Source organism: Mytilus californianus, unplaced genomic scaffold (genome assembly GCF_021869535.1).
Source record: "Mytilus californianus isolate M0D057914Y unplaced genomic scaffold, xbMytCali1.0.p SCAF_3, whole genome shotgun sequence".
NCBI classification, from domain to species: domain Eukaryota; kingdom Metazoa; phylum Mollusca; class Bivalvia; order Mytilida; family Mytilidae; genus Mytilus; species Mytilus californianus.
Window position 1 is genome coordinate 658,313 of NW_026262679.1, and position 72,089 is coordinate 730,401.

Genomic DNA, 72,089 nt, shown 5'->3' on the forward strand with positions numbered 1-72,089 from the left:
TCAATCACTGCCACCGGCTTTCAAAATTCGTTCCAAAATTTGGAACGAATATCTACGCAAATAAATTTTCTCAGAACCATTAGTTACCGGCTTGAAAAACGTCAATTTTATAATGTCTTTCTAAAATTTAAACAACTTTTCCTAGATATAAAAATTTAGTGTAGAGTAGTATGTGGATCGGAGCTGGAACTGCCGGGTAGTTTGCGTGTTACGGTGACTCATGTATACTTTCAAAGGGAATCCGTAACAATTTTTTACACTTATAGGTTCCATGCAGACTACATTTGCATTCTGATGAATCCCAGAGTTGCGTGATTTTTAAGATAACTCAAGTTTCTTTTCATGGATCCTTGTGAAATTTTACACCTTGTTTAAATACCATGAATTATGAGAGGATGTGCTGTGTGCTCCTGGGGAGGGAGGGAGGCAATTATTGTAGTGTCCTTATGCTTGTCCATGTGTCTGTCTATCACAAAATATTGACAATACAAAATATCCTGCTGTTTAACTAGGAATAGAATGAACCGTTCAGAATTTATCTCACTTTTATGAAGTTGTGCACATACATTTTTGATCAAATTAATTTTTAAGCCAAAATGGTAAAAAAATCATAAAAATTACCAGGCTTATAATTGTGTACGCCAGACACGCGTTTCGTCTTCAAAAGACTCATCAGTGACGCTCGTATCAGAAAAGTTAAAAGGCCAAAAAAAGTACGAAGTTTAAGAGCATTGAAGGCCAAAAATATTGAAAGGTTTTGCGAAATACAGCTATGGTAATCTGTTCCAAGGTAGTTGAAATCATCCCTTCGTAAATTTTACGGACGCCATCACGAGTTGGTTGACCGTTATGGAATAACCGTTTCACAGATGATATCGGATATGTTCCTTATGTCGTAACTACAATACCCTTCCCTTTTCACGAATGTGACTTACCGAATTAGACTATTTACCGGATTTGTAATAACATAAGCAACACGACGGGTGCCACATGTGGAGCAGGATCTGCTTACCCTTCCGGAGCACCTGAGATCACCCCCAGTTTTTGGTGGGGTTTGTGTTGCTTAGTCTTTAGTTTTCTATGTTGTGTCATCTGTACTATTATTTGTCTATTTGTCTTTTTATTTTTGGCCATGGCGTTGTCAGTTTGTTTTCGATCTATGAGTTTGACTGTCCCTCTGGTATCTTTCGTCCCTCTTTTAAGAACATCCTTGGTATTTCGAACAATTCAAAGTTTTATAACCATTTTATTTATAGATATGACAATTTCAATGATAATTCATGTCAACACAGATGTGCTGACTACAACTCGTAGTTTACTAACAGAAATGATGACTAAAACCCAGAGTTTACCAGGTTTATATAGGAGATGAATGTCAATGCAAAACACGATTTCCTCATAACGTCAGGAAGAGTAGAATCTCATAAGATTTCGAATTTAAGAGGTTACACTGAGAAACTTTATTTATTGACTATTAATAAAGGAAGATATTCAGTATCTACCCGGAAGAAATTAATTGATCTTTTATTCACATTGTAGAATTTATTATGATTATTTATAATATCTAACAGTGTACATGAAAAGCTGGTGTGATATGCACATACTAAACTAATTTCATAGAGCTCGAGAAACTATACTTGAGTATTTTGAATGTCTTGTTCAAGACATATTTCTGTTGGCGTTTCATATAACATTCTCCAAATTAGCCGCATTTTTTTTTTTTTTGCAATTGATTATTTCTGAGGAGTCTCTGGCTCTTCGTGTTAATGCACTTTTTGTAAATAATCAATCATAATTTTATGTCATACGGCTGTAATTTTAACTTAAATCAAATATTGATTCATCATGGTATATCTAGTGTAAAGTGCAATTGTATGGCGCTGTTAGCTTAGAAAATACCACAATAATAGTCGACTTAAGAGAACAGCCAATATAAAGTTTGACCAGACATTTCGACATTTTTTTTCATTTGTCTTCATATTAATGAAATATAGGGCAGATATAGCCGATCTGAATTCATGGATCCAAGGCAATATTGAATTAATTAGCCAATACACGTATAGTTGCATCACATGTAATTACTTTATAACAATATACTGTATTTACATTGGTTATTTAAGGTCCAGCTATTGAATTTTTTTTCTTGTAGAGTACGTTATTTCTTGAAGAAATTGTGGAAGTGGTGTTCATATATGAAACAACAATTCCTCAACCAAATAATTAAACAAAAAGAAAGTCGCAAGAGATGTTCAATTATATATAGGTGTCAATACCGTCTGCCGAGCTCTAAAACTATTCCAAACATCCATAAGGTATATATGAAATTACAATGATTTCTTTGTCATGGCGGATTTTACTTTCTGTACATGACTACAAATGAGAAGGACTCATACAACAATATAATAACATCACACCGTTAGCTGTTATCATCACACTGTTAGCTGTAACATCACACCGTTAGCTGTATCTTCACATTGTTAGCTGTAACATCACACCGTTAGCTGTATCATCACACCGTTAGCTGTATCATCACACCGTTTGCTGTATCATCACACCGATAGCTGTATCATCACACCGCTAGCTGTATCATCACACCGTTAGCTGTATTATCACACCGTTAGCTGTATCATCACATCGTTAGCTGTATCAACAAATCACAGCTTTTTGTTATGCAGTTTTAAAACTTTCACCCAGAATACATTAAATTCTTAAATTCTGCATTTGTGAAATACAAGGTTGTTGGCAATCATCTTCAACATGTATACAATGATTTATTATATTAAGATTTATTCAGTAATTGTAGAATGCAACATTTATCCAACGGTGTGGAGTTTACTCAAGCTTCTATAAGGAAGACAGTGCAGGTTAAGAAAAAAGACAGCGATAACGAAAAACGTCGAAACGACCAACAACAGCCAACAAAGCACTACACAGTAAAAAGACTGAGCAACATGAACCCAACAAAAAAGAATTGACCTTAGTTGCTCCGGAAGGTAAGTAGATCCTGCTTCATATGTTGCACTCGTCGTGTTGCTCAGGACAAGCAAAATACGACGATAATTCTTCTTTGGTGATGTTACAATCACAAAAAAATGGACGTGATTGTGGCTACGACAATTGGACAATTTCCTTGGTCATCTGTGACGCAGATTCAATAGAACGGTCAACCAAATCATGATGGCGTTCATCAAACTTTCGAAGAGATTACTTCAATTTTATCATTAAGGGCCTTTTGTTCAAAATCTATCCTGTTGGCAACAACACTCTATCATTAAAATTAGCATAGGAAACGCAAGCTTTGGAATATCGCATCAACTGAGAGATATATACTCAATAAGCAGGCGCAACCGGAATGTTGCTACATAGAAATGATAAAGTTGACCGTGTGTGGCTTTATCTATTAGGGCCCTTTAGGTCATTTTGCGCACCGGATTTTAAACCATCTATGCCTTATTTAAATTCATGTTTTTCGGGGTTTTTTTTAAGAAAGAATATTTTCAATCGACTAGTACCATGGTTGTTGCCACAAGAACCAATCTTATTGGAATTCAATTAAATCTGTAGCAAATACCATGGCATGTTAAATAAAGGATGCAACTATGAAAATTGAGAAAACATATAATTGCTGTCATCCAATCAAAATTAGAAAGTCGTTATGAAGTTTATTATCAATCAAAATGTTGAGACCAATATATTGTGACTTATAGTATTAACAATTATCATTGCCCTTATAACTACTAGCTGAATCCATTATGCACGATAACAACATCTAAAATCATCGCAATATTTTAAGCAGAATAACTTAAGCAGATAATGTGTATCAACAATTAAACCAGTATCTCATGCGACACCATTTTGTTAAATGATCTGAAAAATTGGTTTAATAATGGCTATGGTATTTGTTAAACAAAGGTCTTTTTTTACTTGAATTGCTACATCAAACGCAGTAATCCTTTCAATTATTATAGTATTACATGAACCAATAATATCAAGAAAAGATTTTATTATATCTTAGATGAATTGGAGAATAGGCGTTGAATATTCAACGGCAAAATAACATGTTTTTTTCAAGACGATCTATCGTGTTTCAAAATAGATATTGGTAAACCCTGTTTTACTAGATGGACAGGGTGGACAGGTTTTCAATGCTAGAGCACATGGTAACAATAGACATATCACCCTACACGGACACATCATTCTAACTCCGAGCCAACAAGTCAATAGACATATCACCCTAAACGGACACATCATTCTAACTCCGAGCCAACAAGTCAATAGACATATCACCCTACACGGACACATCATTCTAACTCCGAGCCAACAAGTCAATAGACATATCATCCTACACGGACACATCATTCTAACTCCGAGCCAACAAGTCAATAGACATATCACCCTACACGGACACATCATTCTAACTCCGAGCCAACAAGTCAATAGACATATCACCCTACACGGACACATCATTCTAACTCCGAGCCAACAAGTCAATAGACATATCACCCTACACGGACACATCATTCTAACTCCGAGCCAACAAGTCAATAGACATATCACCCTACACGGACACATCATTCTAACTCCGAGCCAACAAGTCAATAGACATATCACCCTACACGGACACATCATTCTAACTCCGAGCCAACAAGTCAATAGACATATCACCCTACACGGACACATCATTCTAACTCCGAGCCAACAAGTCAATGGACATATCACCCTACACGGACACATCATTCTAACTCCGAGCCAACAAGTCAATAGACATATCACCCTACACGGACACATCATTCTAACTCCGAGCCAACAAGTCAATAGACATATCACCCTACACGGACACATCATTCTAACTCCGAGCCAACAAGTCAATAGACATATCACCCTACACGGACCCATCATTCTAACTCCGAGCCAACAAGTCAATAGACATATCACCCTACACGGACCCATCATTCTAACTCCGAGCCAACAAGTCAATAGACATATCACCCTACACGGACCCATCATTCTAACTCCGAGCCAACAAGTCAATAGACATATCACCCTACACGGACACATCATTCTAACTCCGAGCCAACAAGTCAATAGACATATCACCCTACACGGACCCATCATTCTAACTCCGAGCCAACAAGTCAATGGACATATCACCCTACACGGACACATCATTCTAACTCCGAGCCAACAAGTCAATAGACATATCACCCTACACGGACACATCATTCTAACTCCGAGCCAACAAGTCAATAGACATATCACCCTACACGGACACATCATTCTAACTCCGAGCCAACAAGTCAATAGACATATCACCCTACACGGACACATCATTCTAACTCCGAGCCAACAAGTCAATAGACATATCACCCTACACGGACACATCATTCTAACTCCGAGCCAACAAGTCAATAGACATATCACCCTACACGGACACATCATTCTAACTCCGAGCCAACAAGTCAACAGACATATCACCCTACACGGACACATCATTCTAACTCCGAGCCAACAAGTCAATAGACATATCATCCTACACGGACACATCATTCTAACTCCGAGCCAACAAGTCAATAGATATATCACCCTTCACGGACACATCATTCTAACTCCGAGCCAACAAGTCAATAGACATATCACCCTACACGGACACATCATTCTAACTCCGAGCCAACAAGTCAATAGACATATCACCCTACACGGACACATCATTCTAACTCCAAGCCAACAAGTCAACAGACATATCACCCTACACGGACACATCATTCTAACTCCGAGCCAACAAGTCAATAGACATATCACCCTACACGGACACATTATTCTAACTCCAAGCCAACAAGTATTTTACCTTACTTCTACATGTAAATATCAAATGCCTGGTGGAAAAGCAGCAACATTTGTTTTTTTTTAAGTCTGACTTGACAAATCTGTTTATCAAATCCATAATATCCCACACTAAGGGCAAACACGCTTCCTCGAGACCATGTTAAATTCTAACTTATAAGTTATTTTTCCGCCAAAATAGAGCAAAACACTCCCATTTTGTTTTTGTTTCCTAGTCCTCTAAAACTATAAGAACCAAACAAGTATTATTAAGTTGTGAACATGTATGCAATTTTTACAAGTTTTCAATCATACGTATTTGTAGTTTTAAAAGTGTAAAATGCTATTATTTTCTGCCTTCGGGATTTGATAATATAACATTAATTATTTTGACATCTTTGGCTTATTTTATAGCCTAGAGCACCTAGGTGCTTTGAAAAGGCATTACTTTTAAATGAAATTTGCCTTAAAGTCTGGTAAGCTGGCAAATGGTATGAATATAATGTCTTAAACTGTGATGACTTGTCACCTTCAACCATCCAATGTAGACAAACTTCATCTGTTTTATATCTTTTGCAATACGTTTACTTTTATTAGGTCTTGTAGTAGACAAATATTGGATTAACTGTCATGCTTTTAAAGGGGCAATTAACTCTATGTTTTAGTAGTTTGAACTCTTAAGCATAACTCAAGAGTAGATATGGAATAGTGTGCCGAGATAGAAACATTAACCATTAACATAACCTCGCGAATATGCAAACTTGTATTTTGATTGGTAGAATTATGGTAGTGTTTCACATTTTTATGGTTTGTTGAAGTAGCTTAAGTTATATCATTAAATATTGGAAATTGTTTTAGAGAGAATAATGGACGCATGAAGCGTGGGGAAGAGACTTTAAAAAGGATCTCCAGGCCCGCCCGCTGTACCTGAGACATAGGGTGCTAAAGGTAAAATAACGTCTATTCAAAGTAGTAGTATTTCTAAAAATCATGCAAAATGGAAAAATAGTGGCATACTCATTATCACAGAATTAATTAAAAAGTGCTGAAATATAACAAAAAATATGTATTTATTTCATCATTCGATCATTAAACCCAATTATACGATTTAGTATAAAAAAATCCGCTCATAAAAAGCATTGATTTAAAGACTGCAAATAAGGCTGTACAGCGTATCAACGGAAAAAATAAATAAAGAATCCAGGCAAACAAAAAAATGAACAATATCGTACGTGCTTATAAAATAGGTAAAACCGAATTATATTTTTGAAAATCACAGTAAAAAGATTATTTCATTGTAAAATTGATGCCATATATACCAATGCATGCAGCTTGAAAGTACTATATATATATTAATATTGCTCATTACGGGACGTACCATTTTAGGTCAGATTGCCATTAGCAGAGAAAAATTTCCACTAGTGATAATCGACCATATATAATTCTGACTGAGGATGGAACGGGCTAACCCAATTAACTCCATTTAACGCATACGGTAACTGACAAGTGCGATTTGTAGAACGACAATACATTTTGAGGCTCATTTGATGCTAACAATAGCGAAATTTCAAACACACAAGCAATACAACCCAATTGCCTTTTCTTGTAAATCTTCATTTGTTTAATTACTTTATGTGATGATAATTGCCAATATTATTTGTAAAGAGTTCAAGGATTTTATGTCCTCAATGTTACCATATTTATTGCCATGTTTAATAATGAGATATTCTAAGATAAAGGTCTACAGAAATTATTAAAAATCAATTTTTTCTGCGGAGCACCGTCTTAAAAATTTAATTTGTCGAAACGTGGCATTTACCATATATTAAAATCGATAATGGATCGGTACATGTAGGTGTTAAAATCGAATAAAACCTATAGTTGCTTACACACCCATTTCATTTGGACTCTGATTGATAGTTGTTACATTGCCAATCGTATCACATCTCCTTATTTTATAATGACTTCAAAGTTAATTTTCAACACGCATGCTCCTGATAAGCGAACCTATTGTTATATATACCATAAGCATCTGATAGGTGTGTAACTCGTTAGAAAAGGAAATTGTACTATCGTGCACATTTTCATAACTTTATGTAACTGTTAGTGTATATAGACAATGATGGTTCCTGACACATTGTATATGCTAAGGAAAATAATAATAAAGAAAAAAGACAACATTCGTTTCATTTTGTGACATAACAACCTTTGCCAGAATTGTGCCAATTAACAAATAGATTTACAAGGAGCGATGTATCATTATGTTCAACCTGATTCTTAGACATGTAGAAGTTTAAATGTAGAGACGTCAAAAGTCGAAAAAAATAAACAGTTTTAGATCAATAATGGATCTAAGTGCTCGAAATAGGAAATAGACGGACCAATCTAGCAAGGACGGATAGGATGAGAATATTAACTTGAATAAGATAACCAACTACTAAGAATATTACCGTTCAAAGATTGAATAGAAATCCACGAGGTACAGAAGATTCATCAGAAAAAATCTTTGAAACCATTTGATAAGTCCTTTATGAGATGGAGTTGAAAAACTTCTATCTATGAGAAACCCCAAAATCAATACTTGAATCAAACGTTCACAGTCAATTATGTAATTTAAACGATTCTCTGAAATTTAGATTGAACTGCAGGCATTGGTTTAGGAGGAGTTACGATCACAAGTCCAAACGATCGAACGTACGAACGGAATAAAAAATCACTGTACATACCAATCACTATATAACTTCATTTAAAAGGTGCAAAATATATTTTTTTCCCCCAAAACTTTTGTAATTTTAGGCCAACGAGGAGAAAAGGGTGTAAAAGGAAATCTTTGTCAGTTAGGTTTTACCGGAAATTGAGGAGATATGGGTATGTATATATGCTTTTTCCTTCCTATTGATGTTATACCGTGTATACATCGATACTATCTTTGAATGTGTTGTATGACGTTTGCAAAACTGTTACTTTCGGTTTATGACGTTATATGGATTTTGCTGTGACGTTGAAAATTACGGACAATCGTTTTGACCAAAAAAAAGTAACGAGACAAACTCAAACTTGATGATATTGTATAATGTAAGTAATTTGAAATGAAATCATCCCTTGCGTAACCTACTAACATATATACAAATACAACTAAGTTAGGTAAATATATTTCTTACATTTATCAATGAAAGGTTAAGGTACAACAAATGGGTTACTTGAGGAATATCAAGAGTTATGTGATTTGTCTGTCCAATAATTGTTTCCATTTTTGGCTCATATGACAAATTGATCAATTACAATGTCCGTTATGATTAAGATCAATTGGTAAAAATTTACACCATGCAATATTTGAAAACTAGTTTAGATTGGGTTGTAACAATATAAATAAAGGAAAATGTGGGGTGCACGTCAATGAGACAACAACCCAACGACTAAAACAACCTAACGTTATCTACAGTTTTCAACAACAGACCGATGTCTTTATAATATGTAATCCCAAGACTTTATAAAACGGATAAAAATATATAATGATTTACGTCGGAATTCCTTTTATTTCGCAACGGAAGATAAAATGCCGAAAATGTGTTTTGTTTTTCATTGCGATACCTCAATTGTTGCTGGGTATTTATTGCCACAGTTTTGCAGAATAATGGCATTTATTTTATCATGGATATAGTTTTATGGTAATATCATCACTTATTTATGTTTCTATTATTTTACGCGACCAAAATACTTTGAGAACCATTGGAACAACCTCGATGGTCTCGTGGAAGAATGCTCGCCTTGAGTGCGAGAGTTCCTTGGTTCGATCCCCGGCCAAGTCAAACCAAAATTTAAAATTGGTATTTTCTTGATTAACAAATCAGAGCAAAGAGTGGCCATCTTGCAGTCAGATATTTTTTAAGGGAAAAGGTGACATACACATCTGTGAACTGTTACCTTGTGAACTATCACGTTAAAGGTGACATGTACATCTGTGAACTGCTACCTTGTGAACTATCACGTTAAAGGTGACATGTACATCTGTGAACTGTTACCTTGTGAACTATCACGTTAAAGGTGACATGTACATCTGTGAACTGCTACCTTGTGAACTATCACGTTAAAGGTGACATGTACATCTGTGAACTGCTACCTTGTGAACTATCACGTTAAAGGTGACATGTACATCTGTGAACTGCTACCTTGTGAACTATCACGTTAAAGGTGACATGTACATCTGTGAACTGTTACCTTGTGAACTATCACGTTAAAGGTGACATGTACATCTGTGAACTGTTATCTATGTACATCTTTGAACTGTTACCTTGTGAACTATCACGTTAAAGGTGACATGTACATCTGTGAACTGTTACCTTGTGAACTATCACGTTAAAGGTGACATGTACATCTGTGAACTGTTACCTTGTGAACTATCACGTTAAAGGTGACATTTACATCTGTGAACTGTTACCTTGTGAACTATCACGTTAAAGGTGACATGTGCATCTGTGAACTGTTACCTTGTGAACTATCACGTTAAAGGTGACATTTACATCTGTGAACTGTTACCTTGTGAACTATCACGTTAAAGGTGACATGTACATCTGTTGACTGCTACCTTGTGAACTATCACGTTAACGGTGACATGTACATCTGTTGACTGCTACCTTGTGAACTATCACGTAAAAAAACCGTGTTGGTCTATTACAAAGCTTGGCTCATATTCATACCACATTAACATCTCCTCGTCCTGAATATGCATTTATTTTGGCAACAGGTTTTCATCACCAGCAGTAAAACCATAGAAGAACTTTGATACGGTCTGTTTTTATTTAAACTTTTCTCGGACTCGGGACAATCGGGACCTTGACATATTGCATATATTAAACACTTACATATTTCTGTATATTTTTCAAAACTGTATGTTGTCCTTGGCTATTTAGTGTCGTGTTGATTTATATGTTCCTAAGGTTTTTAATTTTCCTTTAGAGTCATCTTTTGTCCTATAGCTATTCACGTATTCAATTGACAATTAGTTATACGTATATGTCAAAAGTTTTTGGGTTGAAGCGCTCCTGATGACGGTAAATCAAGAAAACGCTTTGGACGCACCAAATAATAAAGTTGTCTTCATTTTACGATTTACATTTGTACTTCGTATTTTATACTCAATCGATTATTTCAGAGTATTTCAGATATATATTCAAAATTCTCAGTCAGGTAGATTGGTATATTTGGAAATGAGAACGAAACATCAGTTTAATAGTGGCTAATACACAGTCATTTGGGTTTTTCAGTGTATGTCCAGGACAAAAAAGGAGCAATGAGCAATATTAAACAAGTAATGCCAGTAACGAAACCCCCCAGGTATGCCAACATCTTTATATACGTGCAAAAAAAAAAAACAACAACCGACTCCTCTGGCAAACAGACGTGCTGAAAAAGACAACAACAACCGACTCCTCTGACAAACAGACGTGCTAAAAAAGACAACAACAACCTACTCCTCTGGCAAACAGACGTGCTAAAAAAGACAACAACAACCGACTCCTCTGGCAAATAGACGTGCTAAAAAAGACAACAACAACCGACTCCTCTGGCAAACAGACGTGCAAAAAAAGACAACACCAACCGACTCCTCCGACAAACAGACGTGCTAAAAAGACAACAAAATCCGACTCCTCCGACAAACAGACGTGCTTAAAAAGACAAACAATGAACACACGGTACAATCATAAACTGTTGGGGTTTAACCAGTGGTTTAATTCGAGTGCCACTGGGGAACATTATGTAGACGAAACGCGCACCCGGCATACTAAATGAAAATAACACTTTATTAACTTTGAGTGTTCGAAACGCTTTTCTGGATTTACCTTCATCTGGAATCCGCAATCTTAAAAAATTAAAAGCCAAGGGTGCATAAGACCTAAACACATGAAGAGTTATATGACAAAAATTAAGCCAAATTTGTGTAAGTTAAACTTTGCCTGAGGAAGTTCGAACCTTCATTGTTTAATAATTTCATAATTGATAAATCATGAGTGTGATATTTATGACGAGTTTTTATGTGCGCACAAACCTACACTTTTATTGATCGCGACCACGTTATAAAAATTAAATACACAATTCAAAACCTACAAATTGAAGGTAGCACCAGAATCGATACCTTGAACAGTGAAATTATTTGGTTAGCAGGATAAAAATTTGCTCGTTACATCAGGAAGACAGCTAAAGTAGCCATAGCTTTTGATTTAATTCTGCCGCACAGGAAAAAGTATAATAGCTAAAATACCGAACTCCAAGGAAAATTCAAAACGGAAAGTCCTTTATCAAATGGCAAAATCAAAAGCTCAAACGCATCAAACGAATGGAAAACAACTGTCATATTCCGGACTTGGTTCAGGCATTTCGTTATGTAGAAAATGGTGGATTAAACCTGGTTTTATAGCTAGCTAAACCTCTCACTTGTATGACAGTCGCATAAAATTCCATTATATTAACAACAATGTGCGAGCAAAACAAACAGACATAATAGGTAAAATTGTCAAAAATTGGGGTACAGCAGTCAACATTGTATTATAATCTTAATCACTACAAAAACACATAACTATTTCAACAAAGAAAAACAAAATGGCATATAGACACTCTACAGACAAAGTAAAAATGAAAGACAAGATTACAAAAAATGACCATAGCACAATAACACAATGGTGGGATAACAAACCCCAAAGAACACTAATTACAGATTTTATGAAGTCTCTTCATAAATTTAATAGAAAATGATATAATTTGTTTGAAGCCAGTAAGCATTTAAAATCTTCAGAATATCAGTGAAAAAATACATTTAAATGAATTAGTAAGAAAATCACGCCTCGGTTGAGGGATGCAAGAATTATCATAGTTATATTCAAAAGTCATCCTTAACCAGCGACTTTCAGGATTTCAGAAATACTTTCAGAACATCTTCAGTAAGTTATGGCATTATGATCCTATTGATTGATTTCGTGATCCAAATCTTATCGAATCTAGACTAGCTTGACATGCACTTGGTTATATCTACCCAAAAAGGAAAGAAGGCGGAAGATACCAAATGGATTTTCAAACTAATACGTCGAAGACAAACTGACTACGCCATGGCAAAAAACAAACAAAAAGACGAAAAGACTAAAAATAGTCTACAAAAAGCAACACAGAAAACGAAAGACTGAGCAAAAACGAGCGCTGCCAAGCTATGAAATATTGATGTTGGGATTACATTTGTAAGCTGTGCTAGCAGTTCTCTAGCATTGTAAAATACTATGATGGAATCAACGGCATCAACTCCTGATAAGTTTTACATATAAGACTATGTGCTAGTTTCTTCCCCTATTTTGTTTTGATTGTAACAGCTGTGTTCTTCACCCATATGTTCTAGTTAAATTGCTGGTTGAATATACAAATGATATATTATTTTCAGAAATTAACTTCTTTTTTTATTTCCAAGAAAAGTATAATAAAAAGAAATAAATGAATTATGATATTTTTATTATGGTCCATCATAATTTACTACTTATTTATTACAGGAATCATTTCGTATATACTAATATATTATTGTATTCCGATAAAACATAATATGCCTGCATGTCTTTGTTTGAACATTTGCATTCAAGACTTGCATCTTGTGTTCGTAAGTATGACACTATTTGATTTAAACAATATAATGCACGAGAGAACAAACATGAATAGCATTAATATACTGCACGTTGACATAATATCAAATACAAACTCATCCAAACATAAAAATCCGATAAAGCATAGAAATAAATAAAAGTAAATGGTGATATCTTTGTCCTGGGAGTTAGCCTTTGTATATATATGATCCATCCGAAGGCTATAGTTTGCAAAGTGTCTAATAGTCGGACGCTGAGTTGGATCTCTATCCCAACCAGACACTATGAAACTCAGTAAAGTTTTGTTGACGGAGATATTTCTGGGTATTGCAGGTGTCAAACCTGATTCGCGAATCTGTTTTGCGGCTTCTGAAATATCCAAAGTTTGGAAAGGCTCCTGTTCAAAAATAACTTCAAATATTATCAATGAAAATGAATAAACATCTGCCATTTTTAGAAACTTCATGTTGACATACTCCTCACACAATACTTCTGGTGCAGAATAACGTGAATTCTGTTCAGAACGCATATACTTTTCCCCTGTTTCGTTCAAGATCTTTACGCCATGACTAAAGTCACTTAATTTCGCCACTAAAGAGGAACCCGGCGTATAGTGAAGGAGAACATTACGAGCCTCTAAACTACAGTGTGTCATGTCTTTTTTGTGGAGATATTCAAGTCCCGAAGCAACCTGTTGTATAAGTTTGACCTTTTCCCATTCAAGAAATTTTATATTTTCCTCAATATGAAGTGCTTCGTATAAATTTGTCTGCATAAATTCGGTGAGTATGCACAGATTTGGATGAACTATGGAAGCACCTAGATATTTTACAATATTGGAATGTTCTATGGCACTTGATAACAATATTTCATTTTGAAATTTTGTTGTTGTCCTTTCTGAAACTTTATGTACATCAATCATCTTTGTTACAACAATTGTGTCGTTCCATCGTGCGATATGCTTTTTACAAAACCCCTGCACACTTAATGTTCGAATCATTTCGATGTTTTCAAAATCAACTACTTTTCCAGTATACCCTTTCATGGTATAGCTTTCCTTCTTCGGTTGGGGTTTTGTCTTATCTTTTCGGTCATTCAGGGCCTTAGGCCTGGAGTTTTTAAACTGTACTTCTTCGTTGATTGCAGACGTATGTAATTTTAAACTATGATCCTGAGAATAAAAAATATATTTTTATTCAATTTCATAGTTAATAAAGGTAATGAACACATAAACTCGTTTTCCAAAATAACTATTACAATTACATTCCATTCTATTTATCTAATTAAAAAAAATGGTTTTGTGTCATTATGCAATTAATATATGTGTCCCTATGAAGCTGATATATTGTAATAGATAATTACATACAAGCCATGAAGGTCATTATTTTCTCTCTAAAATAAGATACATATATTCTATCATCTGTATTGTCTTTACTTTTTTCTGAAAAATTGTATTCACAAATGAACATATATCTTCTTATATCTATTTAAATTTTCTTCTCTAGATTAAGCAAATAAAATAAAACAAGCTAATTCATCGAAAGCATCGAAGTCCAAATGTAAAACTAAAGCTGCCCTCCTTGATCCAATAATTCTTTTAAAGAAAACCTTTAAAAATATTACAGTTCGGATATTAAGCTTTGGATTTTCAAATATTTTGGCCTTGTGCATCACTGAAGAAGCATTGATTGTCGAAATGCGCATCTGGTGCAGAACAAATGGAACCGTTAATGTTATTACAAACTTATACTTACGGGATGAGAAAATCGGATTTGTTTTCCATGATCATCACTTTTCCTCCTTGACTTTAAGTTTGAAGAGGAAGCATCATTATTAGTCGTGCTTCTCTTTTTCTTCTGCTCTGGTTTGGGTCTGTTTTTATCTGCCATATAGTTTGACGAACTTACTTGGTAAGACGTTGAAGGTTTCCGACTTTGAATATAATCATCATCTGTAAAATATGAATGAGGACTACTGCCAATTGTACTTTTATTAATAGTATTGTCCGCGTTCTCATCTTCAATATTGGACTGCAGATCAAAGTTTTCTATTCCCGTATGTATGAATCGCATTGTTTCCTGATACTCTGAACCTATGTTGGTTGTATTTTGAAATCCTGACGCTGATTCATGATGTTGTGACATCAATGTAGTTTCCGTCATTTGTCCAAGTAAGGCTTGATTTTCACACTGACCCTAAAAATATTTAAAACAGTTCTTACTTAATCTTTTTGGAAAAAAATCAACAACACAACTAAAATGCATTTTATTAGTTATTCTTATAAGAAATACTTTTGATATCAAATAATGACGACTTTTTCGGCATTTATCTCGAGTTTTTTTAAAAGTGTTTTATTCAATTATTATAAAATGACGATCTTGTTCTGTTTTTTCAAGGTCGGTTGTATTCCGCCATCTAGTCCATACATCATTTTCTGATTTCTATTTAGAATATGAAAATGAAAGAAATTATCAGAATAAAAAAATTAAATGACTTGCTATGATCTAACACCAGTGCAATCATTCAATAAACATTGTGAGAAAAAAAAATAAAAATAGTCCCGTAGGACGAAATGAAAACTTATTCATGTTTTAGAACATACATATATTGTATTATTGAAGTTTTAATAGCAAAGAAGAGATTTATGAAGATACCCCTTCTTATACATTTGTTAAGTCAATACAGCTAAACTTTCTCTTTAGTAACAATGTTACCTGTTCCACTTCCTTGACAATTGTTGTGTCGCAGGTCTCATCATTTGTTCTCCATTTAGTCCATATTGTGTCTGATTCCTATTTAAATATAAAATAATCAACACGTTAAAATATGTATGGGTGCACACACAAGTCTCCCAAACCCCATTTAAAAATGGAAAGTGGTTCTCATAACGTAGCCTTATCTGTCCAACAATACTAATAAAAAATAAATCATCTTTGAAATAATTATGTAGGTTATTTATCCAGTCATAGTGCAGTAAGCATTTAAATATCATGAAAAAATGCATCCCTTTTAACCCCAAAATGCAGTAAAATCCCTCATTTAATAATATGTTATGCATGGGTTCTCTTGGTCACTCCTAACCTATATGGTCTGAAATGAATATGTCCAATAATGACCTAAAAATATGTTTGTAATTACAATGTACTTTTTATACATTGTGACTTCGATGGAGAGTTGGCACTAATACCACATCTTATTTATATTTACACCGGTTTTGGTCTCTATAGTTCACAGATTCACCTTCCGGAATACTTTTTTTTCAAAATAAGTATGAAGAAGATACATATACTCACTCACATTAATTTCCTAAAGAAATTCCGACCTTCTTTGGAACCTCTAAAAGTACCCTTAAAACATCCTATGCACAAATAAAATCCTTTAAGCGTAACTAAATGTGTAAATCAAATTAATGCAAAACGTTTTAAAGGTATATTTGATTACTATATCAGTTTCTGAGACCTACCACAGCAACAATTATGAAGAAAATGAAGAAAAACAAAAAGAAATGAACAACAAAATAAATCTGCATACTCCATTCGGGATTGTCTAAATAAGTTCTAAATGGTGTCCCAAACTGTGTCATTGGATAATATGGCCATATCTCAATGTTCAAATGTTCAAATGTACAAAATATATCGTTTGACTGACTCTTTTAAAGTAAATTGATAATTCGAAGCCTTACTTCTGGTACATGTCAGACCATTGTAAACTTGCAACAAATCTCCGAGATGCATGTAGGTGGCAAGTTGCTCCGTGGCAAAATGTTAGCATATCCAAAATACCCTGATCTTTCAGTAGCAGTCCAAATTTCCCGCTCTTTAACCCGGTTGTCCCAACTTGCATAACTTAAGCACTCAATGGACTATATCCTATACATTTACCTAAATTTTGGGAGCAGCTTCACTTACTTTGTCGTCTTTCCACTGTAGCTCAAGTTATTAGGTAGATTACAATTTACCTGTTAATTCATCTATAAAAAATGACAAGAAAACTGATATGTACCTGTGGATTTGTATTCGTCATTGTCCGGGGTACAGTATTATTCTGATAACTATAAGGTCCTTGGTTAATTGGCATTACATTTGTTGTGTCCAAGTCCGTTGGATTCCGCCATCTTGTCCACATTTCATCTGTCGGTGCCTGTATCATAATATAAATGTTTGTAGCAACATACAACTAATTAATAGATTATTACATTTTGTATAATGTAAACACTTCCGGATGTTCATTCTTCATGTATGGGACCTGCAATATTAAAAAAAAATGGAATTTATCGAATATTGATTGGATAATAAATATTAAATTGTTGCTTGCTTTACGTTCGGTGAACTTATCGAATAGTAATGTTTTAACAAGAACATGTCTACAATCGCATTTGTTCAACCATTCCTGTTTTAAGAGTCATTGCATAAGTATTGTGGTCACCATGACGAACTGGATGACCGATACGATTTGTCAATGTCTTAACTCACTAGTGACATGTTTTCGCGATCCATGGTCTTAAATCTTTAGATACCAGTATAGTCGCCTTATCTGTAATTTGACGGATTGTGTCCCATTCCCGACTGTACATTTTGACTCAGTGCTGATTTTTTCAAAGTAAACCCTGTTCTATGTAGACTATTATTTACCTCTTAATTCAATTATAAACAACTGACAAAAACACTATAAATACCTGTAAATTTACATTCGTCGTTGTTCCGGACACAACATTCTCCTGATGACAAAAACTGTAAGGGCCTTGGTTATTTGGTATCTCATTTGTCGTGTCTAGATCCATTGGATTCCGCCATCCTGTCCATGTTTCATCTGCTGGTCTCTGTATCATAATATAAATGTTTGTAGCAACATAAAATTAAAAATACTATTAATACACTTTGTCGTAATTCAAAACATTTCTGTTTGTTCATTCGGCAAGTATGTGAAATGCAGCATAATGTCAGTGTTGTTATTATTTTTTTTTTAAAACATGCAAAAAGAATCAGAAAACAGAAGCAAGGTTGTGTATGAAGTAAGTCGATATATATTATAGTAGTCAATGCATTTATTTAAGTAATTCTAGGTGATCCTGAAACATAAAACTACTCGAAAATAGTTATGAGGTAAACGAATGATATCGAAACTACTATACATACGTTTTTCTTTCACCATCACGAATTGGTTGATAGATTGTCAGATTCTGACATTTTGACTGAGTAAGAATTCGTATGGCGGTTGATATTTGCATAGCAGGAGACGTTTTTACCCTGTCGACGCACCCGTTCTCGCTCCTATTAGGGTTTTTGTGATTCCTCAGTTTTTTACCTTGATTTGTATCTTCATTATGGCTTTAAGAAATCTGAACATCGGTAAACTGATGTTGCCTCTAATTTAGATGACCATTTATTTTTGTAATTTTAATCTTTGATTTGTCTTCCAGCTGATCCATTTTTTGTCTGATTTATTTGGAAGTTGCAAATATAATTAGTTATACCTTGGACATAATATGTTATTATAATAGTCCCAGGTTATACATTTGTTCTCATCGTAAATCTGTTTTTTTAAGTGTTAAGATGATTGACTCATATTTGAAAAAAAATGTGTCAATTTGACAGCAACCCAAAGACAAAAATAACAAAATGAAATGTATGTATAGTCTGCATAATAGACATGTGTTTATACAATATATGAATCTCAAGTTGAGCAAAGTGATCAATAAATGTGAATATTACTTAATTTAATACGCAAAACAACAAATAGTGAATATGGCTTTTGCTGCATGCTGAAGTTCTGGACTTGCAACAGGCACATACACATACGACGGGATTAAACTAGAGTTTTTACATGTCAATTCATCCCCTTAATACTTTTTTGATCAGCGGATTAACAAAATGTAAATAAAGATATAACAACTATATCATATGCAGTAATTCATTTGGGTGTCGTTACTTGATCTATTCTATGAAAGCTTTGAGTGGATTTGCATCCTAGGTATTTCTCAAAAAAAAGTTAACCGTATCTTTGGTTCTTGATTTATATTTAATGTTAGGACATGTTATATGTAGATGGCAAGCTATTTATATACACTGAGTAACACAAACACCACAAAAAACTGGGGTGATATAAGATGCTCCGGAAAGGTAAGCAGATCCTACTGAACTAGTGGCACCCGTCGTGTTACTCATTTTAAGTAAAACTCCGGTGATGTAAAAAAATCCAGGAAAACAGTAATTACAACAATATGAACACCTTCGTGGTCATCTGTGACACAGATATTCCATAGCGTAAAATCACAAAAATACTGAACTCCGAGAAAAATTCAAAAAGGAAAGTCCCCAATCAAATGGCAAAATCAAAAGTTCAAACACATCAAACGAATGGATAACAACTGTCATATTCCTGACTTGGTACAGACATTTTCTTATGGAGAAAATGGTGGATTGAACCTGGTTTTAAAGCTAGCTTAACCTCTCACTTGTATGACAGTCGCATCAAATTCCAAGATTCGTAAGATTTTCAGTGAAGTTAACATTCCAGAGAACGATTTATAAGTTAGTGAATAATTTTCCCATCCCGACAATTCTTTAGGGGTTCTGCTATAAATTTGTTTGATTGACAGGTATACCATTTTGCCTGATTGACGCCAACCTGTAAGTGTAGTTTCAGAAAAGTGTTGATAATAAAAGATAATTTTACGTTGTGACAAAGAAATGAAATTACAATAAAATAATAATTAACAACATCAAAAATTGTGAAGTAAATTCTTCCTTTATTAACAACTAGAAAAATATTGATTAATTGCTTGAATTGTTAATTGCGTATCGTCCGGTGACGAATATTTTAAGCATATCAGTTCACGGAGAAAGACCATGTTCATGTAAACTGAATGAAACGACAAAACACACAGTAGCATGTATCTATTCAGCACACGCGTGAAAAAAATACAAAAAAGGGCAGGAACTAATTTTTCCTTTAAAAAACCGGGCAGGGGTCGATAAGAATAGGAGAAAAAGGTTGGAGGAAAAACGTGGATCTGGTTTTCCTTAGATCAGATTTTTTAAAATAAAGCAACCTATTTTTCTGTACTTAAATTTAAGTATTTCTTCAAATATGAAAGGATATGATATATACAAATATTATTTGGGTATTTCTCTTCGTAGTTTCTCCTCCCCCTTCCAACTCAATGTTTTGTTAATATGTTGTATTTACATTTTGCTGTAATTTGTAGGAAAATTAGCAAATCATATTGCATTTTGTCTTATCATTTCATTTTTACTGGTCGTAGGGACGAAGCAAGACACACCTCTTCAAACAAAGTTTTTTACAAGACAGCAAGATCGAAGGAAAAGTACCATTCATATAACAATTATTCTGTAAATTCATTTATAAACAACTGACAAAAACAGTTACTTATATGTACCTGTGGATTTAGATTCGTCCTTATCCCGGGTACAGTATCATCCTGATAACTGTCAGGGCTTTTGTTATCTGTCGTATCTAGATCAGTTGAATTTCGCCATCTCGTCCACATTTCATCTTTTGGTCTCTTTATCATAATAAAAATGTTTGTATCAATATAAAATTAGACTACCAGGGAATGTTTAATGACCTAGATTACCCATTAGCGTCTCGCACGCTCGGTGATATACAATTGTATAAATTTATTATTACACGTTGCCATAATTCATATATTTATTTATATTTCCTACAGGTAGAAATACTCTTAAGTATCGTTGGCCTCAATTGGCTCACATTGAAATCGTCAATCTAAAGGGTAGAAATGACGAAACAAAAATCATAAACTTATCAAAATAAGACATTACAAACAGCATATTCATCTATACCCGAACCTCCTGTATTCAAAACACCTATCCATTATTTATACCTGACAAAACTGCTGGAATTCTGATGCAGACGTATTTATTTCACAAGCATGTTTTTGACGTTTCTTTCGTTCTTCTGCTTCATATTCAACTTTACTCTGCCACATAGTCCACTTCTCAATTTCCTCTTGCTGAAACAAAAAAATATATTTGGAAATAAACCCTGATTTTTGGCTGATAAAATATTATGTTATTTAATTTTCAAGGAGCAAACTCCAGATGAATTAAAGATAAGAATACCCGACAGTGCGAAACCCTCAAGGGTAGTCAAGGTCGTTAAACACCCCCTAGTAGATAAGAACAAGAGAAAAAAAAGTAGGGAGAGCAAACATGGTTCTGGTATACCTTGGATAAGATTTTTTAAGTATGTGCAAACTATTTTTCTGTATTTAAATTTTGGTATTTCTGGAAAATGAAAGGATTTGATATATACAAATACTATTCGATTATTTCTCTTTGTAATTTCCCCTCCCCTTCCTAAATCAATGGTTTGTTAATTTGTTGTGTTTACACTTTGCTTTAATTAAAATGCCTGTACCAAGTCAGGAATATGGCAGTTGTTTTTAACGTTTCGTTTATTAATAGCGTTTGATTTTGTCTGTTTTATGGACTTCCCCTTTTTGAATTTGCCTTAGAGTTCGGTATTTGTATTATTCTTTTTTGTAGGAAAATTGGCCATTCATATTACATTTTTCTTATTATTTCATTTCACTGCTCTTAGGAGGAGGAACTAGACACACCTCTTCCATCACAGCTTTTTACAAGACAGTAAGATCGAAGGAAATTACCATTCATATAACAATTATTCTGTAAATTCATTTATAAACAACTGACAAAAACAGTTATATATACATGTACCTGTGAATTTAGATTCGTCCTTATCCCGGGTCCAGTATAGTCTTGATAACTGTAAGGGCCTTTGTTATCTGTCGTATCTAGATCCGTTGAATTTCGCCATCTCGTCCACATTTCATCTTTTGGTCTCTGTATCATAATAAAAATAATTGTATCAACATAAAACTACACTACCACGGGATGTTTAATGACCTAGATTACCCATTAGGGTCTCGCACGCTCGGTGATATACAATTATATAAATTTATTATTACACGTTGCCATAAATCATATATCTATTTATATTTCCTACAGGTAGAAATACTCTTAATCGTTGGCCTCAATTAGCTCACATTGAAATCGCCAATCTAAATGGTAGAAATGACGAAACAAAAATCATTTACTTATCCAAATTAGACAATATAAACAGAAAACTCGTCTACCCAAACATCCAGTATTCAAAACACCTATCCATTAGTTTGTACCTGACAAAACTGCTGAAATTCAGATGCAGACGTATTCATTTCACAAGCATGTTTTTGAAGTTTCTTTCGTTCTTTTGCTTCATATTCAACTTTACTCTGCCACATAGTCCACTTCTCAATTTCCTCTTGCTGAAACAGAGAAAAGTATTTGGAAATAAACCCTGATTTTTGGCTGATAAAATATTATGTTATTAAATTTTAAAGGAGCAAACTACAAATGAATTAAAGAAACTTTGATTGAAAGCTCACAAACTCCATGTCCTTTATCATATGTTTAATATAATGATAAAGAAAAAACAAAACCTTTGTCATAAATACTAATAATGATCAGATTTTACCTGTAATTCCACGAGATTCAGAGAAAATTTCTTTTTTTTCCTATGTAAATCTTCATGCTTATTTTTTTGACATATATCTTCTTTTTCCTTTTCTATCTTCATTTTAAATTTTTTCCAGTTCTCTCTTTCTTCCAACTGTAAAAAAGAGAATGATAATGTAAAGTTACGTTTTAGTTTTCTAAAGTAAACATTTTTTTCATATGATATACGTGATTTTTGCTATTGAAATATTTTCAATCAATTTTATTATAGTCAATACACATTTCTGTGTGAATCTTCAGCAACAACACCAAAAAGTTGACACAGCTAAAGTTTTTTTTTATTATATTAAACACTTCTTGAGAATAATAAAAAAAAATGCAGAATGTGTCCATGGGACACAGATGATGCCCCCGCTTGCATATAACGTTTGGTTGAGGCAAACTAAAGTTAGAGAACGGAAACGAAACATTCAGCATTTTTTCCAATTAATAAAGAGGAATAAGTCAAGAATGGTTTAAGTGACGCAAACCAAATTCAAACTTGATCTGTTTTGTGGTAATAAGCATTGTCTATAAGGTTCAATTCGTATTTCTAAAAACCTTTATTGACAACCCTGAGGGTTATAAAGAGTTGATATTCATAGAGAGATCAATACTTGGATAACTTTTAACCGTTGGGTGCCTAAACAGATAAGCCTAAGTCGTTGCCGAAGGGAATATAATTCGCTTTCAGTTCCATTAGACGTTTAACAAAATACAACTACTTAGTATCCAATACAACAAATAAATGAATTCTTCAATGTGTATGCATATGGTCAACAAATTAAATTAATAAAAGCTTGCAGCAGATTATGCAGTCTGACGATCCTCGAACTTTTCCCGTTGGTCGATAATCGAGGGTCAAGAATTTAGAGATAAGAAAGCTAGTATAAAAAAAACAAACAAAATTATAAATGATAAAACGTCCCCTTACCATCAACCTTTTCCATAAAGATGAAATGTAGCCTCTAAATACGACACTTCTTGGGACTCATTGAAGATCATTGAAGCGAATTCGAATGATAGATTGATTGATCGGTGTTTGCTTTACACCACCTCAGCACAAAAAGAAGCGTAATTGAGAAATGAGGATTAGCACTAGGAATGGATAACAGTTGAAGCTTTACCTGTAACTGTTGAAGTTCTCTCATCAATATCGCATCAGTGAGATTCATAACTTGCCATTGTTGTTCATGTTTAGATGCAATTTTCTCTTCCTCCGCTGTTATCTTCAGTTTTGTCCATTTATTGTATTCATCAAACTAAAAACACGACAAAAAGTGTATTTCAAAGGATTATATGTTTTTGTGGGTTATCAAATCAAGGAAATTGTTCTCTTATCCTGCAAAAATAATGGATGTATCCTAAGGGGGCTAGGATGAAATTTGAAAAGAAGGCAGGACCGGACTTTTGAGTAAAAAAAAAGGCAACTTGGCAAAAAAAAAGGCAGGATGACAATTTATGTAAAAAAAGTCAGGATAAACTAATAAAAAAAAAGGCAGGACCGAATAGAGTGAAAAATAAAAAGGCAGGACAGACATTACAACTAAAAAAAATGCAGGACAAAATTTTTCATCCTACCCCCCCCCCCCCCCCCCCCCCCATAAAAATCAAATGGTAGCTCCCTAAACACTTGCTATTGTGAAAATAAGCATGATATCCTACGTTTCTTATTCCTTTGTTTAACTAATTACAAACAACTGCAAAATGTGCCTAGAATTTATAACTGGAACATAATGTATGATGAAAAAAAAATGAAAACAACACGTTATGCCTTCGAATATAGTACTGTACAAGTGTAATAACGAAAATTAATGGGATTTAGGTAAAATACAGAAAAAGATAATGATGCATATTCTTTCTTACCCATGATACATCATTTCGATCAGGAGTTTTCTGTGGTGAATTGAAAGGACTAGAAAATGATGATCCAATACCACTATCATAAGATGTGTTTTGACGAGGTGAACTGAAAGATGTGCCGCCGTCTGAACGTGATTTGTTTTGACGAGGTGAACTAAAAGTAGATGAGAAAGATGAACTAAAGCCGCTGTCACTGTCGCTTGATCTAAAACTGTTCAACAATCCAGATATCCTGGCAAACTGTGAAAGTTCCCGGTCCAGTCTTGTAGTAGAGTTATTAGTATATGTTCTCGGTGGAAGAAATACTCCTTCCCGTGACACTGGCATGCTACCTTTTAGTAACCCAGCTCTCCCGATTCTTCTGTTATATGCATTGTCAGCATAGTATCCAGGCATATTCTTTTATATCATTCGATCTACAATAGGATTAAAATATAATTTTAAATAAGAAATCTCATTGAAATATACTGTAGTTGGCCTTATGAACCACAATAAACAGTTTAAATTTCCTGGTCTTTACACGATAACTGTACTGTGTTCTTCGTCTTTAAGGTGAAGTGAAAAACATAGTAGTATCAAATGGGTGTAAACAGTCTGAGCACTCACTATTCTATTAGCATTATCCGCTGTCCAAAATTAAAATGTCAGATGAAACAAATTAATTTACATAAAAAATGAACGTTTACACAAGTAATCTTCATTTTAACTTAAAGACATATTGAAAGAATTTCTACAATTTTGTTTCATAAACAAAATAACCAACGCAAATACAAATATCATGTTTTAGAAAGTACCAATCATAAATCGTAAAAAAAACTCTGATGGAACAAAATAGAAACTGAAACTGATATCATCAAGATGCTGGGTTTTTTTAATAACTAAAAGTTTGATGGCTATGCTGACTGCATCTATCTCAATAAGCTTGAAAAAAAAGAACACCAAAGACAAAGTTTATACAAGTCTGCTTTATATAATTATGTGTAGAAATTAACAATTCAGAACTAAACTTTAACACAAAATAGATGATTGCAAAGTCGCTATTGTTAAATTTCCACTTCGTGTAGTAACGTTCCACAAACCGCCTGCATATGGAGTATATGCATGTCTTCTAATTTATACTATGTTTCAGGGCTTGTGTTTTCTTGAGGGTTGGTTATTTCTCAACAGGAAATTATTGCATTAAGGGTTCAAATGGTAAAGTTGAAGTCATTCATTCGAATGTTTTACGGACTATGTTATAAATATATGTGTTGCGAATGACCACCCAAGTGAAAACTAAAATGTCATTCTCTTTTCCTCGATTGTGACATTACAAAATGTGACTTACCAACGTATTGTTATTGCAAACTAAGAGTAACACGATAGGTATCATAAGGGAGGGTCTGGATGGGGTTTACAGAATAGAGAATAATGGGCATAAAGGGCAAAAAATATAAAGAATAGAGAAGAATAAGCCAACAAAATAAATGATAGAGAGTAATTGTCAAAGTTTATAAAGAATAGAGAAAAATGGCTTAAAATTAAAGAATACAGAAATGAAGAACACCCCCCCCCCCCACCATTCCCCCTCATGACCTTCAAGAGTGTAGCAGAAACCTTTCCTAATGACTTGAGTTCATCTCCGATTGTAGTGTGTTCGTGTAACTCAATCTTAGGTTTTCTGTGTAGTGTTTTGTTATAGTTGTTTGTCTTTTCGTCCTATTTCTTGTTGTCTATTTTATTTAGTATCTTCTCTATGTTTTTACACATTTCTAATTCTGCATCGAGCATCGAATAGTTACTACAAAAAAGTAAAATAACAAAAAAACCGAACCCCAAGGAAAATTCAAATCGGATAGTCCCTTATCAAATGGCCAAATTCAAAGTCTCAAACACATCAAACGAATGGAAAAAAACTGTCATATTCCTGACTTGGTACAGGCATTTCCTTATGTAGAAAATGGTGGATTAAACCTGGTTTTATAGCTAGCTAAACCTCTCATTTGTATGACAGTCGCATAAAATTCCATTATATTGACAACAATGTGTGAACGGGCGCATTACGTTTGCGCGCATTTGAGGATTAAATTTGTTTACGTTTGCACGCAGCTTTTGATTACCAAAAATTGACTCAGCAGTAAAGGTTAATAATTCACAAAGACAAATTAAAGAACACTATAACACGAATTAAGATGATACACAACGTCAGTACCTAGAATCTACACTTCAAGTCAATCGTGTATGATTTGTGAAGTTGATACGGAATATTTATCATAAAGGTCTTGGTATCTTTCGATGATTTTTTTTTTTAGAAAAAGGACGAGACGTTCTTTGACATAACCCTGGTTCATCAACTTACTGCTAAGACACTGGTGACATTTTATAAAGTCTGCATGGGTAGCAGCTGTAAGGTCTTGAATACCGAATGAGTTGAGAAATGTATATCCCATATGCAGGTGGAGTTCGTATATTGCTACTAAGGTGGGGAAATTGATAATTTCAAAGCTAAAATCGTCTCGTTTGTCATAGATTCTGGTACTGAGGTGACCGCTTATGTCAAATTCAAGGTATAAGTCTAAAAATGAGGCGGAGGAAGCCGTGTCTGTTGTTTCTTTAATTTCTAGTTCTGGAGGATATATTAATGGAACCCGATCAGAAAAGTTAGGATTGTTAATCGGAAGAACATCATCAATATATCTGAATATGAAATTAAATGATCTGGCTTCTTTGATCTTCTTGTTTTTTGACAAGTGTCTGAAGAAACTCCGACTTATATGAAAATAAGAAGAGGTCGACAAGGAGAGGCGCACAGTTCGTTCCCAGAGGAATGCCGACAATTTGTTGAAAAAGCCTACCTCCAAATTCAACAAATATATTGACAATGAGAAACTCCAGTATACTGATCACTTGTTCCTCTGTATAGCATGTTTTACCTTTTTGTTCACTATTAACAAAATATGCCGTATGGTATCTCGAAGTAATAAATGTATATTTAGTGTACGCTATCATTTTTATATTGAAAAGCATTGTGGATTATTTCTTTAAAACGTTTTTTCAATTTCACATGGGGAATGGTGGTATACAGGGTTGAAAATCCAAAAGTTTTGATAAAATTAATTTCAGAGAAAGATCGAGATTTAAAATTATCCAGAAGTTCTTTAGAGTTTTTTAGTGCTCTGTCGTCAACAATAAATTTAAAATCAAAGGTAGTAAATTTTAAGTACCAACATGGCATGAACGATTCGAAAATCTTGATCACAGAGCTTATGGTCTTCAAACTGTATAATAAATCCATTATTCTTTTTTAAATTTCATAAACCAAATGATTTACAAAAAACATCTTAATATAATTGTGACCAAAGATAATTCTTTATGAATTTGGTGCGTCCGAACCTGTATTCTGGTTTTAAGTTCAATAATAACGCTCAAATCCAAAAGATTAAAATCAATAAATGTATAAGTACAAGTTTAATGCGTGATGAGCTATATGGGACCTTTAAAGAATTGAAACAGAAATTACTAGTAAACTGTGGATAATGTTCTTTCAGAATTCAGGAAGCTTATTATCAGTTAGAAAATGTATATGCGATGTTCTGATATATGGCAATGTATACATCTTAAATCGGAGTCATCTAACATGTCTGGATGCCAGATGACTTACTTTTAAAAAGCCCGATTGTCATTCTCAGCATCATATGAACTATTTGAGTCAAATGGTCGAGATGAACAATTTTATAAATCCAGAAAGGGTGGCTCTGTTTTCAGAATATTCGATCGGATGTATTTTTGATTGTGTAGATACTTTATCAAAGAAATAATTTCCTTTTAAAACTGTAAGTGACTTTGTAACAATACTCCAATTTATAAGACGCGTCCGGGTCTGCATACTTAATTTAGCTATTGTTTATTTACAAACTGTTAGAATGAAATGTACCCATAATGCATTGTATTGTTATTAAATATGTAGTTCAACGTACTGTGTTTATATCACTCGAAGCCAAACTTGAAACATGGTGTCAGATGTACAGACGATACAATGAAAATTTTAGAAGAAATATAAAGATTCCGTCATTTGGAAACAGGGAAGTAACCAAGAAAGCAAAACACTATCCCTAAAACATAGAAATAAGCAACAAATCCAAGTCCCGCTCAAAACCACGTGCGTTTTCTGGGAACAATGGATAAGCTACGGGCACCCGATCAATTTAATGTTGAAGCTCGAAACCTCGCTGATGCGTGGAAAAGATGGAAAGAAGAAGTTGAACTTTACATCGATTTGACAATGGACTCAGAAGATGAGAAAGCTAAAGTAAAAATGTTTCTTTATCTGGTAGGCACCCAAGGGAGAGAAGTGTACGAAACATTGACATTTGAACGTCCACCGAATGAAAGAACATTTCTACAGGTTCTAGAAGCATTTGAGAACCACTGCAATCCCAAGAAAAATGAAACAGTTGAAAGATACATGTTCAATATGAGAAATCAACGTCAAGATGAAACATTCGACAAATACATCACAGAACTAAAACTGCTTGCATCCACATGTAATTATGGGGCACTGAATGACTCCCTGGTACGTGATCGTATTGTTTGCGGCATAAGCAACTCAAGTCTGAGGGAACGCTTACTACGCACGCTAGATCTTACACTTGATAAAACCATGCAATTGGGAAGAGCTGCTGAGCTTACTAAAGAAAGAATCAAAACTATAGAAAACCCTACAGCTGCCTCCAACACTGAAGTAAATGCTGTAAGACATAAGACAAAACCAAACACAAAATTCAAACAGAAACAAGGCACTTATGTCAAACATGAAAAGCAACAATACCGAAGTAATAGCAACTGCAAATATTGTGGAAAATGACATGAACATTGTAGATCCAGCTGTCCAGCGTATGGTCAAACTTGTCGTAAATGTGGCAAAACAAACCACTTTGAAGCAGTGTGCCAATCAGGCAAGATAACAAAAATAAGAAGACCACAGCAAGTTCGTACTCTGTCAGATAATTATGCGTCAGAAGATTACGACAGTGATGAATTTTTTGAAATCAAAGCAGTAACCCTTGTACCGATCAACACTGTAGATGGTAAAAATAGCCGTCATGTGTACGCAACAATGAACATTGTAAGTAACAAAATCATGCCAGTCAGATTTCAATTAGACAGTGGTGCAACATGTAACATTATAAATAGCAATGCACTGAAAGAATTAGGAATTAAAGAACTAAAGAAAACAAGCCAAGTCCTTAAAATGTACAATAACACTACAATAAAACCACTTGGTACTTGCCAGCTGAAACTAATCAATCCTAAGAATGATGCTAAATTCAAAGCTGAATTTATTGTTGTGAAAGATAAAACACTCACTCCATTACTTGGTAACAAAACAGTTCAAGCTATGAACTTAATGACAATACACTATGAAAACATTAAAAGTGTACAGCAAGGAGCACCAATGTCACCGGATTCATATAAGCCAATTGATAAAGCAAATATTCTGAAAGAATACGAAGATGTCTTTGAAGGTACAGGTTTACTTGAAGGAAAATATCATCTGGAGTTGAACGAAAATGCTCAACCAGTAGTACACCCACCAAGGAAGGTACCTGTTGCAATAAAGGACCAACTGCAAACTGAGCTAAACAGACTTTGTGATGTGAACATTATTACACAAGTCACTAAACCAACGCCATGGGTTTCAAGCTTAGTAACCGTGGTAAAGCCGAATAAGCTACGAGTTTGTATTGACCCTAAACACCTCAACCAACACATCAAACGAAGTCATTACCCACTACATACAATTGATGATCTGCTACCTGAGCTTTCGAATGCGAAAATTTTCAGTGTTGTTGATGCAAAGAATGGATTCTGGCACGTCCAGTTAGATGAAGAGTCATCATATCTGACTACATTTAATACACCATTTGGACGTTACCGTTGGTTAAGAATGCCTTTTGGTATTACCTCAGCGCCAGAAGAATATCAGCGCAGACAAGATCAGGCAGTAGAAGGTCTACCTGGAGTCCAAAGCATAATTGATGACATATTGATTTATGGTGAAGGGAAAACAGAAGAAGAAGCTATTAAAGACCATGACAGAAAATTCCGATTGCTAATGGAAAGATGCAGGGAAAGAAATCTTAAATTGAATAAAGACAAACTCAAATTGAAGATGAAAGAAGTAAAATTTATTGGTCACTTGATTACCAATAAAGGTCTGAAAATGGATCCAGAAAAAGTACGCGCAGTACTAGAAATGCCTAAGCCCACTGATGTTTCAGGAGTTCGGAGATTGGTAGGATTTGTAACATACTTGAGCAAATTTCTACCCAAGCTAAGCCATATTTGTGAACCACTCCGAAAATTGACACTTAAAGATTCAGAATTCTGCTGGTTAGATAATCATGACAAAGCTTTAAATGAGATAAAGACACTAGTAACCAGTGAACCTGTTCTGAAATACTATGATCCAAACATGGAGCTTACACTACAAAGCGATGCATCTGAAACAGGTCTTGGAGCAGCAATATTGCAGGAAAATCAACCGATAGCGTATGCTAGTCGTGCACTCACTGACACAGAGACTCGATATGCACAAATTGAGAAAGAACTTTTATCTGTAGTTTTTGGCCTACAAAAATTCCACCAATATACATATGGCAGAAATGTGTATGTAACATCAGATCACAAACCATTAGAGTCAATTTTGAAGAAGCCTCTACATTGTGCACCAAAGAGACTACAAAGAATGATGTTACAACTACAGAAATACAATATACAGCTAGTATACAAACCAGGAAAAGAGATGTATCTCGCAGATACACTAAGCAGGGCATATCTCAAGGATAAGCAAACCGAGTCAGGAAGTGAAGAAATAGAAGCAATAAACATGATAAAAGATCTTGCAATATCAGAAGAAAGGCTCAAAGAAATCCAACAACACACAGAAACTGACACACAACTACAAAAGCTCAAACACGTTATACAATCAGGATGGCCAGACATAAAATCTGATGTGTCACATGAGATAAATATATACTTCGACATCCGAGATGAACTCACTGTTCAAAATGGACTAATTTTCAAAGGTGAAAGAGTAATAATACCAAAGTCCTTAAGATCCGATATGATCCGCAGAATACACTCTTCTCACATTGGAGTTGAAGGATGCTTAAGAAGAGCGCGCGAAAGCCTCTACTGGCCAGGCTTGAATTCAGAAGTGAAAGATTTCATTTTAAGATGTGAAACATGCCGCACGTATGAACGGAAACAGAGGAAAGAACCATTAATTTCACATGAAGTCCCTTTAAGACCATGGGCAAAAGTCGGTATTGACTTAATGACATTTGAAACACGAAATTACCTGATAACTGTAGACTATAATCTCAAATTTCTGGGAGATCGACTACCTAGAAAACACTCTAGCAACAACAGTCATTCATAAATTACGAGCACAGTTTGCTAGATATGGCATACCCGACACTTGTTTTTCTGACAATGGACCTCAGTTTAACTGTGTTGAATTCAGGAATTTTGCCAAAGAATGGGATTTTAGTCATGAAACATCATCACCCTATTATCCACAAAGTAATGGGAAAGTAGAACATGCTGTCCAAACCGCCAAATCGTTAATGAGGAAAGGAAAACATGCACAATCAGATCCTTATTTAGCCATACTAGACTTTCGAAATACACCAACTCAAGGATTCGAAACTAGTCCCGCTCAACGACTGATGAACAGAAGAACAAAAACACTAATACCCACAAAAGAAAGTTTACTTAAACCGAAAATAGAAGGACAGAATGTACAAAAGGAAATTCAATACTCTAAAGAAAGACAAGCTCATTATTACAATCAAGGAGCAAAGGAACTATCATCTTTAAAAGAAGGAGACGTTGTGAGAGTGGAACCAGCAAACAAATATCAAAAGACATGGGAGAAAGGAACAGTTAATCAGAAAGTAAACGAACGATCATATGAAATCAACATTAAAGGAAAAACATTCAGAAGAAATAGGAGACAATTGCATAAAACGAGCGAAAACAACAAAACATGTGAAAAGGAACAATTCAATTCAGAATCAAATGAATTCGAGGACGATGAACAATTTGATCATGTGGAACAACAAGAGAATTGCAACAATAACACTATTCCGCAACAAAGTCCGCAACAAAACACATTGGACAATAACACAACTACAAGGACAAGATCAGGAAGACAAATCAAAAGACCATCAAAATTCAATGATTTTGTGAGTTAGTCGACAGAACAATTGTGTTTCCGTGGGGCACAATAATCCCCTGGTGTTCTCCTAATGGTTCCGTTGTAAATTTTACATAGTAGTAGTTGAGAACACACTGTGTGGTTGGGGCAGAATAATCCCCGTGTGTTTCTCTCAGAGAATCATTTAGATTCTGTCTAGTGCATAATTAGTTTAGTTTTATTAAATGCTATTTTTGAGTGTGTGCGCAATATTTACATGCACAGTATTACAAACTTTAGCCGAAACAGTATTAAAACTTTTGCAGACTTTAAAATATTGAACAGTAACTTTTCAGTATTAATTGATATTATCATTTACAATGTATGTTTTTTTATTATGCAAGTTATGCATTTTTAATTCACTAGTCAAAGTTCAGTATTTCTAGTCAAGTGAAAATTTGAAGTTCAATTTAATTTTTATTTAAAGAAGAAAGGATGTAACAATACTCCAATTTATAAGACGCGTCCGGGTCTGCATACTTAATTTAGCTATTGTTTATTTACAAACTGTTAGAATGGAATGTACCCATAATGCATTGTATTGTTATTAAATATGTAGTTCAACGTACTGTGTTTATATCACTCGAAGCCAAACTTGAAACAGACTTGACTCATGAAGTTGTGAAAAAGCTAATTAACACAGATAAATATGATAACATAAATGATAACATTCCAACAAATCTATGTTTTGAAATCCAAGTTTGAGCGCGTTCAAATACGATTTTTAAAAGGCAAAATAGTCAAAACGTAAAATTATGTTGAACCCCATTAACTGTAAATGTATAGTTAATGTATTGTAAATTGTAATGATTGATTTAGTCATTGATTGATTGTTGTCTGCTTAATATCCAGTGGATTAAGCGTCTTTAAGTCCTTGTTTATTCTCTCTTATTTTTCTTCTGGTTACATGGTCCATTAAAATAAGATGGCAGTAACAGAAATAGTGAACAATCGGATCACATAAGAAGGGCCTGATGGGTTATTTTCGTTCTTCGTGATCAGCGCATTTTCGCTATCGTGATCCGTTTTTTCTACAGATTTTTTTTTTTTTTTTATATTTTCATGATCCGTGATCATGGAAATTTATTTTCTGTGAATCGTGATTGACAAAAAAATCAACTCGTGAATCGTGATGAGACCCCCCCCCCCCCCCCCCCCCCCCATCAGGCCCCTCACATAAGTGAGACCTAATGAACAAATTGTTTGTGAACTAAATTTAAGACAAGGTCAATGAATTTAAAAAACCAATGTTGATGCAGAAATTTGGAATAGATCAATTTTTAAAAAAAAATTTGTTACAATGAATAAGATCAGTGTATACTAAATAAGTTCACGTGTGTATTTGGAACCTCTGACACTTCACAACACTTGTATTTACAATGAAATATACGAACAAACAATTCCTGTCACTTCTTGTTTACATCTATAAAAAAGGGAATAATCATGTTATCAAATGATACAATAAAATAAAGTATAAACACGTCAGGTAAAAAGCGTAATTTCTCGATTTAATATTTTCTAAATGTGAAAAAAATCAAATGTAAAACACTAAAAATGTCGTCCTTTAAAACAACGTATGTTAAATTACCTGCTAGCTCGATATCCATTACTTCCTTCGTTCTATTTATATAATGAAAATGGCATGTTTTGACGTCACTTTCTCATTTTCAGAAAATCATTTAAAGTCATAAATCCTTTGTAAATATGACTTTAAATTAATCTTTATCAGATTGCACTTCAAGCGAAAGTATCTAAAAGAATTATGTATTTACATGTATTATCAAACAATGTTATTATATATTGTTTGAATGTTGAAAACGGTTTCGTTTCATTTTCAAGTTAAATTTAAATGATGATTTTGGATTGATTTAAAAAATAAAGTTCAAAGTTTAATTATTTCATGTAATTCGATCAAGATTCTTTCTGGACTAGATCTCATTTAGTGAATAATAAAATTGAGAATGGAAATGGGGAATGTGTCAAAGAGACAACAACCCGACCATAGAGCAGACAACAGCCGAAGGCCACCAATGGGTCTCCAATGCAGCGAGAAACTCCCGCACCCGGAGGCGTCCTTCAGCTGGCCCCTAAACAAATATGTATACTAGTTCAGTGATAATGGACGTCATACTAAACTCCAAATAATACACAAGAAACTAAAATTAAAAATGATACAAGACTAACAAAGGCCAGAGGCTCCTGACTTGGGACAGGCGCAAAAATGCGGCGGGGTTAAACATGTTTTTTGAGATCTCAACCCTCCCCCTATACCTCTTGCCAATGTAGAAAAAACAAACGTACAACAGTACGCACAGTAAAACTCAGTTTAAGAGAAGTTCGAGTCCGATGTCAGAATAGGAAACAAAGGAAAATAAAGAAAATGACAATAATACATGAATAACAACAGACTACTAGCAGTTACTGACATGCCAGCTCCAGACCTCAATTAAACTGATTGAAAGATTATGTCTTCATCATATGAATATCAGGCACAATCCCTCCTGTTAGGGGTATAGTATTATACCATCATAAAATATATGAGAAGAACATAACCCGTGTCATGCCAACAACTAGTTTTAGAATAAATATGTTTAATTCCGATGCAAAGACCCTATAAGTGAATCAATATTAAAGCCAAAATATGCAATCTTTAATGACCTGACAACAGTATCGTAACTATATCCCTTCTTAATAATTAAGTCTGTTTAAAGGATTTGTTAGCTTTTGAGGTGAATACTAACATTTTTTAGCTTTGTAAAGAATATTACCATAAAAGATTGGATGTGAAATATCCGAACGTATAAGATATAGATATAGGAAGATGTGGTATGAGTGCCAATGAGACAACTCTCCATCCAAGTTACAATTTATAAAAGTAAACCATTATAGGTCAAGGTGCGGCCTTCAACACGGAGCATTGGCTCACACCGAACAGCAAGCTATAAAGGGCCCCAAAAAATTACTAGTGTAAAACCATTCAAACGGAAAAACCAACGGTCTAATCTATATAAAAACGAGAAACGAGAAACACGTATGAACTACATAAACAGACGACAACTACTGTAATCAGATTCCTGACTTAGGACAGGTGCAAACATTTGCAGCAGGATTAAACGTTTAAATGGTACCAAACCTTCTCCCTTTTCTGAAACAATAGTATAACATCACAACATAGAATAACACACTATAAAATATCAATTGGAAGGCTTAACTCAATCAAAAAACGTAAATTAACACACAATGAACGAATAAATTTGACCTGTGACACCTGAATGCAAATACACAGTTAATAAAAAATTACAAGGGATAAATAATTAAAGTCAAAAGTAAATAAACAGGTTTAAACAAAGTTAGAGTATGTTATCACTGTGAAATTTCAAACAATTTATAGAAAATCATCACTTTTGAAGAAACCTGCGTCATATTATACACAGGTAAATGAAAATAATTTTGTTGTTAAGTATACTTCTTCTTCTGTGTGTATAAAATCTTCCGTTTAGGAATACCAAGAAATTTCTTTAATATCAATAAAACTAATATAACACTTGGTACATATGGGGTGAATATCAACAATAAAAATATACAATTAGTGCTAGATAAAACTTCCTGTACAGGTCCAAGAATAGCATCTAAGGAAAAATGAAATAATTTTGATGTTCATAGTACGAAGAAGTGAAAATTTGTAGTAATTAAATACCAAATAATCAAAGCTGGTATATAGACAAGATCCATGTTAACATTAAATAACAAAAAAGCATTACAAATAGTATCAACAGGTCAAATTAAAAAGAAAGTACGATTTGAGAGTACTCGCAGTTACTGACAGCTAGTTCAAAGCCAAAACAATTAATAATAAAAAATCATGCATCAGAGACTAAAATCAACTAAAATACATCCCAGGGATTTAGTATTTTAACGTCATGAACAGTCAAAGAAGACATGACTTGTGCAATGCCAAAAATAAATGTATCGACAGGTAGTAGGATAGTTAGGAGTGACTTCTTTATAGATAAAATGTCTGCATGTTGAGTTATATTTACGAATGATGTCCTTATACCGATGATAAAATTTAGTAAATGTTTTGACTAGTTTATGATATCGAAAACCCTGGTGTAATAATTTTTCAGTAATACATAAATTTCTCTCGATAAAATCTAATACGTTGTTACATACACGAGCGAATCGTACAAGTTGAGATATATAAACACCATAAGATGGTGACAAGGGAACGTCACCATCTAAAAATGGATAATTAACGATAGGAAATGTAAAATCATCTCTTTTATCATATATTTTAGTATTAAACTTTCCATTAATGATATAGATATCAAGATCGAGGAAAGGACAGTGGTCATTGTTAGTATTAGCTTTATTTAAAGTAAGTTCAACAGGATACATTTCTTTAGTATACATACAACAAACTGACAATGCCAAGACAAAAAACTAAAAAAACAATCAAAAGACAAACAACAGTATACAAAACACAACATAGAAGACCAAAGACTGAGCAAACGAACCCCAACAAAAATCCGGGGTAATCTCATGTGTTAGAAAAATTGGCACTACATTTTATATTGGTAAAAATGAAATATTTGTATTTGTTTACTTTTAAATTTGCAATTTCACAGGACGGGAGAGGTCACATACCCTCTACGTCCACTTTGGTGATTCTGAAACAAGAAGTCTTATAGTCTTACTTTTGGAGTGTCAAGAACTCGTTGGAAGTACTTGATAAATTACATGCATATATTGGTGATTTTGAATCTGTTCAAAGTTTTGATTTTTCTACCCTATATACCACATTGCCTCACATTCTCATTAAGAAAAAAATTACACACCTAATTAAATGGGCATTTAAAAAGTCAGAATGTGAATATATATGTTCAAACTCTTTTAGGTCATTTTTTAGTAGCAATAAACAAAAAAACTATGTCAATTGGACATGCTTTGATACTATATATGCCCTTGAATTTTTACTAGATAACATTTTTGTTCGCTTTGGAGATTCCGTATATCGTCAGGTTATCGGAATTCCAATGGGGACTAACTGTGCACCACTTATTGCGGACCTTTTTTTATATTGCTATGAGTTACAATTTATGACAAAAATCAGCAAAGACCCATCGAAACAACATCTGATACACAAATTTAATAATACTTTTAGATATTTGGATGATATTTTAGCTCTCAATAATGACGACTTCAGTATGTATACTAAAGAAATTTATCCTGTTGAACTTACTTTAAATAAAGCTAATACTAACAATGACCACTGCCCTTTCCTCGATCTTGATATCTATATCATTAATGGAAAGTTTAATACTAAAATATATGATAAAAGAGATGATTTTACATTTCCTATCGTTAATTATCCATTTTTAGATGGTGACGTTCCCTTGTCACCATCTTACGGTGTTTATATATCTCAACGTGTACGGTTCGCTCGTGTATGTAACAATGTTTTAGATTTTAACGAGAGAAATTTATGTATTACTGAAAAATTATTACACCAGGGTTTTCGATATCACAAACTAGTCAAAACATTTACTAAATTTTATCATCGGTATAAGGACATCATTCGTAAATATAGCTCAACATGCAAACTTCTTATACGTTCAGGTATTTCACATCCAATTTTTTATGGAAATATTCTTTATAAAGCACAAAAATGTCAGTATTCACCTCTGAAGCTAACAAAACCTTTAAATAGACTTATTAAGAAGGGATATAGTTACGATACTGTTGTCAGGTCATTAAAGATTGCATATTTTGGCGTTAATATTGATTCACTTATAGGGTCTTTACATCGGCACTAAACACATTTATTTAAAAACCAGTTGTTGGCATGACACGGGTTATGTTCTTCTCATATATGTTATGATGGTATGATACTAAACCCCTAACGGGAAGGATTGTGCCTGATATTCATATGATGAAGACATAATCTTTCAATCAGTTTAATTGAAGTCTGGAGCTGGCATGTCAGTTAACTGCTAGTAGTCTGTTGTTATTTATGTATTATTGTCATTTTGTTTATTTTCTTTGGTTACATCTTCTGACATCAGACTCGGACTTCTCTTGAACTGAATTTTAAAGTGCGTATTGTTATGCGTTTACTTTTCTACATTGGCATAGGTATAGGGGGAGGGTTGAGATCTCATAAACATGTTTAACCCCGCCGCATTTTTGCGCCTGTCCCAAGTCAGGAGCCTCTAGCCTTTGTTAGTCTTGTATTATTTTTAATTTTAGTTTCTTGTGTACAATTTGGAGTTCAGTGTGGCGTTCATTATCACTGGGGTAGTATATATATTTGTTTAGGGGCCAGCTGAAGGACGCCTCCGGGTGCGGGAATTTCTCGCTGCGTTGAAGACCTGTTGGTGACCTTCTGCTGTTGTCTGTTTTATGGTCGGGTTGTTGTCTCTTTGACACATTCCCCATTTCCATTCTCAATTTTACTATAAACACCAAAAAATGATTAATTATATTTATCCATAAGTATCCAATAATTTCTCAACAATACATATAAGGATTTAATTTACCACTGGACTAAAGTAAAACATTATGGTTCAATACACGGGGTATTTAGTTTGGATATATAGAAGTTGGTTATTGTTTTCTATATAGAAGCTGGTCATTGTTCACTATATAGAAGCTGCTCATTGTTCACATAAAGAAGCTGGTCATTGTTCACTATATGAAAGCTGGTCATTATTCACATATAGATGTTGGTCATTGTTCACTATATAGAAGTTGATTATTGTTCACTATATAGAAGCTGGTCATTGTTCACTATATAGAATCTGGTCATTGTTCATTATATGAAAGCTGGTCATTGTTCACATATAGAAGTTGGTTATTGTTTTCTATATAGAAACTGGTTATTGTTCACTATATAGAAGTTGGTTATTGTTCACTATATAGAAGCTGGTCATTGTTCACTATATGAAAGCTGGTCATTGTTCACATATAGAAGTTGGTTATTGTTCACTATATAGAAGACGATCATTGTTCCCTATACAGAAGTTGGTTATTGTTCACTATATAGAAGATGATTATTGTTCCCTATACAGAAGTTGGTTATTGTTTTCTATATAGAAACTTGTTATTGTTCACTATATAGAAGATGATCATTGTTCCCTATACAGAAGTTGATTATTGTTCACTATATGGAAGATGATCATTGTTCCCTATACAGAAGTTGGTTATTGTTCACTATATAGAAGATGATCATTGTTCCCTATACAGAAGTTGGTTATTGTTTTCTATATAGAAACTGGTTATTGTTCACTATATATAAACTGGTTATTATTCACTATATAGAAGCTGGTCATTGTTCACTATATGAAAGCTGGTCATTGTTCACATATAGAAGTTGGTTATTGTTTTCTATATAGAAGCTGGTCCTTGTTCACTATATAAAAGTTGGTTATTGTTCACTATATAGAAGCTGGTCATTGTTCACTATATAGAAGCTGGTCGTTGTTCACTTTATAGAAGCTGGTCATCGTTCACTATATAGAAGTTGGATATTGTTTTCTATATGGAAACTTGCCTACTTGTTTACTATATATAAATATCTTTAATTTCCACTTTATTTGAACTTTTGTGGATAGTTGTCTCATTGGCAATCATCCCTCATCTCCTTATTTTTATATTGTTATTGTTTACTATATATAAGCTGGTCATTGTTCACATATATAAGTTGGCTATTGTTTTCTATATAGAAGCTGGTCATGATTGTTCACTATACATGAATATCTTTAAAATCATATTGAATGAATTCAGTGCCATTTTAAGATGAGGAGTCTTTTTTTTATATTTTGTGGACTAACCAAGGAGTATTCCTTATATGATTATACTTTGATAACCTAATAAGTCACGTGAGATCATCGAGATACGCAAAGTAATTATAAGTTTATTTTTTTTCGGTAGTAAGTCTGTCACTCTGCGGGTATTTTTTCAAAGCAAAATTGTGTTCACTAATATAATTTATTCTCATTCTAATTAAAATCGGACAATTCAATTTTGTAAAGCCACCACAGTTATTATAATATAATTCAACAGTTAAGAAGAAACAATACAGTCCAAATAACATGTTTTGTTATCAGAAACAAAATTTTGTTTTAACATTTTATCATTGGTGTTTGTGCCTTTTAAAAAAGTCGTGTGTATTCACAAAGTTTAACCTTTTACTTGTAGATTAAAACGAACGAGTATCGTGGATTCCAGTAAGGATGTCATGAGCAACACTATTTCGAAAAATATAATAAAAACGCTGTTGTGTATTTATAAAAAATAAGGAGATGAGGTATGGTATGATTGCCAATGAGACAACTATCCGCCGCCCAGAGTTCAAATGACGAAGACATAAGCAATTATTGGTCACCGTACAGCCTTCAACAATGAGAAAAACCCATACTGTATAGTCAGCTATATAAGGCTACGACATGAAAGATGGGAAACAACTCACACGAGAAAACTAATGCCAAAATTTTTAACAATGCAATTTACGAACAACAAATATGACGGACACGAACCCAAGACAATGTGCTTTTTCTTATTTGTTCATACACTTGTCTTTTTGCTTTCGTATACACTCGATTGAGACTAAGTCGTGTATGGGTAACATAATTCATTTGTACTCTGGTGGTTAGGTGTCTCATTGGCAATCATACCACATCTCCTTATCTTTATAACAATGAAATTACCAAAATCATCTTTACTTTGAATAATAACAATTTCGAAATCCCCTTTGTTGTTTAGAACTTTTGAATCGTCGCTCAATTTAACTGAGTCCATGAGTTGACCAGTGACAGTTTGAATTAATGTCATAAAAGCGCTTGTTTTCCTTATCTTTCTTGTCAAAGTTATTTCTTGTGAAACAAACTTCTCTTCCATGGAAATCAAGTGGAGAAAGTTTGATATATATCTTTTTTTGCATTTTTTGCCGAAAAATTTCCAGATGATGTAAAAAAAGAATAGAACAGTGTTTAATTTGTTTGTTTCTCTGTATAGAAATGTATTCAAATATCATGCACTATGTTCAAGTTTTATACATGTATCTTAAATGGTGCTTTCAATCCGTTTTGTGGTTTCTAAAGCAACAAAGTCATTAGTGCTCCTTGGAGATCTTGATTTTCGCATCAGAATAGCTTCTCTATCGTACCGATCAAAATATAAAGTTAGTGTGCAACACGCTATACCAGTTAAAGGTCGGCTGATGTTGCTAACTGATGTCCATATCATGGTATCAAGATCTAGGCTTTCTACAGATGTCAATCTTTCTCCATTGTTCCAGTTATAGCCACCAGCGACGTATATGACGTCTTCTAACATGCAGCATCCGAATTCAGCACGAGGTGTTAACATGTTGCAGACGAACTTCCACGTGTCGGCTGTTGGTGAGTATTTCTCCACTGCTTCGACACAGGAAATGGTACCTTCAGAATTTATAGTTGCACCACCAATGACCAATAGGGAACCTTTAACTTGAACCAACTGGGAGAAGAATCTTGGTATAGTCAAAGGTTTCCTTGTTTGCCATTTGTTTTCTGCAGGATGATACCGTTACCATCTTATCTCCTACAACAATATAATATGCATAGAAAACAGACTTGTATTGTGAGAAGACATCATTTATTTACCTATTTCTTCTTTTGCTTAATACACAATTTAGATGGGTTCCTTATATAGTAACCAATAGTCATAGAATTTGAGGTTTGATGTGTTCCTTATATAGTAACCAATAGTCATAGAATTTGAGGTTTGATGTGTTCCTTATAAAGTAACCAATAGTCATAGAATTTGAGGTTTGATGGGTTCCTTATATAGGAACCAATAGTCATAGAATTTGAGAGTTGATGTGTTCCTTATATAGTAAATAATAGTCATAGAATTTGAGGTTTGATGTGTTCCTTATATAGTAACCAGTAGTCATAGAATTTAAGGTGTGTTTGCCATGGCATTGTCTTGTTATTTTTCGTTTCGTGTTTTTTTTATCCACCCGGTATCTTCTTCCCTTTTTCGAAATGCTACACAGTTATAAGATCTTATAATGATTACACACAAATTTGTCTCGCAGACAAATGCCACTTGAAAAATATGATTGATTGGATTATGTACTATTGTTTAAATAAGTTCATGAACTCTAGTGTATACCGTATAACGATATGAGATAATGTTTATGTGTGATTACCATCAATGAACAGGATAGAAAGATTGATTGTTATAATTTGAGTAAAGTGATACAAACCTGAGCCACCCACAACATAAATACGCCCATTTAAAACTGCAGCAGCTACACATCTTTTAGGACTACAAAGAGGGGCCACTTCTTCCCATTTATCTGTGTTTGGATTGTATCTTTCTACTATATCAAGAGATTCGTTCTTGTTCATCCTTCCACCTGAAAAACATGGCATATCTAAAGTGAATACCTCTTGATATTTTTTTTTTAAATCAAGGATTCAATTCCATAAGGCAGCATTGCTATGAGACTGATTTCTGGTGTTTAAATCTGGTCTTTTTTGTGTTCCCTACTTTTTTTGCTTTTTTAATTATTATTTATTCGACCTTCCAACGTATTGTTTTGAAAATGGTCAATCCAAAAAAAAAGGTTGAAGCAGTGAATTAAGTATAATTCTTTTCAATATAAATTTGGTAAAATTCTTTTTGGAACATAAGACATAATTCAGCTTTTTAAGACTTTTTCAAGAGTATTTCGATATACATTTATGTTCTATATGTTAAAGATAATGAAAGCCCTGAGGACTAAACGTCTGTAAAGCAACCCCTACATTGAGATTACCAATTCAATGCACCGGACGTAGAAGATTGTAGCATGAAGCTGGTGTTAACCGGTTATCCAAATATAGGAATTTATAAGCCATACCTGCATCAAATTTCCAAAAAAAAATTGACAAATGTAAAAAGAATTTTAATTCAGATGATAAAATAAGTTTTTGATTCATAATGAATGTCTATTTACCTATAGCATAAAGCATTCCGTTAAGTGCCACCAGCTGGAAACTTTGTCGTTTGTATTTCATACTGGCAACAGCAAGCCATGTGTTAGTTCGAGGATCATATCTGTAAACAGTATTTTCTGGAGATTTGTGATTATTCGTTCGTTCTCCGCCAGCAACATACAAAAAGCCACCCAGTACAGCAACTACACACAAAAAAATACTGAATTACACTTACAGTCGTCATATTCATTCAGTTGGAGCATACATTGATTTTTTTAAACTTCCGATACAAGAGAAATCCGTTAGTTCGTTATAAAAAATCATGATATACAGTTATGGAACTTTTACTCGTAGAAATTAGCCGGCTCTTAAATGGAATTCATGATATACATATAAGTAATAGTTAACCGTGACCTTGGATTTCCTGGTATCTATGATGAAGTTACTTCCATCACTGCATGAAAATAATTTCAACCATGAATTTGATTAACTGATTTTAAGTAACAATGGTGTTTCAATCTAAATAAATTCCCATCGTACAATTTGACTATGGGTCAATTTTGTTTACTAAAAACCCTGTTTAATCCTAGAAACAGTAAAGTCGCAAAATAGGGACAAATTGCCCACCCACTTTCAAAGGAAAGAGCCCAAACCATAATTTTGTTTTAATCAAATCGATACGCACAGAGTTGTGCCTGACAAACGAAAGTGTATATTATCAAGAAGTAGGATTGGACTGAACAATTTGTTGACTGACGTGTGTACAATTTCATAGAAAGGCTTTATAATTTAAGGTAAACTGTTATTGAAATCTGCCATTCACACCAAATCAACACTAAATGCCTGCTAGCACACACGTAGATTCCAAGTATTATCGCGAAGAAACACAGAACTGAATTCGCACATACAACAATAAGGTGTCATACCAGCATGATGGTGTCGCTCTCCTGGTATGGTACTGACTGTCTCCCAACGCTCCTCAACGAAACTGTATCTGTAGATGTCATCACTGACCGATTCTCTCATTAATCTCGGAGCTCCACCAGAAATCAGTAAGCATGGTTGGTGAACAGGTTTACGTGGCAAAGTACGTGATGACTGAAAGATTGATTTTAAATAAAGTTCTTTGTTTTAAAGACGACTGGCGATAGCTAATTGCTATATGTGTTAGTCTCCGCAACATTGATTAATTTTACATTTATAGCTAAAAATAATGTAAAGATTCAAATATAATATAAATTTTATTACGTTATAACATAAAGATGTAAGTGACATGAAGATCGTATGTTACGAGTAGGTTTCAAACTATTCCCAGTCACTTATCAAAATTACGAACCTGTAGAACACTCTGCCTAGCAGGCATACAGTGATAGTGAAGGGCCTCTTTAACAAGATTTTGACATTCTGGTATGTTCATTAGATATTCTACAGACTCAATAGAATCTACAATAACAGAAGCGGGGAGAAGGGGAAGTCTGATCGCCATCATCAGATTGGTTGCATGTTCCAATCTGTCTACACGATCATGGTCGATCCACATAAGCATGCATTTAAACACTTCTAGTTCATCATCGGCTGCCAGATCATCTCTCTAAAAACAAAATATCAAATGAAACGTTTTTATCATTGTTCTTGGATCACACAAACAAATATACAAAAAGTACTGTGACTTATTACTCCCCATCCCCATTGTTTGGAAGTAAAACACTGATCCCTCTGTAAGCCCACAGGAATCTTAGAATTTCATGATCAAGCGATATCATGAGTAAAAGTGTTCGATTTTTTAAGAATAAAATCGTGCTATAAGTTTCTGAATGGTCGACAAATGGTGTTTGAAGAAATGTCAGATTTAGTTAAAATTTATAGGGACGTCTTAGTTTTTTCTTTTTCTTTTTTTATACTATACAACTCTTAATTTTATCTTGAAACTTAAGACTTGTTTAAACTGTTTTTTTGTAATATGAAAAGGGCGTTTTATTTCCAAACCTTTAATGCAATTTGATTGAACTGTTATAGTATGCTGTGTGCTTTACCATGTTTTGCTAGTGAATTTGGACTTTCGTTTCTCATAGAACCGTGTTTGATACATTTTTAGTTGATCATTGTCCTTTTTCAGATTTTTTTTAAATATTCAGTATAATAATACGTAATGATGAACCAGCAGGATCATAGCATTGTATACGTGTTGTTTAATTTCGTTTTCATTTATATACTGTAAATTATTATTATTTTTCGCTTTAACAGATGACAGATGATTTACCACAATTATACATCTATTTACTTGAATTCAATGCGGCTAACAAAAACACACAAGTACTTAGAATATAACTCGTCCTAAAAGAACAACAGCATTATAGACTATTAATCTGATTCACACGACAGGGAGTGATAAATGTACTGAACCAACATTATTATTATTATGTTTATTATTATTATTATTACTATTATTATTATTTAAAAGTAGGCATCTAAACCCGATCCAGTCACGCTTCAGTGATTCCCTATATAATCAACCAAAATTTTCACACGAAAAGGGGGGGGCGGGTCCCCCAGCCCCCCCCCCCCCCCCCCCCCTGGATCCGCCTATGTCAGTAAACTTAATAGTATCTATCGCATACCTTTAGTAGCGCCATTATTTGGTCGACTGGTAGTTCTTTATACCTCGATCTTCTGGAGATTAATTTGTAACTTTTAGCTGAAATTTCAAGGCTAGTATCGCATAGATTGTTTAAGTTAAATCTAAACGCAATGTCTAACATTCGAAGACAGTTCTTCAAAGTAACTGTTGATACAAGAAATTCCTCACAAACATCCTTTACATTCAAAAATCCTAACTTTGAAGCGGCTGCTAAAACACTTTCAGTATTACCGTCTGTTAAATGGACTTTTCCCGTGTACATACATTCTAGAATTCCTTCAAGTACATCCGGTTTAATATCAGAAAAATCTGTTTCCTTTGCTGAACATTTCTTCTCGACAAATAAATCATAGAAATAATCAAAACACGTGACAAGCAGAATTTTGTGAACCTGGAAAGCTTTGGTCTGTGAGGTTAAAACTAGATCACACATCAAATTCTGGCGCCATAAGACTTCGAAACCGTTAAGTATTGTATCAGACAAGTTACACACAGATTTTGTATTTTCATTTCTAACCAAGTCGGCGGAGACAGTCCTTTCATGAATTCTTCTCTGTAAAAGACGATCTTTATACCCTGTTCTACATCTTTGAGATGGAAAGTTTTTATCGTTCCCCCCAGTTGCCATTCCCATCGCTTTTCATGGCTCCGAACCCTTCTACAATATAGCTATGCCAATACTTGTGACGTAACAGGACACAACCGTTTTATGAAGCGACGTTATTTAATCATTAATTGAATAGGGTTTGCTAAGGCGTCTCTTTGACATGTTTCAAGTATCGTGTCAGGAAGTTTCTTTAAAGCTTACTGACAATAGATCAGACTCCTTTTTCAAAATCTTGTTAATAAAACAATAGCATGTGACAGTGGAACACTAACATACATGTACCTTTTAATAATTTGAATGAACATTTAATTCTACAAGCCGTTGTTATTTTATTTTATTTCCAGATATCTTATAAAGTTAATAAGATATCTTAGAAGTATTCTTTATAAGATATCTTATCTAATTTGAATTTAATCAGTTATCTTATTCACTTTATAGAATATATAAATTAGATTTATTACGGGTATATAGATGATATATCTCGTATAGTCATAAGATATCTTATTTTTTCCTAGTTCAGGTTTATTATTTTCGATATATTGGCCAACAAGACTGCACACGCTGAAATGTCTCGCCTGCTTAACAAGATTTCACCCCTGAAATGTCTCTCCTGCTTTACAAGATTTCACCCTTGAAATGTCTCACCTGCTTTACAGGACTGCACACGCTGAAATGTCTCTCCTGCTTTACAAGGCTACACACGCTGAAATGTCTCACTTGCTTTACAGGACTGCACACGCTGAATTGTCACCCATGCTTTACAAGAGTACACATGCTGAAATGTCTCTCCTGCTTTACAAGCGAGCACACGCTGAAATGTCACCCCTGTTTTACAAGAGTGCACACTTGTAAAGATTTGTAATTAACTTTATAAGATATCTTATTAACTTCATAATATAGCTTATGAGCTATACCAGATATCTTATATGATTGATTTTTACATCGCGATGACCTTGAGGGCATTCCGATGTATTGCTATCGCCTAGATTTCCATTACGTAACTTTCGTTTTGGGTTTGTAACCGACATATAAACATGATAAATACGCGGATATTAACGAGTGCAAACTAACATTTCTTATCGTTTGTTATAAATACATCTCTTCAATGAATACTGGTCAAAATATTTTTGTTTAGAACATAAATTAATAATATGAAAATGTTTTGTCGTTAGATATATATATATATATATAAGTAAAAAATCATTGATACTATCTATGCACACGTATCGAAAAATTGTGTTAAAGCATGCGGAAGAATATCTCAAGAATCCCGGCAAGGACCGGTAACTCTGTAATTGTTTTTGCGGGAAAATATGAATGCCTACTCATATCCAATCTTTTAGAAAAATCGAATTTTTACAGAAGAGTGTCCACCATGCACTTGCACTGCACTATTATCAGAAAAGTAAAATAGAATGATATGCAAATGGATGAAAATTATATATATATATGTAACTGTTATATATAGATTCTTACATTGGTACCAGTGGATTATCGGATTTATCCAATCGAGATAGTTAAATTATCAATTTTAAAGTCCGAGCCTCGGCGAGGACTTTAAAATTTATAATTTAACTATCGAAATTGGATAAATCCGATAATCCACGAGTAACTATGTAAGAATCTGTTTCTCTAATGATTAAAAAATAAATTTTCTTTTTTTGTTAAACGAAAATCCCCTTCGAGTGCCTTTCACATTCCACGAAGTTGTCAATTTCATTAACACCTGTTAGCATATTTTGATTCATCCAGTTAGCTAAAAAGGTTATGACCCTTAAAATCATCCAATGATCTTTTGAGATCACCGGCAACCACACGTTGATTAAATTTTTTTATACAATGGGTTCGGAAAGGGATAAATTTCCATAGAATTAGAGAAATTAATATAATATATAACAACAAACCAATATATACTGATTTGTATCACTGCAATATAATAGTTATTACGGTGAGGTTGAATTTCCTGTCATTTATTCATCATCCACGCATGAACTTGTCTCAGAAAAAAAATATATCTCTGTACATTAACCTCAGTTTCAGGTAAAGAGATGTGATTTTTTTCTGTGACAAGTGCTTTTGACCATCCACAAGAACTTGCGGTCATCCGATGTTCAGTACTTCAGTACTTTGATTTAGATATCTTGTAAACGTTATAAGATATCTTGAAAATGAAATAAATATAAAAACGGCTTGTCATAGATGTGTACATGTTTTTAAAAGAAAAAAAAACCATCTTTGTAATTAAAGTTTTTTTTTGCAAGCATATTCAGATTAAAAAGGAGAGATGATTGAACTCTGTAAACTAGTTTGACCACATGCAGACAGTATGTAAATCGGGATTTTCTGTGGTTATCTCTCACTGTTGAGTGTGGAATTCGGTGTTGACGGCAAGGTAGCTTTGTGGACAATGTTGTAAGTAATAATAGTTTCGCAACTCGAAAGGACATAAATGCATTTGTTCTTGGTGTTCATTGTAAAACTGGTGCAGCTAACTTTGACAAATGTGTTGAGAAGTACTTGATGAGGACCATCCTTGGACAATCATTGCCAAAACTACAGCAAATCCAATGTATTTCAGAAGCAATAACACAAGCAAGATATTCCTTGTTTGTATTCTCATTAAAACCTGTTTGTTTCAAGGGCAAGAAGACTCACTGAGTTTCGGTTCAATGAAGATTTCGGTAGATCTTAATTGCACTGATCATTTTTGCAATTAACATTTGTCTTTTAGCTCTCATAATTTTTCATAAGATATAAGCCAAAACAGTAAAGAAGCGCATTATATGGGCATCAACTATTCGGGTCTTAAATAATTTCTACAAAATGACAACATTTCAGGATGGTAGACAGTGATGTACTAATATATTTTCCTAGTTCAGGTTTATTATTTTCGATATATTGGCCAACAAGACTGCACACGCTGAAATGTCTCGCCTGCTTTACAAGATTTCTCCCCCTGAAATGTCTCCCCTGCTTTACAAGACTACACACGCTGAAATGTCTCACCTGCTTTTCAGGACTGCACACGCTGAAATGTCTCCCCAGCTTTACAAGAGAGCACACGCTGAAATGTCACACCTGTTTTACAAGAGGGCACACCGTCTGAATTTTCATCCCTGTTTTACAAGAGTGCACATGCTGAAATGTCTCCCCTGCTTTACATGAGTGCACACGCTGAAATGTCTCACATGCTTTACAAGAGAGCACACGCTGAAATGTCTCACCTGCTTTTCAGGACTGCACACGCTGAAATGTCTCCCCTGCTTTACAAGAGAGCACACGCTGAAATGTCTGCCCTACTTTACAAGAGGGCACACGCTTAATTTTCACCCCTGTTTTACAAGAGTGCACACGCTGAAATGTCTCTCCTGCTTTACAAGAGTGCACACGCTGAAATGTATTGCATGCTTTACAAGAGTGCACACACTGAAATGTCTCACCTTCTTTACAAGAGTGCACACGCTGAAATGTCTCGCCTGCTTACAAGAGTGCACATTCTGAAATGTCTCACCTGCTTAACAAGAGTGCACACGCTGAAATTTCTCACCTGCTTTACAAGAGTGCACACCGGTTGAAAAGTCGCACCTGCTTACAAAAGTGCACATTCTGAAATGTCTCACCGGCTTTACAAGAATGCACACGCTGAAATGTCTCACCTGCATTACAAAAGTGCACACGTTGAAATTTCTTCCCTGCTTTACAAGAGTGCACACGATGAAATGTCTCGACTGTTTTACTTATCATGATGGAACTTATATTGAGTTTGTGATATGAAGGTTTCACATAAACTTAACATTACCATCGATCCATGTATTTGAGATAAGGTTCAGACGAACCCTAGCCGACAGACGTGTACACCTTACAATCATACCAACACCATATAAAAAAACATAAAAATGAAGTCAAGGTCATATGAACCCTGCGAGACACAATGGAATCATTCAATACACCAGATATTGTTGATCTATTGCTTACAGTATCTGAGAAACAGACCTAATAAAAAAACTTGATATTGACCTATGAACGATGAAAATGAGGTCAAGGTAAGATGAACCCTGTCAGGAAGACATGTATACCTTACACCAAACATAGTATCCCTATTGCTTATAGTAATAATCTGAGAAATAGACTAAACCACTACATAATATTGTCCAATGAACCATGAAAAAAGGACACGGTCAGACAAATCCTGCCAGACAAACATAACATTCATGCCAATTACATCTGATTTACTGGTATTGCTTATAGTATCTTAGATATAGACTTGACCACATAAACTTTAAACTTGATCACTGATTGGGTCGAGATCAGGTGAACCCTCTCTGAGAAGAGAGGAGTAAAATACAAACAGGATATTCAAATTCATAAATCGAAAACAAACTGACAACGCCATGGCAAAAACTAAAAACGATGGAAAGACAAACAGTAATGCACAAAACACAACTTAGAAAACTAAAGGCCTTATGGTGAGCAATAGTTGTTAACTTCTATATCATTTGGTCTCTGGTAGCTAGTTGTCTCATTGGCAATCATACAACATCTTCTTATTTTTATAATGTAGACTTTGCAAGGATTTCATAAAAGGTATCTACTTCCAAGGTCTTCTTTCTTCTTAAACATAAAGCTTTATACAAAAAGTTTACACCACCTTGCTGCTTAAACCACTAGGTACAGGTGACTGGTATAAAGGGCAAACAATGATCAAATCATAAAAGATTTCTCCATGTGATTATACAAGTCAAACAAGATTGCATGCATTGTCATGCTAAGCATATTACCCCATTTGTAACTCAGAGTATCAGAAAACAGACCAAATAAACTGTTGACAGAGAGATATGTCTCGCCTATTGGCATAAAATTCAGAAAAAGACAATCTGATGGACAGCAACATAGCTTATTAATTCAGTCACTGGACTATGATCTAGTGGGCAGGGCCTGAAAATGGTCAACAAACTGAGATGTACTGACAGTAATGTAACTTTATCATGTTTATAGAAAAATATCGTTGTTTATTATAAGTAGTCCCTATCAATATAACTTGAGCAGAAAAACTTAACATTGAAAATTGCTAATTAATTCAAAGTCACTGGACCATGTCTTTGGGACAGGGCCTCAAAATAGTTGCCAAACTGATATGTACTGATAGTAATGTACAAAATATCATTGATCTATCACCAGTAGATCCTATCAAACTAACTTAAGCAGAAAACTTAACATTGAAAATTTCTTATTAATTCAGTCACTGGACCGTGTCCTAGGGGGCAGGGCCTCAAAATAGTCATCAAACTGATATGTACTGATAGTAATGCAACTTCGTATTAAATATCAATGATCTTTATCACAATTAGTTCCTATCAAACAAACTTAAGCTGAAAACTTAACAACTGTTGATGCCGGAGTCCTCGCAGGAAAAGCAATTCCTATGTCTAGCTTTCTGCGACTCCTCACAGGCAAGACAAAAAGCATTCACACATTACAACCGATCACTGCAAAGCTACTGACTAAATATGGAGTCATTCTCATAAGTAGTAATTGAGAAAAGTGTGACATAAATGTTTTTTAAGTTCATTCTACATATTAAACTTTTGATTAGATTGAATAACATGAAGTAGGTGTCTGACAGATCAGAAAATGCTCATGATAAAACTTATCACTGTCAAGTTGTTGATTAAATATGCAGTGATGCCGTTTAGTATTACCCGAAAAAAATGTATAAAAATTTTATTCATTCAAAATACCGAATTGTTCAAAGAATTTGCAAACAGGAAATAGGTGTCTGACAGATTAAAAAAGTGCCTATAAAACCAGGTTCAATCCACCATTTTCTACATTTGAAAATGCCTGTACCAAGTCAGGAATATGACAGTTGTTGTCCATTCGTTTGATGTGTTTTGTCATTTGATTTTGCCATGTGATTAGGGACTTTCCGATTGAATTTTCCTCGGAGTTCAGTATTTTTGTGATTTTACTTTCTGCATATTACAAGTCATCACTGTCAAACTGTTGACAAAATATATCTTATGAGTAGTACAAGTGAAAAGTGTCAAAGAATTTTTTATTGGATGAACAGTCGGACAGATAAATGGACAAGGTGAATGCAATATAGACCACAAATCTAGAGTGGGGGTATAAGGTTGACTAAAATGTTTGTTGGATAGCTGAAAAACAAACAGACAAGGTAAATGCATTATACCCCCACTACTAGAGAGAGGATAGATATAACAAACAACTAAAAAACATTTCACAAAATTTATTTAACATTTTCAAACATGGAAGTTCAGAAAAGACAGCTATAACGAAAGATATGTATATACAAAACAATAACAGAGTGAGTCCATGTGTTTGAAAAGAAAGATAAATTTTACGAAACATACAGAAATACACAATGTTAACAGGTAAATGTTTTACCAAATCACCAGGTATATAAAAATATATTGGTTTATTAAACAGATAAAATATGATAGAAGTTGCACAGTCTGACATGAGTTTTAAAGATATGAATGTGAAAAATATCTATAAGCAGCTTTATCTTTATTCAAACACACCAAAGTTACCTATTCCATTAACATAAATTGTCCAAACAAACCAACCATTCCAAATTTAAATGAACAAAATTTATCTAGTTTCAAATACCATCTTTTACAGGGGGTTTTAAATGTGTAGAAATTCCAACATTGAACATACTTTGCGTTATTATAATAAATTTTATACCATCTACAATGTAGTTTGAAGAGAACAGAGAAAACTGGAGGACAGTGGCCGAAACATCTTCAAAATGGTTGACACTACCAAAGGAATGTAGAAATTTAAGGGCATTTGCATTAGTGATTCAACCTACTTGCCACCCCTTGTGCATATCTCTCCAAGGAATTTCAATATATTTTTTGATCAATTAAATTAGTTTTTATTAATTTTGTTTTAACTTAATTTTTATTTAAATTTTATAAGAAATGTCATACAACTCCAGCATCACAAAGAATACAATTAAAAAATAATGGTAAAGATTGTCAACTTTAGATGAAAAGGTACATGAGGTAGCTACCCAAGGGGAAAATCCTTGTTTTTGCTGATTTGTTGACCTTTTAATTAACTCTCAAGGTCAGTTGGATGCTGGTACAGTTATTTTGTCCTGCATAGAAATTGGTTTATGCAGAGTTATTTCACCACATAAGTGCTACTCTGAGAGAAAACAGTCCTTGCTAAACTTGACTATTTAGAGAATTTGGTCAAGTGCCAAAATTCAGATTTTTTGCAATCTGTGACTTAACATTATGCTTTAACCAGAAGTGACCATCTCATTTCACTCATATCCTGTAACATGAAGTAAATATACTTTTTCATGTATTGAACCCTTCTGGATTTCTTACTTTCTCGTCTTGGGTGTCAATATAAAGAGCTATAGAAAATCCCTCAACCAAAACAGCTATTTTTTTGGAAACCTCTTATTTCCAAGTATAAATTGTTGTTCCCTGAGTTATTAAATTCACAGAATAGCATTGAAAATAGCCTAGATATGTTGAAATGATAATGAACTAACCCCTCGCCCATAAAAATATATGGAACACTGAGGGAGACCAAATTGAAAATGGTACCCAACCAATCAAAAAGACAAGACTTTTTTAAAAATAATTTCTATAGACATGATAAAGAGTTATTTCTGATGAAAAAATTAGACAGTATAGTATTAAACATTAGATATTTATAAATATATATCAATTTTTTTTATCTAAATTTAATTACCAGGACCTAAATAAAATATCAGTAATACATAAAATACAATATTTCTATGTAGATATTTAACGGTGCAGATCCAATGATTTTCATCATTAAAATATTACACATTTCAAATATTCTTTTTGCAAAACTTCAATCAAAATACAGAATATCATCAACAGAGGTCAACATATAGGTTTATTACCTTTGTATGTATGAATACAAGAAACAACTGGAAAGTTCCACATAGCAATGAAAACACAAACATCATACAACTTTGCTTCACATAATCACTTTGATTGGTCAATACATCTTATTTATTGTAAAATCAGAAATTATTGTGATTTTTGAAGAATGCTAGATTAATTAATTATTACGATTTTATGAAAAAAATGCAGACAAATATGCATCAGATATATCAGAAAGCTAGTTCTTATTATTGTGATACTAACATGCACTCAGTTGCATTATTCACAAGAATAAGAACCTTTCAATAATTTCTGAATTTATTATAATGTTTTTGATATTTTTATTAACATTTCACCAATATATTGCAAGTACTTTATAATAAAATTCAATGGAAAATAAGTGTTGTCTGCCATAGCTGGTCATCATGCTGGAAAGTATAGGACATTGAGATGAATAATTCAAAAATACTAATTAAATAGGTTACAATTTGGTACTAAAACATGTTTCATGATTCAAAAAATAATTGACATCAGGATGATAAAAAATAAATAAAAAAGATGGGCATCCGTGATACCTGTTGAAGACATTGCTATAAGTTTAGTAGCTTAGTTTGTCAAATTGTGTATAAAGATTTGAAAGGAGTAACTAACTCGATGACAGTGATTTTTTTGCTTTTTGCTGTACATTTTTATGTACCTACACAATGATATGTATGCTAACTATGGTCAATATAAATACATCTATTGCAAATGAACACTTCAAGGTACAATGTAACAAATGACTAGTATGGCATATATGTGTAAAAGTATATCTTTGTTTTACAGCATTCTTGAAATTATGTATTTGAAATGTTTGTAAATACACTGCTATTTGATAGTGACAGTTATACAGTATTTAGTATTTTTGGGACTAACATAACTTGACCCTAATTGATTAACTAGTGATAATTTCTGTCCATGGCAGATACATCATAATGAAATATTGTCGACATCCTCATAATTATGTGTTTTATAAATATTTTTTGCATAATTTTTGTGCTGCAACAGCCTTAAGACCTTAACGTGTACATCTTTAATTTAATAAACCAAAAATTCTTTCCAATCAAAATTGAAAAATCATTCATTTCTATAAATGAAAAGTACAAATGTATATAAAGCTTCTCATCTGACAAAATTCAAGTGTACAGTAACCTGTGCAAGAGGAACTATTGACTTATTTTTTTTAGCAAAATTATGTTATCAGATTTAAAAAAAAGAATCATATGTATTACAAGGAAATTTGGTGTGTATGTCATGATTCAGAGTAAATTACAATTGTTGTTTCAGAAGAAAAATGAAGTATTCATTGACTTCCTTGGCCTCCCTTCTACCTCGTATTTACCAACACTGAAAGATCATGGTAATGGAACTCTTACTATTCTTCTCCATGGATAAAATGTGTCCTTTCACAGTCAAATGTGATAGAAATGAACTGAATTCAGTACACAATATACAAATACGTTGTATAGTAAGGGTAAAAGCCATCAGATCAATTTGTTATTCTCCTGACTGACTCAACTGTTTTAGAATACATTTAAAGGGAACTTTGTTTCCTGTTAATTCTATGTAACTGGTCTTCGAAACAGTAATATATGCGGCTCTGAAAAAAAAAACAGAAAAACATTAACATAGTAGTCATATACATATTCCTGAAAATGTATCTCACTAAATCATGGAAAGCAAACTAATAAACTAGCTATATATATAGGTGCAACTGCTTTAGTGGACTAAAACTAATGTCTCCCTTTCATTTATAGAAGTCCCTCTAGTAATATAAAGAACTCTCATGACTAAACCCATGGTGCAGTGTAAAAGGTTTTTTCTTGACAATTTTAAAAGAGTATAAAGGGTTAAGGGTAGGGGATTGGAACAGTTTTCCAGATATTCAACATTATCTGACCTATACATTTCAAGGAATACATTGGTTAAAAGCGAACAGGTGTGAGGACCCTGTATATTAGACTGGGTTAGTGGGCATGATTTATTTTAATACACGGTTAGTAGTAGTGTTAAGTGACTTGGGCATGACCCTCAGAACAGCATTTTATTTTCTTCTATGTGTCCAAGGGCAAGTACTAAACAAGAATGTGTCCATAGTACACGGATGCCCCACTCGCACTATCATTTTTCTATGTTCAGTGGACCGTGAAATTGGGGTCAAAACTCTAATTTGGCATTGAAATTAGAAAGATCATATTATAAGGAACATGTGTACTAAGTTTCAAGTTGATTGGACTTCAACTTCATCAAAAACTACCCTGACCAAAAACTTGTAGCGGGACAGACGGACGAACAAACAGACGCACAGACCGAAAAACATAATGCCCCTAGGTGGGGCATAAAAATAAGAGTGCACATGCTGAAATGTCTTGTGTGCTTTACTCATCATGATTGAGTTTATGTTGAAAGTCTGAAATATGAATATACTTATTTTACTACAAGTATCAAGTAAACATGATAAACTTAACATTATCAATGATCCATGTAAATGAAGCCTGACATGTACAATCATACCATGCACCAAATATACTTAGCCTTTTGCTCACAACAAAAAATGAACACTGACCAATGAATCATAAAAATGGCATTAAGGTCAGACAAAAACCTGCCAGACAACATGTACACCATGCAACCATTCCATACACCAAATATAGATGACCTATTGCTAATAGTATCTGAGAAAAAGACAATACCATGAAAACTATTTATTGACTAATGAAGCATGAAAATGAGGTCAAGGTCAGATGAAACCAGTCAGTCAGACATATAAACCTCCATACACCAAATATAGTTGATTGCTTATTGTATCTGAGATTTGGACTTGACCAAGAACACTTGAACCTTGATCATTGATCTATAAAATGAGGTAGAGATCAGATAAACCCTGTCTGACAGACATGTACAATGATGTAAACCTTGCAAGAATCCAAAACACCAAATAGTCATCCCATTACTCATAATAAGTAAGTATATCACATGACAATTTTTTATATAATCAATATTTTGAACTTATCAGAGACATTCCGGACATAAACCTTTGATATAAATTGTACATTTCTTGAAAGCACTTACAATGCAATTGTTTTATGTAAGTTACATGTCTAGGAGACAATTATCCTGTAAAATCAGCACTGTCTTCACATTTGTCTGCGACATTGCTGATAAATATCATGTGTGAAATGTAGGCTTGAGGAGGAGGGTTTGGCACAAGCAATCTAGTTCAACCCCGCCACATTCTGTGGTTGTTGTTTGTTGCTGTATATCATATTTGTTTTTTGTTCGTCTTTTTGTACATAAATCAGGCCGTTAGTTTTCTCTTTGAATTGTTTTACATTTGTCATTTCAAGGTCTTTTATAACTGACTATGCTATGGGTTTTGCTTATTGTTGAAGGCCTTATGGTGACCTTAAGTGTAAACTTCTATGTTATTTGGTCTCTGGTGGAGAGCTGTCTCATTTGCAACTATACCACATCTTCTGATTTTTATATTGAGAGTGCTTACAATGCAAATTCCTATAGATTTTGTATTTCCAAGAGGCATATATAACTCCTAATAGTTGTTTGCCATGTTTGGCACTGATTTTTGAACTTGCCCAAGACATCACTAATATAAACCTATGATATAAATTTCATAAAAGTCTGCCGAGAGAACACTTACAATACTGGATGGATGCCCAATATTTTTGTGTCCCCTTCAAAGCATAGTGCAGGGACAATAAAATTACCCAAGGAGACAGATAAACATACAAAAATGTAAGCACTTGTTGCTTGTTTCTGAAATCTGAATCCTATTTGTGAATGTGAATATTTATTGTAATTTGTATAATTCATAATAAAATATTGTTTACACTAAAATTACACAGCATTGTGGGCCATTCACCAGCTGTTTTCCATTTTTATTTGTCAAAAATACCTGGATCATGTCTCATATAGTGAATCCACCCTACACTCTGCTGAACTCCTAAACTTCTCCATTCTGTTTCTGACATTAAATGTGTCTTTGGCACCAGTTTAGCAATTTCTTTTGGTAGCATTACATGTCTGGAAAAAAACAGATCACCTTTTAAAATTTGATAGAATAAACAGACAAACATATGAGATGCGTCTGATAGAAACCAACCTTATACAAATGACTATAAATATATCTGTTATCCTATGTCAGGTTGAAAAAATCTCTATGCAAACTCTGTTCATATGTCACATGTATGTTTAATCTATCTGGTGCATTGTGTTCTCCCTAGTATTTTCAAATAACACCATGGGATATGAAATGGCACTGTAAGGCAACACATTTTGATTACAGCACTATTATATAATTTATCAAAAAAAAGCATCATTGTAAAAATATAACACTGTGGTAAAAACAAATCCTGATTTTACTGAATATAACAGAGAAAAATATAATTTAATTTAATACTCTTAGGTAACCCGGAAATACCATACATGTATGCCTTTACATAAAAGACAATTAAGGACCTTGTAGAAGATTTAGCGTGAGGGACAAAAAAAAACTCCACTCACAATAGAAAATTTGATTGATTGATTGATTGGTTGGTGTTTAATGCCACTTTCAACACTATTGTGCAACATTGTATTTCATGGCAGTCAGTTTTTATAGGTGGAGGAAGCTGGACTGCCCGGAGCATGCGGAGAGAACCACCAACCTTCGGTAGGGAAAACTGTTAATCCTAATCAATTAAGATTGGAGTCGAGTGCACTAGAAAATTTGAAGAACAGTGCTTGGTAGTTCAGTGGTCATCATATAAGTACATGTATCATGTTCAGGCAAGGTGTCCGAAACGGTCCAAATTGAAAAAGTATAATACAATCTTGAAAAGGAAATAGCTTTATGCATAAATGTTGGTTTCCATTCAGGATTCCTCTACCATGTCTTCCTGAACACAAACTTTATACACATTTAAAAGTTTGAAAATTGAAAGTTTTCAATTAGCTAATTGACTATAATGATGGAAAATTAGTAAGACTAAAAAAGCATGGTGATAATCATGATAATATCGACAGTACAAATTTTAAATCATATGATCAATTTCACGAGTTTGAAGTACAACTGATTTTTACAGTACTAATTAATCTATGTTGTGCTGTTACACCACTGTCACAGGCACTGTCCCAGGTTAGAGGAGGGTCAAGTGCTCACAAACATGTTTAACCCCACCACATTCTTTATGTTTCCTGTCCAAGTAAGTATCATGTAGTTCAGTGGTTGTTGTTGGTTCATGTCTGTCATATTTGTTATTTATAAATTGTAATGCTATAAATTAGGCCCCTGTTTTCAACAATTGAATTATTTCACATTTTTCATGTTGGGGCCTTTTATAGCGGACTATACAGTACGGGTTTTCTCATGTTGAAGGGTTGTATGGTGGCCTATAGTTGCTTTAATCCACATCGTTTGAACTCTGGTGGATAGCTGTCTCATTGAATTGGCAATCATACCACATCTTCTTATTTTTATATTTGTTATGACAAAATCATGTGTCCATCATATACACTAAAGCTAGCATCCATGCATATAGTCCTGTAAGCAGTAAAGCCTCATTAGGGCTGTTACTCTCTTACATGTACATATCTAAATACCAAGCATATAGTCCTGTAAGCAGTAAAGCCTCATTGGGGCCGTTACTCTCTTACATGTACATATCTAAATACCAAGCATATAGTCCTGTAAGCAGTAAAGCCTCATTGGGGCCATTACTCTCTTTCATGTACATATCTAAATATCATGCATATAGTCCTAGGCCTGTAAGCAGTAAAGCATCATTGGGGCCGTTACTCTCTTACATGTACATATCTAAATACCATGCATATAGTCCTGTAAGCAGTAAAGGCTCATTAGGGCTGTTACTCTCTTACATGTACATATCTAAATACCATGCATATAGTCCTGTAAGCAGTAAAGCATCATTGGGACCGTTACTCTCTTACATGTACATATCTAAATACCATGCATATAGTCCTGTAAGCAGTGAAGCCTCATTGGGGCCGTTACTCTCTTACATGTACATATCTAAATACCAAGCATATAGTCCTGTAAGCAGTAAAGCCTCATTGGGGCCGTTACTCTCTTACATGTACATATCTAAATACCAAGCATATAGTCCTGTAAGCAGTAAAGCCTCATTGGGGCCATTACTCTCTTTCATGTACATATCTAAATATCATGCATATAGTCCTAGGCCTGTAAGCAGTAAAGCATCATTGGGGCCGTTACTCTCTTACATGTACATATCTAAATACCAAGCATATAGTCCTGTAAGCAGTAAAGGCTCATTAGGGCTGTTACTCTCTTACATGTACATATCTAAATACCATGCATATAGTCTTGTAAGCAGTAAAGCCTCATTGGGGCTGTTACTCTCTTACATGTACATATCTAAATACCAAGCATATAGTCCTGTAAGCAGTAAAGCCTCATTGGGACCGTAACTCTCTTACATGTACATATCTAAATACCAAGCATATAGTCCTGTAAGCAGTAAAGCCTCATTGGGGCCGTTACTCTCTTACATGTACATATCTAAATACCCCAACAACACTCAACAAATAAAACATTTTCTTATTTCTTTTTTAGCAATGAGATCAATATTAGTTTTTTTAATTACATGTGGAACCAATGGGGTGTCAGACTATTGGGCCTACTTTGATTTGTCCAAACTCGGGTTGACTAGAGTTACAAAATCAGTGATAATGTGCATGTGCTTAACCTTCCTGTCTACCCGAGTTGATTCTCAAAATTGAAGCTACAGATAAAGCAGCGGTTGTTAATTTTCTTTTCATAGACTTCGACTATGAACAACTTTATGTTAAAACTTGTAACATGGTTAAATTTTGTAACATGGTTAAATTAAAAGAACTTATACCATATATATACCATTTATTAATTTTAAGTTCTTACCAGGCCAATATATTCATTTTCTAAATCCTTCATTCCCTTTGTCGTAACAATTTTACTCTTAGTAACTCAAGTAGTAGAACCAAAATTATATATTTTCTGTTCTGTTGCTAATATAAACATCTCTGATTGTCATGACTGTATTTAAACATGAAAAATATTTGTTAGCCAAAATAAACCAAGAAATAAATTTCAGCCCCATTTCTTTGGTTGTATTTTGTAAAATATCAGTTAACTTAGTATCATACTCTTCTTGTTGGTCAACATTTGTTACTCTACTAAACCTACCTAAATCCAGGGTTGATTGAAAATTAACTCGGGCAGGTTCAAAAGGTCAAACAAGGTGGGTTCGACAATCTCTATCCAGTAGGCCTTGGGGTTACAGACTAATGGGTGTTGGAATATCAGGGCTGCCCCCTTCATGTGTGCCCTTTGAAGCAAAATTACATTGTTATTTGGAAAACCAAGCACAGAGTTATAACTCAAAGTGAGAAAAAACACATGACAAAACATGAACCAAGTAAAAACAAGTATTGGCAGGAAGTTTAAAAAAGAGGACTCTTCAGGAGCCATACTGTTGAAATATATTTCTTTCGTTTTAATTTAGGGGTTCCCCCTGTGTTTTTGCTTGGCATCATAGTGCGGAGCTATTAGTTTCAGTCGACATACACGCCATCTTGAAATAATTACTTATCACATATAGATTCTGATTGGTTGCTTTATGCATTTTATGGTGCAGCTGAGATACAGCAACAGCTATTGGCTTGAATGAGATAAAGAATTAGACTTTTCTCATCTCAGGACAAGACATCAAATGCCAGAAAATTAACTATGTGTATTTCAGTTCCGATCAACTGTCATTAATTCATGTTCGTTTTATTATGCATATATTGCACACTGAAAATCAATATTGAAATATCAATTATTAATACGTGTTTATTTGGAAAACCAAGCACAGAGTTATAACTCAAAGTGAGAAAAAACACATGACAAAACATGAACCAAGTAAAAACAAGTATTGGCAGGAAGTTTAAAAAAGAGGACTCTTCAGGAGCCATACTGTTGAAATATATTTCTTTCGTTTTTATAATCTGCAATATGCACGATTTGTTTTGCTAAACAATGTTCCTATACAATGTTTACAAAAATGCATTATCTGTATTTTATAACTTCTGCCAATCTAGGCACACCTCCAGAGTTGTGTCTTTTTGTAAATGTTTTAATTTTCAAGAAGTAAAGTGAACAAAATTTTAAAAGCATGGGTGTATAACATGTATAACGCACACTCTTAAAGTAAATCCATTTTATATCAATCAATATATAAATTTCCACATTTCCAATACTAAATCAACAACCACATGCACACATATTACCTTAGATTATGATAGAGCGAAGCAGTCCACAGCTTTTTAGAAAGCTCAAACTTGTATATATATAGTCATGATAGTAACTTTTATATATACTATTCACATGTTTTAAACTAGTTAGAGTAGTTAAACAAGTTCTTAATTTAGATTTAGAGACATGATATTGGCAATTTAAAAGGTGGGGTTCCATTATACTATATAAAGAAATTGTTGAGCAGTCAGTTCATAGAAGCTCACAGTAACTACAACATCCAGTTTGCTGTTTATTGACATATTTATGAATATGGATCATATAGAGTTTATGTTCATTTACTTATAATGATGTGTTGGACAATTTGTTGTATAAAAATGTCAAATTTGAATATATATTGTAATTAAATCATATATTTGAATATTATCAGTCAGGGGTACTACTTAAACAAGTGTCTCATTATCACCTATTTCAGTGATTTGATAAATTCAGTTATCACCTATTTAAGTGATTTTGGTGTTTCCTTTGATCTTCAAATGCTAATTTCATTGATTTTCCATATTTTGACAAACTTTTCTATAATTTTCCTACATAGAACCATGGAAGTAATATTGACTTCCATGATAGAACTAATTATCCCGTTCTTTTGTATATCAATTTCACCAGTGCGCTTGGACAGTAAGTTAGTGCGCTAAAGCTTTTAAAAGTACCCTTGGGAATTTTTCTATAATCAAATATTCATTAACTACTCTTACTATCAGACAGAGGTCAACAATATTAGGTAACCTGATTGGTTTTCTTTAGAGTTATAATGATCTACTTCAAGGTTATGTCCTGATCTACAAATTATTCCAGTTTTTGCATATTTTAAATAAACTGTAAAAACTGACAGGCTAATCAAGCAAAAGACAATTTCTGCATGTACATAGTTATTTTTTCAATGGAATTCTTGTCTTTTTACCAATAAAAAAGGCAAGCTTGTGGGAAAAATATCAAGAAAATGTTATAAACACTTGTTGAAGTGATTACATTTTAACTTCTCAAATTACTTGTTTCAGTGATTTTAAAAAGTCTGTGTCTATTTTTGTGAAAATTTTTAATATTTCACAGCCAAAATCACTTGAAGAAGTGATTCTGAAATCACTTGTTTAAGTAGTACCCCTGACTGATTATGTTGTTATTGAACATTGTTTGCAAGAGAAAAGAACAAGTTACCTTCAATAAAGAACTTTTTCAAAGTATGGACAACATATATACCATCATGACGGTTTGACTGGACAACATATATACCATCATGACCGATTGACTGGACAACATATATACCATCATGACTGGACAACATATATACCATCATGACCGATTGACTGGACAACATATATACCATCATGACCGATTGACTGGACAACATATATACCATCATGACCGATTGACTGGACAACATATATACCATCATGACCGATTGACTGGACAACATATATACCATCATGACGGATTGACTGGACAACATATATACCATCATGACTGATTGACTGGACAACATATATACCATCATGACAGTCTAAAGAAATCCGTTCCAAGAATAACCTAAAATGTATCCTGGATAAGCCACAAAATATGAAAGCTGTGCAAAAAGAAACAAAGGCTATACCAACAAGCTAAGCGAACTAAGGTACGGTGACCTATAGTTGTTAATTTCTGTGTCATTTGGTCTCCTGTGGAGAGTTGTCTTATTTGCATTCATACCACATCTTCTTTTTATATAAAAAGTGGACAAACTATAGACAGTTCCAAAAAGAAGTATAAAGGCAAGTCAGAAAAGCAGAATACTTGTATATCAATGAAACCATCATCAAAGGCCTTGCAACAAACATTACCAAGCCATTCTGGGAGTACATCAAATCCAGGAAAACAGATACCTACATGTAGTAACATCAAGACACTGGAATACTACCTGAAGACTGGCTCAATGCAAATATTTCTTGTGTATTCAAAAGAGGAGACAAACACCCTGCCCAAAATTACAGACCAGTCTCATTGACAACGGTACCTTGCAAACTACAAGTACTACTAGTCTACTAGAATATATTATATGCAATAAAATTGAGAATGGAAATGGGGAATATGTCAAAGAGACAACAACCCGGCCAAAAAGCAGATAAATTACAGTCGAAGGCCACCAATGGGTCTTCAACGCAGCGAGAAAATCCTGCACCCGGAGGTGGTCCTCAGCTGGCCCCTAAATAAAAAAGTGTACTAGTTCAGTGAAAATGGACATCATACTAAACTCCAATAAAATGCTTCACTGAGCGCATCCTGATACGACCGCAGTGGTCGAACCCTGAACAGTTGGGGCAAATTTGGACACAATAATCAAGCTTGATACTATCTGAATTTGGATTGTGATCAAATTTTTGCCATAATATAGGTTTCTGACACAAAATAAATGTGGTCAAAGATCTTACAAATCTAATGCGCAATACTGTGCAATTGAAGATTTCTTCTTGAAACTTTTCAAAAATGTGAAATTTTGAAAATTTTGAAAAAAAATATGAACCCTTTTAACAAAAAATTGGAAACCCCCCCTTCCCCCAAAACTTTTTAAGTCCCCCTTTTAGCATTAACCATCAAACTCAATTGCAGTCTTTCCTTTGAAGTATGAAACCTTGTAGTACAATTTAAGAGAGATCCATACACTTAATCACAAGTTACTATCTGGAAACTAGAAAAATGCTTTTTTTTTAACCATAAAAGTATTAAAATAGAAAATGACATCATAATCATGGCTAAAATTAATAAACAGCTGTGCCATGAGCGCATGATACGCCCGTCGTCTTGTGTGAATTTTTATGCAATAAGCATAAATAGATTCTGACATACGGCGTGACATGCGAAAACCCCCTTTTTTTTTTTACAAAAAACTCAATATCTCTAAAATAAAATTTTGAATCAAAACCAAAAAGTATACAGATCTTAAGATTAATATAACTAAGAAGTGTGTAAAATTTTAAGCAATAATCATAAATAGATTTTGAGATACGGCGCGACATGTGAAAACCCCCCCTTTAAAAAAAAAAAAAAAATCAATATCTAAAAAACAAAATTTTGAATCAAAACCAAAAAGTATACAGATCTTTAGATTAATATAACTAAGAAGTATGTAAAATTTTAAGCAATAATCATAAATCGTTTTTGAGATACGGCCCGACATGTGAAAAACCCCTCCCCCTTATTTTACAAATTACTCAATAACTCAAAAATAAAATTTTGAATCATCACCAAAAAGTATACAGATCTTAAGATTAATATAACTAAGAAGTGTGTAAAATTTTAAGCAATAATAATAAATCGTTTTTGAGATATGGCGCGACATGTGAAAACCCCCCCTTTAAAAAAAAAAAAAAATCAATATCTCAAAAACAAAATTTTGAATCAAAACCAAAAAGTATACAGATCTTAAGATTAATATAACTAAGAAGTGTGTAAAATTTTAAGCAATAATCATAAATTGTTTTTGAGATACGGCACGACGTGAAAAAAAACACACACCTGTTTTAGTTTATACCAAGTCCCGTAACTCAAAAAGTTTTTATCTTATTTTCACCAAAAAGTATACAGATCGTTTGACCATCATAAGAAACAACTATGTTAAGTTTCATGAAATTTGGATAAGTCATTCTCAAGTTACAGTGCGACATGTTTACGCCGGACAGACAGACAGATGGACAGACAGACGCTGGACATTTGTATACCATAATACGTCCCGTCAAAAATTTGACGGGCGTATAAAAAACCTTCATCAGCAACTTTTAATAGTAATATCTAAAACTAAAATTTCTTCATCAGCATAATCAGCATTTAAAAGTAACTTCTAAAAATAAATTGACAGCCAGGACTTTGCAACCATAAAAACCCATTTAAATACATCATAAAAATATTAAAAGAATATAAAATGACATCATAATCATGCCTAAAATCAAAACACTTTCATCAGCAACAGTAAATAGTAATATCTAAAAATAAAATTCCTTCACATACATAATCATGGCTAAAATTAAATAATTTTTAAAATAGAAAATGACATCATAATCATGCCTAAAATTAAAAACCTCCAGGAATAAAAAAAACAAAAAACCTTCATCAGCAACATTTTATATTGGCAAATTTCCAATGGAGTTTATTATACTTAAGTTATTGGCAAATTTCCAATGGAATTTACTAATACTAAAGTTATTGGCAAATTTCCAATATACATATATTTAAAAGCAGTGTAGGTGAGATATTCAAATGAGTTTGAATTACCAACCTTACACTGCTTTTAAATTATGTTTTGTACTTAATTATCCATTAACCTGGAAACCCTTGTTTTTGCCCCTTTCTTGCCCCTAATTCCTTAACGGTTTGAGCCATAACCCCTGAAAGCCAGTTCTTACCATCCCTTTGTGGTATGGAAACTTGTGGTATAATTTCAGAGAGATCCATGCACCATTCCACCAGTTTTTCTGTCTGAAAACTAGAAAAATGCTTATTTGGGCCCTTTTTGGCCCCACATTCCTGTTGGGACCAAAACACTCAGCATATCAAAGAACCCCCATAATTCAATTTTTAATGAAATCAAACAAAGTTTAATTTCGTACCCTTCGGACCTCAATCAGTCAGAGCTCAGACATAAACAAGTCCTTTTTTGTTTTTGACTTACAGAAGTCAAAAAATGTATTTATTATAAAAATGTGTTTCCATTTTCAGACTTATTTAAGTCAGAAAATGACAGACTTGTTTAGGTCTATTTATGTTTATGAAAAGACTTAATCTTAATTGGTGGCCAAAGTGCACCACCTTTGACATCATAAAGCTGTCTGAGAGTTCACAAGGACCTGGCCCAAGACCACAATTAATGATCCTGCTTTTCGTTGTCCACGAATATAGTTCCTTTTAATTAGAGTGTATTTTTTCTTAATTTTTTTTCTTTCCCTTCCTCACTCATTTCTTAGTTTTTTTTGGGTGGAAATAAAAGAAGAGAGGTGAAATAAACTTTTGGATGTTGTATTTTAACTGATTTTGATATGGAAAGAGTGATTAGGCCAGGTGAAAAAAGGTGATATTTACAGTTTTCGGAACATCTCTTCAGACTCTTGACTTGTCCATAGGGGTATGGATGTGTATTGGCTAAATTTGTAAGAGTCATTGGTTCAATCTTTCTGAATTTTGGATATGTTTTTGGACTAGTACTATACATTACACACACAAAAGATTTGACAAAAACGCATGGGTGCAATTTTTTAAATAAAACAAAACGTTATAAAGAACTAATAGGGGAATTTAATTGTGGTCTGTGGCCACCTGAGCTATCTATATTTAATCATCCAATTGAACATTTTTACTTAACACAAGATTATTTTCCTCATTTTGTGTGGTTATAGATGGTTGCATTGTAAAGTAAATAAACACTACTCTCCGTTTTTTTAGGCTCTCGTGCATATTTTTCTTTAGAAGACAAAGCAGGCAGATTCCATAAAGAAAAGAAAATTTCTGTCAAAAAGATCAAATTCATAAAAATAATACTAATTGTTATTTGAATGATAATATGTGAATGTTTTATTGAATAGTAATGTTAAATAAAGCAAGAAAACCAATTATTGGATATGATTGTTTCCATTAAAAGTAGAAATGATCAAAACAAGTTGAAAAATGTGAAATGCTTGACGGAAATTACTTCCCATTTTTTTGACACAAGGTTTATGTGTTGCAATGCTTTAAATTGACACTGGTATAATGGTTTTTATTAGTGTAGTCTGATTATTCAAACATCCCTGTTTCCAAATCTTTTGCTTTTCTTTTGTTATAAACATCTGTGATATATATTTTTTTCAATTTCAAATACCTTGCTTATTAGATGCTCGTCTGTCAATAAATGTTATGATAGCAACATGTTCATAAAATCTTGCCTCATCATTGTAGGTACTTATATCATGTATATAAGCCTGTTTAAATTGTATTTCATAATGTACATTAAACAAACACATTTTGGATCTTTCAATTTACTTTATTCAATCAATAGTTTTATCAAATCTGCTGCTAACATAAGTTCTGTCAAACTTGTCATGTTATGTTAGCAACATTTGGATGTACTACAAATTAAGAGTTATCTGTCCTGGGTTGAAATCTTGTTAAATGTCAGGTGGCGTTATTTTGCAGGAGTTCTAAATATGACTTTCAACTAGGATAAGATCTCCAATGTTAGTTAAAAATCTCACTAACACAAACACACAAGTTATTGTCTGGAAGTTACAAAAATGCTTATTTTTGGCCCCTTATTCCTTAACTGTTGGTACCATAACCCCCAAAATCAATCCCAACCTTCCTTTTGTGGTATTGAACCTTATGGTAAAATTTCATAGAGATCCATTTTCTTAAACTAAAGTTATTGTGTGAAAACCAATGTGTCTTCGGACGATGACGCTAACGTCATACCAATAAACTACCGCAAAATTTTTTTGCAGTCATATAAAAATAGAACATAAAGGGGTCAAATGCAGTTTTTGGCTCATATCTCAATAAACTGTTAACACAGAGATATGTCTCGCCTATTTGTTAATTTAATATGCAAGTTTCAAAGTCAATAGACCATGAATGAGGGGGCGGGGCCAGATAATCTCCATGGAAATGAGATATGCCAATGCTTATCATGCTTATACAACTGCATACCAAATATCATTGATCTATCACTAGTGGTTCCCCATAAACTGACCTAATCACAAACTAATACATGAAAACTAAGCAAAAGTTTCAAAGTCAATAGACCATGAATGAGGGGGCGGGGCCAGATAATCTCCATGGTAATGAGATGTGCCAATGCTAATACAACTGCATACCAAATATCATTGACCTACCACTAGTGGTTCACCATGAACTAGACCTAATCACAAACTAATACATTGTTGATGCTGCCGTTGCCGACGCCGGAAACAGCATACCTATGTTTTGCTTTTTGACTCCGTCAAGGCGAGACAAAAACTTAAGCATTTAGAGCAAATCTGACATGGGGTAAAAATGTTCAACAAGTCAAGATCTATCAGCCCTGAAATTTTCAAACGAATCGAACAACCCATTGTAGGGTTACTGTCCAAAATATTGTATTTTTATGAAATTTTACTGTTTTTGGTTGTTATCTTTATTATTATAATAGATAGAGAGAAAGTGTAAACGGCAAAAATGTTCAGCTAAGTAGGATCTACAAAAAAGTCAAATGATCAAAATAGTCAATTGACTCCTTGAGTTATTGCCCTTGCAACATTTATTTTTTACATTTTTTCGTGCGTCTATTACCTTTTCAAAAATCTTCTCCTCTGAAACTACTTGGCCAAATACTTAAAAACTTTAATTGAATGTCCCTTAGTGTATCTAGTTTATATATTGTATTCGGGGATTTGATCAATTCAAAAACATGGCGGCAGTTTCTAAAAATAGAACATAGAGGTCATATGAAGTTTTTGGCTTTCATCTCAAAAATTAAAGCAGTAAGAGCAAAACTGACATAGATGAAAGTGTTAAACAGGTTTAGATCTACCTGTCAAGTAATCTTCAGACCAATAGGACAACTTATTGTTGGGTTACTGTCCAGAAATAGTTAGTTTTTAGGAAATTTTACAGTTTTGGGTTATATTTTATTATGTACTATCTTTAATATTATTATAGAAAGATAGAAGTGTAAATGACAAAATTGTTCAGCAAAGTAAGATCTACAAATAAGTCAAATGCCTGAAACTGAAATTACAGGTGAGCAATGTCAGGCTCTCATGAGCCTCTTATTTACAAACCCAATGGCGAAATTCAAGGATCCCTTATTTTTTTTAACTATCTGAATGAAAGTTTGTCTTATTGGGTAATTGTGTGTTTTTTACTGTTGTTTCATTAATTGCTATTTAGTGGACGAATACATGAAATCTTTATGTAATCATCAATCATATTAATGGCTATATTTCGGGTAATTCAAATTCAAACACTTGTTTCTTCGCATTAAAACATCTCTTTGTTAATCTGAGCATGGAAAGAATTCTTTATATCACTGACTATAAATGTGGATACAAAAAATGAAAAACTAAGCGAAATTGTTAATCCTGCAATGCATGTATCATGTGTATTTCAGTAAATAACACGTGTTCTCGATTGATCGTAAACATGTAGTAGTCCATCATGCATTGTTACTCATTTAATGGATTGGTCAAAAACCCAGGTAAAAAAAACTGTGACATACGTAAATAAACAATTACATGTGGGAGGACATAAGTATGCTAATTTATGCATATCCATATAAGGTAGTGTTCCCGACCTGTTTAAGTTGTAAGTTAACCCTGCCCTTGGCTGCCAGATCACTATCCCTATGTCCAGCTTTCTGCGCCAAAAGTTGCAGGCTCGACAAAAACTAGTAAGACCAAGACGAACTATATCACAGCCAAAAGGTTCAAACAACAAACATTGTAGAGAAACGAGTGAGGAACAATACTAGGTGCTTTGACATTCCCACCAGTAAAATACCAACTCATTCTTTTGTCCACAATAATCAACTGGAATCATCTAGAAGACACAGTTGTGAAGAGAGCTTTAAATCT

The 72,089-nt window shown here is 33.7% G+C and overlaps 2 protein-coding genes across 2 annotated transcripts; both read right to left on the bottom strand.

Annotated features, from left to right (window-relative positions):
* Positions 1-15,787: 15,787 nt before the first annotated feature.
* On the bottom strand, positions 15,788-34,736 carry LOC127733340 (uncharacterized). Its single transcript, XM_052242709.1, has 12 exons — positions 34,669-34,736; positions 24,842-25,254; positions 24,103-24,237; positions 22,956-23,090; positions 22,618-22,746; positions 22,157-22,282; positions 21,301-21,429; positions 20,836-20,961; positions 18,112-18,255; positions 17,439-17,576; positions 16,151-16,228; positions 15,788-15,877 (listed from the first exon to the last, which is right to left on the bottom strand). Exons 2-12 carry the CDS (start codon positions 25,232-25,234, stop codon positions 15,788-15,790), a joined length of 1,623 nt encoding a protein of 540 aa, XP_052098669.1. The 5' UTR covers positions 25,235-25,254; positions 34,669-34,736.
* A 7,407-nt stretch (positions 34,737-42,143) lies between these two features.
* LOC127733341 (kelch-like protein 31) lies at positions 42,144-47,405 on the bottom strand. Its single transcript, XM_052242710.1, has 6 exons — positions 46,666-47,405; positions 45,384-45,638; positions 44,974-45,145; positions 44,068-44,250; positions 43,276-43,485; positions 42,144-42,643 (listed from the first exon to the last, which is right to left on the bottom strand). Exons 1-6 carry the CDS (start codon positions 47,317-47,319, stop codon positions 42,144-42,146), a joined length of 1,974 nt encoding a protein of 657 aa, XP_052098670.1. The 5' UTR covers positions 47,320-47,405.
* Positions 47,406-72,089: the final 24,684 nt, after the last annotated feature.

What these genes read in the sequence shown, in the direction of transcription:
- LOC127733340 (XM_052242709.1), bottom strand. Translation starts at nt 25,234, where the DNA reads ATGCCTGGATACTATGCTGACAATGCATATAACAGAAGAATCGGGAGA. An exon ending in TGAATCTCGTGGAATTACAG is followed by an intron (nt 22,747 to 22,955) that starts GTAAAATCTGAT and finishes TCTCTGTTTCAG; the next exon opens with CAAGAGGAAATTGAGAAGTG. An exon ending in TTGTCAAGGAAGTGGAACAG is followed by an intron (nt 15,878 to 16,150) that starts GTAACATTGTTA and finishes TATTCTAAATAG; the next exon opens with AAATCAGAAAATGATGTATG.
- LOC127733341 (XM_052242710.1), bottom strand. Translation starts at nt 47,319, where the DNA reads ATGGGAATGGCAACTGGGGGGAACGATAAAAACTTTCCATCTCAAAGA. An exon ending in AGAGCGACACCATCATGCTG is followed by an intron (nt 44,251 to 44,973) that starts GTATGACACCTT and finishes TTTTGTGTGTAG; the next exon opens with TTGCTGTACTGGGTGGCTTT. An exon ending in TTCTATCCTGTTCATTGATG is followed by an intron (nt 42,644 to 43,275) that starts GTAATCACACAT and finishes GATGGTAACGGT; the next exon opens with ATCATCCTGCAGAAAACAAA.